The sequence below is a fragment of the Pocillopora verrucosa genome, chromosome 9 (genome assembly GCF_036669915.1).
Source record: "Pocillopora verrucosa isolate sample1 chromosome 9, ASM3666991v2, whole genome shotgun sequence".
In the NCBI taxonomy this organism is placed as follows: domain Eukaryota; kingdom Metazoa; phylum Cnidaria; class Anthozoa; order Scleractinia; family Pocilloporidae; genus Pocillopora; species Pocillopora verrucosa.
The window spans coordinates 479842-551574 of NC_089320.1; the positions used below are offsets into that span (position 1 = coordinate 479842).

Below are 71733 nucleotides of genomic sequence, written 5' to 3' on the forward strand. Positions count from 1 at the left end.
TTTTCAAGTTTTGGTTTAAAATTTTGAAATGAAATAGCCTACGCTGTCTTCAGGCAAGCGAAATTTATGCAGCATTTGGTAGCATATCACTTTAACGACCTCAAAGTTTAGAAGCGCTGCTGGAAACGAACATACAGCTATCTGTCAAGTGCTAAGACATATCAGAACTTTGCAAACGGTCTCGTTGCCGGCAAACTGATTTTGAGAAAACCTAAGCTCGTCAGCTGGAAAATGTATCATCTATGAAATGTCAAATATCTGAGCTAAACTGACATTTTAAGGAATCTAAGTAATTGCAACTCATTCAACTGAGTTTATTTCGGAGTCCAAAAAGAAGTGATTGTTTTCCATCTAGCTGAAAAAGATATCTCAAAACGACCAAATAAATTTAGTTTCCACGTCCATTCGGTTGACCATAGTTAAGTTATTTAGTACTGACAACCCAAATGATAACATATTTTTGTGTTACATTTTATCATTGTTGACTGTAAAAGCTGTTTTCAAAGTTTTTCACGCGTTTTTACTCACTCACCGGAAAGTCTTTAATGAGCATTAACACTTTTGAATGGGCAGGTCACGCTCATCATAGCTGAAAGGACTTGAATAGAATTTCCGGAAATAGCTTCTCGTAGTGCCGATGGCTTCAGGCTACATTCTGTTTATTTAACATCACAATACTTTGCACTCATGTTTGAAATCTGTAATTGGCGTAAATACACAGCAAAATCAAAAACACACTTCAAGCTATTTACGCCTTCTCACGCCATCGATGGTTTGCAATTCACTTTTACGTTAATCTTGTTAAACTAACCAAGCAGGTTTCAAGAGCTCAGATCGTTGGGTGTTAGTTCAAGGTTTTGTCGGCCGCAAAAACATTGCTCTTACTTTTTTCAATTGTAACACAAAAAGGCAAGTGTTTGGCCATTGAACTGACCGGTGCATTCGTCTCACATGAGGCACTCTTAAAAGTATGCTTCACACGGCAAACTAGACAGCGTTGTCTTCAGAGGCCTAAGGGCTAATTCTCAGCTGCAATGCATGAACCAGCTGCAGTTTTAGGAAGGAACGCATCCTTCAAATCCAAGTAGAAATGTTGTCATTTCAGATTGGGCCAATCTGGTTGGAAAATATTGTAAAGAGGCGGAGAAATTTAAGTATCCACTTAGAGTTGGCGACGAGAAGGTTAAGGAGTTTTTCAGAATAACCGAAGTTAATTTAGAAATCCGGAAAACAATTTCAAACACTTGATTAGCACGATGTAGAAGGCGTATCACGTACGAATTAAGTCACCAACGAGGTTCTTTTAACCTCTGTGAGCGGAACATCGCAAAATCGCCACTTTCGACATGGGCTACAACAAAGACAACACAGAGAAGGTTTCTCATTCGCCTTTTTAATACAAAAAAGAAAAACTATTTGCAAAATTGGTGCTTCAAAATACTTTGAAACGGTCAATTACAAAAAAATTCGGAATGTAACAGACTTGCATTTCATAATATTGTTATTGTAAAACAGTGAAACAACTATGCACAGAGGTCTCGCTAGCCAGTAGCTAAATTTTATCTCAAATTTTCTCCATCTTCGAAGGAAAACATTAGATTGAAACTTTTTCTTTTTAAAAAAAGAATTTGGTGGATCGTTTTGTTTCGATTTGTTTTAGGATAATGCCTTTAATTGCTGGAAAATAGAATAAAGAGTTTTCTGGATCATGTTCTTTGTTCTGAATAAAAGCTTACAAAAATACACTGAACTGAGCAGCAGGTGAATAGAACAGCTCTCCCCTGTTGTGAAAAAGTTCTCACAAATTTTCCGCTGAGCATGACGAACATAGAAGAAGTAAATTAAGACTCTGACGGCTGATATTGCAACAAAGGTCGTTAATACGGCGCACGCGAGAAAACTTGTATTGCTAAATACTTTCAAAATTCTACCAACATGGCACATTTCAAGTAATTTTCTATTTTAGCGACAAGTGTATATTTCAGTATTTGAACAAAATAACGTCAGAAGGATACCGGCAAAAATAACATGTGTAAAACTAACTGGCTTTTATAATTTTTTTTCTGGTTTTATGAAAAGTCAAACATGATCTATTTGCTTTCAAACACTACTAAACCGCAAAAACCCATCAAAGACGTTAATTTCGCGAGTGAACTGAGGCGTTACAAAACACATTTACAGTATTGTAAATGGCTTTTTAGGTCCATTGTCAAAGCACGTTTTAAAAACACTGCATTTAAATGAGAAAAGTGCCTTAAACTTTCTTTCGACTACAGCGCAAGTGCAAAGACCCTTGAGCGACTAAGATAAAGTCTTTGTTCTGTGACATTTTGAGAAAAGTCGCCGCCTGATCGCCTGGAGCAACGTTTGCATATCGTTAAGCTACGCGCTCTTTGTCTGACGGTGGCAACGAAGTCAAACCAGTAGCTGAAATTTTTATCTCGCTGTTCGAGCAAGAACTGTTGGGGAGTTGAAGATTTCTATTGGAGGGCTTTGCGAGGAAACAACATAAGAAAGTTTACAGCTCAGGAAGGATAATTTTTCTCTTGAATACAAGAGATCTCTAAAGACAACCCTGATCTATATTGACCGCTCGTGGCAGCTTAAAAGGTATGGTACAATTTTTCTTGTTCAGATCTTTCGACACATTTTTGGCATATATGTCTTGTTTACTCTGCGAATTTGCAGCAAAGTTCGAACTGTAATTCCTGGAGTTTTGCGACAGCGAAATTTATCTAGCTGTGTAAATGACTTGTAACGCTCTTTTCGTCTTTGAATAGTGTTTTTAAACTCACGCTGACTTACATAAATCGAACGGAAAATTAGCGACATACAATTACAACTTTAAGTCAAGTAAGTTTGGCACAATTTTCGAAGCCAAAAAAAGACGGGATCAGAAATTCTATGATGTATAGAGTGAAAAGCTTTTCGTGGGGGTAAAGAACCTACGTTTTTCAAAGACCTTCCGTGTATTTTAATGATTGAGCTCTATAGTGAGACATTCGCTCCGATCTTTTTTTACATTTGGATACGAAATCGTTATTGTTGTTTTACCAACTTCCCCTCGATGAAGCTAATATCGTAATAAAGTCAGGTTTTACGGGGTTCTGTGGAAATACTGAAGACACTTTAACGTTCAAAAATTGTTGTTCTCCATTTTCCCACACTGACAGACCAATATTTGCAACTGAAATCATAAATATTCCAAGGTTCACTGACTTTTCGCAAGCACCCAGGCATGAACTTCAAAGAACACAATAGAATCTTTTATAAAAATTTACAATGTCGGCCAAATGGTTTCGACATGCAGACAGTTTGACCCATTCAACGCCACTTCGAACGCGTTTCGGCTCCAGAGTTCAACATTTTATGTAGAATCAAGGGCTTGACATGATCACAACAGATCGAGTGCAAAAGAAACAAATCTCAAAGCCATATTTGTCAGTTTTAATTGGCAAGGTGTTAAACAAGTCTTTTGCTGTGTGTTTGATGCTCAAAACCTTTTGGACTGTCGGTTTAATCGAAATACCATAATACCTGCACAATTTGTGATTTCTGAGAAGGAAAACTTTTATAACCTTTCATTTAGATAAGGGTTAAACAGTTTGGGAAAGAAATGAAAGGAAAAAATTCTAAACATGAATGCAGATTAGAAAAAGAATCATTAACAGCATCAATGATCTTTTAAGTTTAAGACAAGAGTGAAATTTCCCCCAAATAACCAAGAACTTTAAGTGGAAAAAAGAAATACACCTCAAATTTTGACATTTGAAATATTGCTTTTTAACTTAAGAGCGAAGTATTGTCTCACTTTTTCGCAGTCATAATTCAAGCTGAAAGCTTCCCTGAGATAAAACATTAACAAGAACATATCATGCTAGGTGCTTGAATTGTCCATGCTGGGAAACGTTTGATAAGTCAACGTGAGCGTATGGCTTCTCTCAGTGAGTCAGTTACAGCGGAGTGAAGCTAATTCTTAATAATCCTCCGCCGAAAAATATATTGAAATTCTTAGCCCAAGAGATTAACATCATGTCTCTTATCGAGTTGCGTAATTTGCATAGGTTGTTGATTCTGTTCTTATTTCCCATCCCTCTATGCTTTTACGCCCCATATTTCCTGTTCCTGAGAGGTAAAAGGAAAAAAAAGGGCTTTAGGCGCCGGAAACCAGTTTGTACGTCCTGACGCCTAGACTTCGCGGCTGAGTATTGTCCATTTTTGGCGTGGATGAAAAAAATCACTCAATCTCCATTGCTCACTTATATAGTGATAGCTTTCAGCTGCTTTCAGTAACATTGGGTTATCATGAATAGGCACTTGTCGACGGTAAACCTTTGAAGTGAACTACATTTGGTTACTGGTGATTGAAAACTCCCTTTTTCAAGCAGGTACAGATTGTATTTAGAGTTTTCCGGTTATTTCTTGCTGGGGAGTTTAAACAGAGGCTTGATTGAGATCACAGCCTACTGCTGCGGTCAACTGTTTCACATCCAAGGGTTTTACAAAGGCACAAAGAAGTTTACAGCTGTGAATATTCGTGGGCGAATATTCATAATCACGCAACTATGAGGTTGAGCTAATATGATGGCGTTTTATCAAACATCTAATAACTGTACCACAACTGTCATGGCATAAATCGCTGAGTTAGATTTCTTCAGCTGTGTTGAAGTTTGCACTGAATGCGCAGAAATAAATCGAGATCACGACAAGCTATCGTACCAAAGTAAAAGATACTTAGGAGTTCAGTGGCTTCAGCGCAAACATAAGCACTATCATACGCTTTATATTGTGTTTATATCGCTGTAATTCACGAAATGTTTCTTTTAAGAAATTGATACATCCTTTGGCGGCATTTTCTGCCTTTTGTGGTTGATCAATACCAGAAAATTTTTATTTTTAGTGGCAACCGACACCGTTTTAAATAAATTTTGTTCATTAATTCATACCCCCCTGAACCAAGACACACTCTCACGCGAAAGTACTTTATAATATTGGTGTGAAAAACGCGCCATATTGGATCCGTCGGTGTAAACTTCAGCGTGCTGTAGCATTAAGGAAATTGTCGTCTTTCAGGTGACAAGGATCTTCATGAGAAAGGCAAGTTGATAGTTTGATTTTTTCAAAATGATCATACAGAATTTGAAGGGAAAATGTTTCAGCTGAGTGTGGAAATAAATCTGGGTTGACTGATTTCGCTTAGGTTCGCTTCGTAGTTGGTTTAGGAAACTCGTTCCTTCTTCTCAACCAATCAGATGAAAAGTAAATAACTTCAGCTCGCGTTTCCCGCGCTTAATGCCGATTACATGAGAGTACTGGTTTTTCAATGGCTTCCTATTTTTGTTTTGTTCTGATTGGTCATTGATAACTTTGCATCCATCGAGTTTGGTTTCTGGATATTTAATCGAAAAGCGCTCAAAACATTGATTTTCTCAAGCAAATGACGATAGGAAGTGCGAAAGATTTATTTGACCATGCACTGAAAAATTCAAATCCAAGTGTGGTGATTGTTAGTAAATCTGATACTTACTTAAATAGATCGCATAAATAAGAGAGAAGATAAGCCGCTGTTCATCACGTTCAGTAGCAATATAGAGATTCCCAAGATTACAACTTAAAAGAAATCAGGTTGAAGAAAAAAGGTTTAAAACACACGTCGACTGTTTTGGAGAGCGTGAAAATTGACAATCGAATGGTCTAATAAAACAGATTGTTTACCGAGTAAAAAAACTTTCAAATTTTAGACCGGTCTGCCTTAATAAAGCTTGAAGGCAGTTTAGTTCACGAGTTAAAAATATTTTAACTTAAAGTGTATATTTTTCAGTGGCCTCTGAATTCCAGTCTTGACTGAGCTATTAAATCAATAATTTAATTTCATATAACCTTGTTCCTAGCTAAGAGTTCATTGCGTTTTTAGTTCCGGTACTGACGTTTCCTCAAGTCATTCTCAAGGCCACTTCTTGTTTTGACTTTAAAAATTCTATTCTCGGACAACTATTTCAGTTGATCTTCCTAACCCTGTTCCTTCCCATGAGCCACTGGCGACTCTATCTACATCTCCTCAAAGAGACCAAAGAGTATTCTATTCTCTGTGCAACTGTTGTTTTTAATCCATCTCCTGTCATTCTCAGTCAGGTTGAACTTCAACAATTTTTCTAATGCGGTTTCACTGATGCGTTAATTGTTTTGAATGTTTCCTTTATATCTGACAATTTTGCTTGAATTCATAGTCTCCCAGGTCGTAACACCCTTTTCCTGTTTTCCTGTTTTCACAAAACTATGTTTGTCTTCACCATCCATGTCATGTTTTTTTAATCAGTTTTGTTACACATTCGATTCAATCACCAAAAACAAAAGTCACATTTTTTTTTATCTCGGTAAGATCAAACAAATAAGTCATTCAAAGTTTAGCGTTTATTTAGTTTTGAGAAAGCTTGTCTCTTTTGATACAGAATCTAGAATTTAGCCAACCGGGTGCCAAAGAACCTTTAGAGTTATCCGTATCTAAACTAATCGGAGCCGCACCCTGAAATAGGGCTAAATTTTAAATTGTGAAGTGTCTCGGTTTTTTCTTTTTACAATCAAGATAACGTACTGTGAACTTGGACAGAGTGCTCTCTATTTTCCTAACAGAAGGTTTTCCACAACGAGCAACAACTACGAGAAATGAATCGAGCTTAATTGGCCAACTAGTAGTTTCCTCGTTAAATTTGTGTGATAGAAACTGGTCAAATTTATTTCTAAAGAATGATTACGATCGTAAGTTGATTCTTCTTAATAATAAAATCCAATCGGCCTTTTTTAGGCTCTTGTGGCGCCTCAGGGCTGATTTATCAACGCGCTAAATTTAACAGATCGACTAGCTCCTAAAACCGCAAAGATCGCCCAGGATGTAGGATTCACTGCCTTCTTTGACTTCTTTCCCACACTTGATTATTTTGTTTCCGGGCGAGGCGAAACCACAGCGCTGCCTGCTTCTGAAATAACAAGTCAAAACAACGGTGCCTATCACCTCTCGCTGTGAATATTGATGTGGTTTTCAAGTCGGTCGCGTGTGTGTTAGCAAGGTTTGCAAGATTTTATCTCTTTGACCTACACGCGGTAAGTGTCTGGTAAGTTGCGCAAAGAAAGCTTTTGAAGTAAAGATTTCTTCGACAGTTTGCAAACCACAGAATAGTAATTAACCACTATGTTAGAACAATATTACAAGGAACAGCTGTAAAATGAGAAATATGTTGTAACGAAGTTACAGTTAGTTTTTTTTCCATTAACCCGCACACCACTTCTGAGAAAAAATTTCATTTTGGAAATCCAAATTATTTTAGTTTTGGTCAGCTTTTGTTTGCCAGCTTTGATTGTTTTTAACGTCTGATGATGAAGTGCTGCACAAATTCCCCTGTGTTTGGACACACCTATGTTTTCTTTGCTTACAAAAATACTGTAAACCTAAAAATCGAGTCTGGGAAAGCGGCAGCAAAGACCTCATTGCAACTTAAATCGACTTTAAAAATCTCGAGCCAACTTTGATTAACTTCGTCAATTTACCTGCTGGTGTATTTATACTTTCATGAAGTGCTGTAAATAGAAACTTCCCTCGAAGTAATTTTAACCAAATTTAGTTCAGTGTCCTGCGCAAGCAAAATGGTGGTTTATTAAGTAGAATATCTTTCCAGATGTGAGCTTGTAAACTATTAAGCGAGATAAAGTCGCTCAATGAATACATCTTCTCAAAAGTCAATTCGCTGGTGCAAGTGCATGTCTGAACAACTCAAACAAAGCACCGGAAATAGCTTTGAAGCAACAGTTTCAAGAGCTATTAGCACACGTGCGCAGCGAACTTAGACAGTCGTTCGCGTTTACTTTACGTTACAATGACTTTTCCGGTAGAGTAAAATAGTTTCGGTGTCGAGGTAACTTAGAAAATAACTGGACCAAATGGAAGACACAAACGATGACAAATAGGAGGGATAGAGAAGAATAAGATTCGCATCATCTTCAGGGAGACGCGCGCAAACAAATTTCTGAAAGTTTCATTTGGTTGATTAAAAAACTCAATATGGGTTCCAAAAAAATTTTGCATATGTTTGCTACAGCTTAAAGTTGTACATTGATCTTGTAGATTACCGGGAGGAATTTAATTTTTTGCCTTACGGTCGATGGTTTTATCGAGGTCGTCCTATCAGAGTAAAAAAATAATAAACCTAGAGTACTATGCAATGTACAGATAAAGAATAACTAATGAAAACTTTTGAAACAAAACTGCTTTTTTAGTTCGTGTCTCTCTTGTATGCAAATTATAGCGTTTTCTGATTCAGCAAACTTCGGAAGGCAACACAAGCCAGCTTAATTTGCAAAATTTGTGTATCAAATTTTGTTCGTTTATTGTTAGTTGGTTACAAGTTGTGCTCTTAATCTGAGCCCCCAGAGTTTGTTTATGGAAATTGCTTCGGGAGATAATTAAATCGCCGTGCAAGTAAATTGAGACGACACAAGACAATTCGATTTACCCAAGAGAGTTGAGCCACGATTGCAGCCGATCCAGTTGAAAATTGCTAAATACGATTTCTTTCCGTGTACAATTAAAACTGCTGAGCGTAATTAATTTTGCACTTTCAAATGTAAACTTTGCCCGACCTCTCGGCCATCTTCTGCTACCATGTTTGCTTTTTCCCGCGGTATACAATGGAGCTCTCGCACATCAACAACAATGTATTGTTGACGATCTACAAACATTCGCAACCTGTAAAGTGGTACCAAAGCCCCTTTCAATCAAATCCAAGCTGTTTTTGCATAGCTAATGTGACGCGTTTATTAAGTGACACAGACGCGACGAAATCTCGAGCGAAAGGGTTTTTGGTCGATCACCGGAAGAAACGCGAACGTGAAATCAACAAAAAAAGGTATTGCGCGTAGCAACGTATGAATTAGATTTTAGATTACCTAAATAGTCAAGCTTGTTTCCGTTGTTGTAGATTATTAAATTCCTTGCGAAGATGTAATGCAGCTAAGGAAACAAGCCTTGTAATCGGTTCATTTGACCCGCGTGTGCATCAAGGGCAAAACCTACTGAACATCTGCCAGTGACCAAGAGTCAAGTTTCATGAGTTTTGATTACATTGCGGTCAGACGTAGGAACTTTTTATCAGCTTCAAAACACGTATTCCATGGTAGTTTCTTTTTTCGTTCCTCTGACAGGAAACCTTGAATGAATTTGATAGTGAACCATATCGTGCAGGGCCTGTTGTTACAGGAAGACAAGACACGGACGCTTGGATTGTGACTCAAGTCAAAAGCTGTCATTTGGGAGATCGGTAAGTGCCGTGCGCTTTGACAAGAGGCAAAAACTAAACCTTTATTGCGTTTTTCACTAAACAATATTAAAAACAAAAAGTATAACATTCTTGCGGTCGCAGACTTCAAAACAATTCATTCCTCTTGCAGCTTTTTTTATTCCAAGCACAGCGAGTTTAACTTAGATAAATGATTACGCTGTGCATCAAAGTCAAACTATATCCACAAAAATAAATTATTTCAACCTTGAAGCTTATTCCAAGCATGGATAATTTCTCGGAATCAGACATGCCCGGTTTGAGGGAATATCTTTTGAGTTATAATTACCTTTTTTCCATTACTGTTATCGAGAATATTTGGTAAACTTTACACTAAAAAATACTTATCTGTATGGCTAATTCTTAGAATTAATTATGGGCAAAGTCGAAGTGGAGTATAGTGGGAAACAAGGAGTGAAAAAAATTATGTCATCTTGGAATTTTGGCAAAATTTAATGTTCTCTTCAATGTAACGAAAAAGTCATTTATTTGGCTTTCGAATATCTTAAAAGGGAAAAAGATTTTAAGCTTTCTAGATTATTCTGTGTTACAGGAAACTAAATTTTTATCGTAATGTAGAAAACAGATGACAGCCACTGTGAACCAAAAGCGTACAGCTTTCACAAAGTATCCGACTATCCAGAAACTTTATTTTATCAGCAGGAGAAATTTGTGAGCTGTTTAAGTACAAATCATTATGCGGACTGAATATTGCTTTTTAAACGAGTAAAATTTGCTTCGTTAAATGTCCAGCGACAAGGCTACTTAGAAAAATGTGTTGAAAGCTTCGCTACACTTAGCTATTCAATCATTTCAGATTTTCAAAAACAGCTATTCATCTCAACGGCGCGTGGAAAAATAAAGATAATGTATTTAGGTCAACATTCATTGCAAGAATCACACTCACATAGAGTAACGGCTCATTTTTCTCGTATTTTTCTTCAGTTCACAGACTATTTGAATTGTAATCACATACTTGTATCCGCTGCAAATGCCAGCTCAATTTCTAGAATATTTGTTTTTTCAAAGTTGGGAGTCCAGAGAAACCTAAAACTTGGGGTCAAACACAGGAAATCGAATCAAGGTTAGAGAAAGCTGGCAGGCTTTAAACCTGTCATCAGTGAATACTGATTACGTTGAGTTACAACTGTTGCATAGGGGCAAAATGTTTATTTTGTCAAGTGGATTGCTGTTTTTGACCGCCTTTCTCATAAATTACTCTACTAGTGTTTCGCTTAATGCTACACGACATCAGGGAAAGTTTAATTTTGGTATTTTCTGTAAAATTCATTCCAGTATCACCCACGAATTAGGGCAGATTAGTGTAACGGTCGAAAATATTCACGCATTCGCATAAAAACACTTGAAAAGCAAAGCTTCTAAAGCTTGATCTCAAAGCCTGCTAGGAACATATTAGTTTGTTTGGCTCCTGTTATTGTAAACCACTGCAAGGGAAATTAATTTCTAAATCTGTCTGTCAAATATCCGTTTGAAGTATATTTGAACAAAGCAGCGTGCGCTGATAACGCATCAGTGGTTATAGATGAACTACACATACCTTATCTTGCCGACAGTCCAGCTATCAATAATTCGGTCATGCCGCTTTCTTTAGAGGTTCGACATACCTTTTTATAGAGAAAAGACTTATCGCTATCATCTCCAAGATTTTGATAACAGCTACCGGGCTAAAAATAAAATCAACAGTTGGTAAGGTTACGCCGTTGACTCTAGCTGTAACGCTAAGCGGTGAACCTTTTGTTTATCAATGCCTTTTCATCCGCGCAATTTTCAAAATTCTTCAGAAATAAAGTAATAACGAACTCAGTTTTCCAGAGGGAGTAACCGGGGAGGCTTTCATTTGTAAGAAAACTGACAGAAATCAAAGTCTAGCTTTAATACATGCTAGGGCAAGTGATTTCTCTTCAACGTCTGGAAATGTATCACGCGAATATTTGTTCAATCAAATTCGTAATTGCTTGACTTTCGGTTGAAAGTTAGTTTTTCTTCTCATTGTTAAAAAATTTCATTTTGTTGGTATTCTGGTTTTCTATATTTTGCACCATCTAAGAAATTGTGCAGAAAGGCATCCTCTAACTTTTTACAATCCTGAGTTAATCTCAACAATGCTTCTTCGAAGGTCAAGACCGAAAAGAAATTAATTCCGGCCGGTTTTGTGAACTATCGGAATCAGATCAGTTGACCTCAGGAAGGAATTATTAACTGAAATTATGTCTTGAATATTAATGTATTGGAGTACGGAAGCACTTACAAAAGGCGGAATTAGACAACATTTAATCTCAAGAAGGATTATGAGCGATATGCGAAATATTGGACGAAAGTTAAGCATTGTATCGATATCGAAAAACTTCAACAACGGAGCTTTTCTTCTACATTGTAACTAAATTCACGATTCAAACTACATCATTGAAAATTTAGGTATCAAATGCTACGAAACCAATTTTAATGGTTTGAAATAAGAGAAAGTTCTGCGGCAAGTCCAAATTCTACATTAAATTTTAACAGAAATTGCAAGCAGTCAGTTGACTAGAAAAAAACAATTTTTCTACATCTAAACCGAAACAGTAAGAAATAAGATTCCTCCAAATTAGAAGCCGACTTGTGCTTGAAATTTACGGTAGCCAGAATTCTTTTCTGTTCCCTGTCAATGCATGCGCGCTCGTAAACTTATTACCTGAAAACCACGAACAAAGTGGCTTAGTAAAGCAATTTAGGAAAAGTCAATTAAGACGAACTTCTCAAATCGTTGTGAAATACTTTGCCAACCATAGAATTTTTCATCTCCTAGTAGGAATTTCGTTTATTTCGCAGGTTATTGCAAAAATTCTTTTGTTTGTTGCACAGAACACACAAGTTGCGTCGTAATGCTCACTTCCGACAAAAGCAACGTAGATTGTTGTAGTCAGTTGTGAAAAAATCTTCCTTTTCAATTAGTGGTTAATTAAATTTTTAAACGGAAATCCCAGAGCAGTAAAATCCGATCTTTTGCTCAGATTAGGCTGCTTTATTGAAGAGTAAGTACATTTAAAGATGTTGAAAAAACCACAAAATGCAATAAACTCCACCAAACTCCTTCGGCGTTAAACTTTGGTGTCGTGGGAACAGACCTCGTAGCAGTTTTCATTTCAAAATGACTTGAGATTGGACATTCCATTGGTGGAAAAGAACTTACTTCGGTAAAGAAAAAAAGCCAAATTCTTTCAGTTCAAATAAATTTTCAGACAAAAGAAAGCCATTTTTAGAAATGTCGGTGCTTCAAACGGGAGGGTAGCTAAGTCAGCATTACTTCTATCGACCGAGGGAAATTGGTAATTACACGGCAGAATTAATGTAAAAAGGTTTCAAAAAACCACACCGGAATAAAACAAATGAGCTGTCCGAATAAGTCTGGTTCGCATAAGCAAATGAGGGATTCTTTGCCATTCGGGAATGAATAGAATTGGGTGTGTCCCCTTCATTTCAACGCTTACTTAGCTCACGAAAGCCACACAATGGGATTCTTTGCTTTTTGAACGGCTGAAACTCTACCACCTAAAGTGGCTCTAAGATTGTGTTGAATATGTTTATGACTGAGGGGTCCTGATACAGAACTCGCCGATAGACTCTTGTGTTTTGTGACTGGCAGCTAGGGTGCCACTTTTAACCCGTCTGCCAAAGTGAATTTGTGTTAAACACAAACAGCTTTTGCCAGCCTTCAGAAAATATGTTAGTTTTTCTAACATTTAGAATTTGATCATTCTGAAAATGTGAAAGTAATGTCTTAACATGAGCGTATACCTTTACACGTGTTATGAATTATGTTCGTCCTCTTTTCAAGCTTTCTGCAGCAAAGTCTTTACATAAGCTGATTGTGATAATATTCTTCGATTCACCCTTGCATTTCACCTTGCCGGTGATTGCAAGGATTACATTTCACACGCTCAGTGCTTCATCTAAATGATACAATTCGTGCGTTAAATTGCACTACTTTAAATCAGGATTAACGATGAAAACCAAACATTAGAATCTTGATATAATAATATGACGAACTGTAAAACTTTGATAAGCTTGCTTCATTTACCTCAGTGATGTCTGTAAATAACAAGTCAACTGAAATCGATCCCAGAGCCAATAAATTTTAAAATCTTATTTTAAAAGCCGGATTGTCTCCTTGAAAAAAAAAAACTATTGAGAACTCATTTATCAATTCTTATCTATTGGATGTCACCCACATCCTTGCCTCAGGCGGAATATTCGGTGTGGTTTACACGAACTCCATTTTACAGTCCTTTTGGTTGAAGGTGATTGCAACTCAATTTCCAACTACACCGCGACTGGAACAAATCGTGGAGAAAACCCCCGGAAAATAGGGATAAGTGCACAACGAGCAAAGATATTTCTAGACGAATTGCGAGTAACTGGAGAAACAGTAATGATCACTATCAAATTCTTCATTCCTTTCAGAAGGGTGCGTAACGAAACTAAGGAGCTTGTCTGATATAAAGTGCTGCATATACAATTAACTAAGCCAGGAATAAATCTTCGACAGGCAATTTATAATATAACCACAAAGCGTGATTAGAGCACGAAACCGCGGGAAACTTGCGGGAAACTTGTGAGAAACCTGCGATCATGGATGTGAGCCAGATACACTCTTGATCCAAGTTACGATTGTTTGGTTTAATTTGATTATATGGCTGAGGAAGTTACCTAAGTTTAAGGAGAAAGATAGATTTGGCATCGTTCCTAGACCTTGAACATGATAGTGTACTTTTGCGGATTTTAAAAAAGTCCACTCAATGGAGAAGATTAGAGAAGCAAAATACATCGGAAATATGTTATCATTGACAGGTTTCTAGAAAGCACAAATTTCGTTGACATGTTTTTCCTGTTTGGTTCACGCGAAACACTGAGAACTTCGTTAAATTTGGAAAAATGCTTGTGATTTCGAGTAAAAACGAAGAGACTGGAGTGAAACTCGAGGAGAAATGATGACTCAAAAAAAAACAAATGCCAAAACCCAAACACACCAGCACATAAGCTAAGTGAAATCTTAATCCGCTTCATATCCATTATTACGATTTGAACTAGAATTTTCTCGTTCATGGAATGAGTGATGTTTATAATAACAGACTGTTTATTTGCCACATCATAATTTCTTATCTCCTTTTTCTTGAGTGTCACAAAGAGCCTTAGAGAGGATGAACTAAAAATATTTTTAAAGGAATGATTCCATTTCATGATGCGGCTTATAGGAGTTGAGACTGTAAACAATGAGAAAAACTGTCGATAAACGATAGCACGACAACTTCCGGATTTTGAACCTCTCTTTTCAGTTTTTTTGTTGACTTCTTGCGAGTTTGGTTTTGTTGCCCTTTGGCGAAAATTATAAAAATCATGAATTACTTGTACGACACCTTGTAATACACAAACACAGCTTAAACTGATAAAGTCACAAGCTAATACGTCAATAGCGATTAAAATTAGGCGTCTTTAGGAGATAAGGGTTTTTTCGCCTTTCGTGACTGCCAGTTAGTGATGATATCAGGGATTGAGGAGAAAAAGCATTTTATTTGGTGGGTGCAGCCATGGGAAAGATTTTACTTTATCAAGAATGTTTCTAAGTTGATTGAATGACCACGGAAAGGTAATTTCCTTTATGAAAATCTATAGCAATTCACGCCTATTGTATTTTAACCACACTTCCGGATATTTGTAAAGTCCAGTTTGCTTCTTCCGGCTAATCTCTGGGCTGTACGAGTTAACGAAGATTGGACTCCAAAACCTATGCTGTAAGTTCGTGTCCGTGACCCAGAATTCAATATCTTGAGTTAACATGCAATCCTATCGCCAGAGAAAAAAGAGGATAAATTGTAAGCTTGTTCATCAAATAAGGAAATCATGCATATTCAAATTAAATTAACCCTCCTTCCGGACTGGAACATCAGCATATCCATGAACGCCTTAATATGTTATAAATCCCATTCGCAAGGGAAAATAATTTGGAAAATAACTCAGATATATACATACTCCTACATAATAAGCAGAGCTCTGCCTTCCAAATTTTGTTTAATTTGGATCCATTTTACTGAAATCGTCGAGAAACACAGCATTTGATTTCGTTTCCATGTCGAGAAATAAGCGAGTCAGCGACGCATCATTGCATAATTGTTTTTTCACTGCGAGGTAATGTGCAATTCTTTAAAGATGACATTGAGTTATACATGAGATACCTTCAGGTATTCGAGTAACATGTAGACGATAGGGGACTGTAGGGCATACCCTTCCAGCAGTTCTTTAAGATCTACCTTGGGTGTTCAATGTTAAGATAATTTACCAGTTCCTCTCACAAAATAGAACTGTGTCGTTGAAATTTTTTTGGAATGTAACATTTCGAAAGCTCATTGAACACCTTAGAAAAAGTTGTTCTCATAAGGAGAAAAACTCAGCCCACGTTCTTGTTCAGGATTAAAAATATTCAGACGCCTTTATCACTCATGTCGACTAGCTTGTCTGGGTTTAAAGGGTATTGGCCGGTTTAATCCACTGGGATGGCTGCGCTCTCCTACTTAGGCAAGCTTTTGGATACATCTTAACATAAATGCACTCCACCGAGTTTTTTATAAACATTACACTGATCAAGGCTTATGACGTCATTATGCATAATGTTTGTTTATGAATGGATTGTATGTCATTCAACACTGGGCTGCAAGCCATCGTAAACTTCATTCATAACTACTAATGTGCCAAACGGACATAAAGTACACTTTGAAAAAGATGAGCTCGCTGAGACCAGCTGTCTTAAAGGACTAAAAAAGGGTCAGTTGTATCAATTGTCTTAAGCATTCTCTTTCATAACTGAGGAGACTTCAATCGATGCGTCAACCTCTTAGCTGTTGTCTATCATCCCGCTCTCTCTTTTAATGACCTAAACTGCAGCAATAGCCCACACGGAAATAACGTGCTTGTAAAGCCATTTAAGACGTGGGTGTTGCTTTTTATTTAAAGAACAACTTTATTTTTACTTTCAGTCAAACGTCGCAACTGTAACTGGGGCAAAATTGAGCATAACGAGAGAAACTCTCGGGAGAATAGAGAAATAGACAAATTCCTTCATTTTGTTAAGCAAGCGCTCGATTATGGAAAGCGCATGATACGCTATTTTTTTCCTATGGATATTTTCTTATGTAAAAAATCAACTTGAGCTGCGACTTGGGTAGGAGTTTTGTGCAAGCTTCAAAACAAGAGTTACAAGAGTTAATGAGTTGCAACGTTACATCTGTTTTTAATTCTGGGGTTACTTTTCTAAAGGCTGGTGATAACTTGAATCTCTTTCTCGGGCGCGGGTGGTTACAGAATCCTTTCGTCTGTTAGTTCATGAACCATTCTATTGTTTCATTGTTCTAAAAAAAAAGGGAAAACACTCCTCTCAAGATTAAACCAAAAGGAAGACGAGTAACGGAGAAAGTCGCGTTTATAATCATGAAATGACGTGAAATAGGTCATTGAGGTCGATAAATAACCTACAAGGTAATGTAAGCCAATTTGGGTCGGTTTGCTCCATCTGCGTATCAGATCGTTACACGTCAACATTAACAGTTTAAATAACAATAATAATAACTAGGTTTCTGTGGTTGTTTATGCTCCATAATGTCGGAACAAAAGAATAGAGAAGGTCCTTTTTGATAATGTGTTTGTGCTTGATTGTAGCATATAGTTGCCAACACATGTCACGGAAAGTCATTCGTTTTTTCTATAGAAGTTCACACTTCATTGCTTGAGATTATTTGACTCCTAAGCATGCAGGGTTTAAGACATCCCTAAGAAGAAAAATTATCTACTTATGGACACCTAAATCACGTTAAATGAGCGTAGCTGGTGAATTTGCAGCTAATTACATACCCAAACAACCATCTTGTGAAACAAGTTTGTTTGTGTCTTCTCCAGCTTTAGCCCACTTAGCGTGTCAAAAATTTAAGGCAACTCGACAAGTGATAAACGATCTCACAGCAGAAATAGATTCTTCTCTTAAAAACGTGATTGAGATATGATAATCAGCAGTTAACTGCGTTAGTTAAATCTTCTCTCGATGTTCAGTCTGTTGGAGCTGGTGTGTGGAGTCATCAGGCACGTCGTACGCACTTCAGATTACTTTACATCAAACTCGGTACACCACACATTTTATAGGAACTACTAATATAGGTGAGGCAAAGATTTTTTTCGCTCATAAACAAGAAACCTCATTGCGTGCAGTTTAGCATAGGTAGTTTGGCGGATTTTGTTGTTTTAACTGATAAGGATCATAGATTAAAAGCAAGTGATGTTGAGAAGATGATAAAATCGCCCCGAAACAAATGGTATATTGACACTAAAACCAGAGTGCCAATGTCATTTAATCGACGTTACATAAGCACATTCTTACAGACGAAATGTCTGGAGGACATTCGCTGTCTAGAAATTTTTCATTTCTCTAGCCAAATCTCTTCCACACACTTTCACGTAAACTAACAAACGAGTTTTGTTTGTTATTGTTTTTACACGACTTGTTTCTTTTGACTTGAAGTAAGTCTGGTATCCAAATATGCGCCGGTGCTCACAAGGCTGGACAATCTCAGGCCAAAGAGGCATTCGTTGTTACGCTCCTGATACAGAGTGCAATTATTGTTTAAGCACCCCTTGGGCAAAAACTTGGCCTTTTTACAGCTGACAGGAGAGTGTTATTCGACTGAAATTACGCTTTTTAAAGCAAAGTTTCGTGCTTTCGTCGCCATTTCTAGCTAGCACAGACTTTCGAAAGCACCTCTTGAAAACAACTCAAGGCTAGAGTTAAGACAAAGATTTCGTCTAGGTTTTGACAATATTAGAGGCTTCTCAAGCTTGTATACGTGACTATTAAACAACGGGTTTTTAAAATGACGCATCCTAACGAGAGATAAGGTACAAAAAATAGGTCTGTTTTGGGATAAGGGAGAGAAACAGAGGCGCGGCGAGGCAAGGCGAACAGTTATCAGTAGATAACAGTTGACAAGTTAAGCAGACACTATGATATTTTGGGCACCCGGGGAAAATGGCCACCGAGTCGTAATGAGAATATACCAACTGGATAACCCTAAGATGGCTTTAGTGATGACTACTTTAGGTGTTCACTGCTATATGTGGTTTTGACATCCTCATAGAACATACAGGTGCCGAACGGAAAATGAATGTTGGCACCTTTCGTGCTGGTTGACATTTCTGACACACATAAATTTTGGAAAATTGTTGTCAATTTTCGCCAATTAAATTATCGTTTATCTTCTGAGGACAGGCGTATCGTGTCAATTATTTTCATTAAAAAATCATCGTCCTTCGATTACCGTCAAGTGTGTGGGGTTTTAAGTGTAAATTGTAACCCTAACAATGGCTAGTTCTTCACGACACCGTGAATTTTAATGCGTAATTAAGGTGGCTCTGTGTTGTACTAGGCCATTTTGTATTATTATGAAACTTTGTGGACAACATCCGGCCATAACTTGTTTCACTCACGGTCGAAAATATTTTTAGGAAATGTAAATGAAATAAGGGGATAAATCTTCGTCCAGTTGCCCTATTTGTTAAAGAAACTTTATACTTGAAATATTTGCTTTGCCAGGCAAAGCCTAAAGCTAGGATATCAAATGAAAGGTTCATTCTGTACGATGAAGTGATCTGAGGATTTTTGGCTGGTTACCGCATGATTATGCTTTTACCCAGTACAAATTAAAAATCGCTCAGTTATTTAAAGACACTGTTTTCAACTGAAGCTCGCACCGCGTATAAGGCGCTAAGTACAGGGTCACTGGACACTTGACTTTTTTATGTTTTCGTTAGCACTGTCGGGATAATTTAAAAGCAAGAGAGAGTTTTTTCAAGAACTCTGGAATTGTTTATCTAACCATAAACCATTCGCAGAAATGATTCCTAAGTCTTACGAATAAGCTGCATCGTTGATAACCAAACAAGCTAGTACTTATTAATGAAATTTGGAATTTTTCTCGTTAGGAGGAACCTTATTAGTAAGAGCTTTTCCCTTTTTGTTAGTTAATCGTTACTGCAAAGGGTAGCGAAGTAATCCAATTACGTTATTATTTACGAGATCCGAACTTTTGGCATCGCAAAATTTAGGAGTGAATAATAACAACTTTCAAGGCATTGAATATTTACGAATTGTTTATTTGACTCGAAAAGGCGGCTGTAGCTTTTCCCTATGTCGACTGAAACTTTTCCTAATTCCTCACATGATTTACTTTAAGAAATTTCGTGACAAGCGTTTTCTTTGAGTCCTATTCGGTACACCTGCCAAACTCATATTGGCTTTAGGCGGTCCCATATCCATTTCTCCCCCTAAAATAAACACTGTATTATACACTTGGGTGATAAGTGTCGTATTTCACGCACTTGAATACTACGCTGTCCAGACGCTTCCAAAAGCGCACATCAAACATACTTATACTCTACCTGGGAGAGCGTCTGCTAGTATTGTGTTAAACGAAATAAAACAAACGCGCGCGCTAGAAAACCCCTGCTTCGATTTGAAAAGTGACCGAAGAGTCGTCGCATGTGCTTATCAACTCCTTATCGGTTCGGTATGGGTTATTAATGTCACTCTTATTCGTTCGTTATCTGTCACAATCTCGCGTGATTGTCATGGCGCCGCGAATCTAATGATTTTTTCTTGGTTTTGTTTGCAAACAGCCAGTGACTTCGCTTGAGGATTCACGCAAGATGAACGCTTCTCTGGTCGCTTTTGCTGTGCTTCTATGCCTCAGTCGTTGTTTGGCGTTTGACTGTCCGAAACAGTGCAGTTGTGGGGAGACGATCCGGTGCAAAGTGAAAGACTTGAGAATCTTAAAGAAGATTTTACCTACCAATATAACGCGACTGTAAGTATATTTAAACGCAAAGCGTTGGACTGAGCTTATCACAGAGATATACGCACCGGCATAGTCCGCACTAACGTGCATGGTTTGTCTTAAAAAATAAATTTAAAATTAAAGTTGAGACAATGAATATGACGAAGTCGTAAAAGGAACTTTTTGAAGTAATAGTTAATTCGAGCTCTTCTGAAGAAGAAATATGATTTATCATAAACTAATTAATTCTCAGTGATGTCTTGCGAGGAAGAAGTGAAGATTTGGAATGGGTTTTGCTAACTTTAAACTAGACACTGAAGTCTAATGCAAAGAAAAACAAGCTTAAATCTGTTTTTCAGCTTAAAAGTATGAAAGACTTTTTGTTTCTTACATCCTCGGCCAGGTCATCTTGTAAAACCGCAAAACGTGACCTTAAAAATAAAAGTGAAAGAAACGTTGAAATATATGGAACGTTTTCTTTCACAGATCGGGCTTGGGTGGCCAAAGTTAAGTGTAGCACATTCATATGCAAAGGAGATTAGTGGCATCAAAATATTTGTTTTTCGGGGAAGTAACTCGAACTGTTTCCAGTAACTAAATTCAGTTTTTGTGATCCGGAAATGAAAGGAGGAAAACAGAAGAAAAGTTAATTACTGAGCACGTACGCTTGCTATTTAATGGAAGATATGGTTTTCGTTTAAAGTGTTCGAATCAATTTAATAACGTAATTACAGATATCAAACACGCAACTACAAGCAACATAGCAAAGAAAACTAAAAATGCTCTAAAATTATTTGTGAAAATTGGAAGCCAATATTTGAGTTTAATCTTTCAAGTTAGAGCGCTTAGATTGCCCCAAACTTGAGGGACTTTTATGATGGCGGAGTGCAATTTTAATTTTAAATGAACACGCAGGTTTTGGAGCTGTTCTTACTGAAAATTATTAATGAAAAAAAAGTGTAATTGTTAAAACAAAAGGCGATTAAACGACTGATACCCTTACTGTTGGGTTTCCCCGAAAAGAGATCGCTTCGATTAAAAAATTTATAGAATTTGCGAACACTGTTTATTCAAAGCATCAGGGACCCTTTAACTCTCATGGGTGACCAAGACAGAATTTCTCCTTACAATGTTAATACAATTTCAAGTAGACAAGTGATGAGAACAAATGAAGGTATCAACTAGGGAATTATTAGTTGATCCAATACCAAGTTCTCCGAAGTAATATCAAAAGAATTGTATGGCAGACACTAAGAAGAATTATTAATGAGATCTTGGGATTGAGAGGATTGAATTCGGCACCACTTCATTTTGGACATCATTGTAGTCAAAAAGGAACTCGTACAGCGAAGCTTTCTCTGTATTTAAAAGGTACTAGACCTGTCTAAACTTCTATTTCTTACAGCTTTTAAGTAAAGATGATTTAATACTAAACATAGGTATATATATGAAGATATATAATTAAAATGAGGTTCAAAGGTTGGTCATTTATTGCAAAACGAACCGAGATAGTTTATTTACAACAGCCGCTATCCTCGAGGAAAATTTTCCACGCGAAACATGATAACTTTCGTTTTTCAATATTGTTGACAGTTTCTACTACATGATTTCATCGTTTAAACGTAAGAATAATGTGGAGGCTTAGTTGATATGACTGTTAAAGTGATGTGAAAAGCGAAAATTCCGAAACTGACGAAAGAAACAAAACAAGAATGCACTTAACCTTAGCCAGTGTTGAATTCACCAAAAATCTCACAGTCATTGACTTGTCACCCAGTTGTGCCAGGTCAAGGTTAGGTTGATAATTAACCCTTTGTGGGGTGATTTTCTCTCTGGATATTTCCCAGAATTCTAAATATGTCCGTATTATGAGAAGTCCAATTTTGTGGTTTATCTTGATTTTTCTTCCAGTGATCTCTCGTCAGATGACATCACAAAGATTCCTCCAGGAACATTTGAAAACTTTACTTCGCTGCGATACCTGTGAGTACTCGTGATATATTCATGTTGCATGTTGAGGCTAAAAGAGAACACGAACGATTAAAGGAACTTAAATATAGAATCTCTCATTGAATTAATACACATATCGTTTGTTCTTTGCAGATCTCTCGCAAACAATTCTATCAGATATCTATCGAGACATTCCTTCAGAGGACTTCGCAATCTTCGAGAATTGTATGTATTGGTTTTCTTCTATTTCTATTTCCATCGTAATGTGTGATGACAGCTTAGATTATTTGATATAAAATATTTTTGAGCCTCATTTACACTGGCATTAACCTTGGCTGGATCACTTTTCAACGAGAAGTTATTGTAGACAGATTTCCCTTCAACCCTTTACAAATTATCGACTATGAAAGTTTCAAAGTAGCATGCCAGTTTTCTCATTAAACGAATGGGCTTAGCAAGGTTAAAACGTTTTCCTAAATTTCCATCAGCACATACTGCGTAGGACATACAACCAGGGAACACTTGTCAAAGGAAAACATTTCAACATGTACAGGGCCTAAGGTCACCATGCGTTGTGTTTTAAAAAGTGATGTTCATGCTCTTTGGCGATATGTCGTGTCTAACTACTTGTTTCTTTTTTTGGCAAAAAGTTCTTTTCTTTCACGAATTTCCGAAATTGTATAGTCCAGCCATAATATTGACAATCATAGTAAAGGAGCGTTCGAGACGTCAATTGAGTGTCCAAACCAAAGTACATCCCAGGGAACAATCCCTAGCAAAGTTTTATATCCATTAGCCAATAATAGGTCAATTGAAAACCAGCCAACTGCTTGAAGCGCGGGAACATCGCTAATGACCCAGTCGCGATTGTTTCCTAAGTTTTGCGTTGAGAAAGATGGTACGAGTTTTCTGGACCAATTAAATATAAGAAACAGCAAAGCCACAGCAGTCCCGGCTGACTTTCGACACACATTGAAAATTTCTCTATAAGTTAATTCAGGACAACGTTCTCGTTTTAATCGATATTACAACCGGTAGTTTCTTTCAGAAAGCTGAAGGACAACGGGCAGCTTATTATAGACCAAGACGTGTTCGAAAGTCTTCCATCTCTGCAAATCATCGGCGTGGATAGCAAAATCTTCAAAATCTGTCCGAGAATTTCGTAACAGGACTCAACCTCTCCATTCACGTAACCAGCAGATATAAAACAGGAAACAGTCCATTGCGAGATCAAAAAAGCCTACAGACGATTGTATGGCAAATGATTACCACCCCGTCTGCAATGACGCTATGGACATCATAGAAGATGTCATGAAGCTCTCATCCATTTCCTACCCATTCGTGCGTACTTGCCAAGATGCACAGCGCAACAAACAGAAGAAGATCAGAGGTCATTTTGTGTAGCTTCCTAAAAACAAATAAACACATGTTAGGCCAGGGATGATTTGGTGAAAACACTTGGAGTAAAATTGGCGTTAATGCGACTTTCGAGTCTTTCTCCCGCCAGTCGCCTCCAATCTCCTCTGTTTTCTGCGGGGACCTTGCTTGTTACTGCAACAGCGCAAGTTCGCCTTGTGCACGCTCTTTGTATTCTTCGGTACATGAATCTACTGCCTCGGGAGACACATCCTTATTGGTGACGCACCCTTGTCCTAGCTAACGGTATCTCGATACGCGTTACATACGAAAGAACTCGTCCGAGCATGCCATAAAGAACGATGACCCGGAAGCCAAGCTTTGTGCTGCCGCTGTTCATCGTCAAGCTACATCGGCCTCTATAGCTTATTGTGCCTTTCTCTTTTGCTGGGCCGTCACAGTGGAGCGATTTCTCGTTGTCATAATCAAATCTGCTCATTATATTGAAATACTTAGCCGAGCCTGTGGGCTATGTGTTCGAGAGTTGGATATTTGCCAACCATAGCCACAGTTGTTCTGCTGGACTAAAGCGGGAAACTGGGGGCTATCTTTGCTCTACAGTTGGGCAGTGGAAAATCCTTCACAGACATAACAGAGGAATAAATTTGACGCTTGTTAGTATTGGCGTGGTACTTATATTCCTTCATATTTTTATGATTTGCCGAGCACCACGTAGAGATCCTGTACTATCAGCGACAACGGATTATAAAACACTGTTCGCATGTTCCTTCTTGTATTATCGACTTTTTCGCCTGGGCAGTTCCGTACACGCTTATTCTCTCCACAGTTCCTGCAATATTAACTGAAACAGTAGCTATGCAAAGTATGGCTATTTCGCTTTCTTTAAACGCTTGCCTTCATACATTCCTGTATTCATTTGATAACGATCATTTGGAAATCTGTACCGCGCTTTGTCCTGCCGAAAAGAACAGAAAGAGGACGAGTTGGAAGCAGATGATAGTAAAGACAGAAAACGTGATACAGAAATGGGCCCTTTACCTTCAAAGAAATCGCTAGAATCTTTATTCCGTGGTAGAAGTTAAAGCCCCATCAACAAAGAAGCTTGTGTAAAAGTATTACTTGTTACTGAAATTAGACAAGAACCGGAGCAGCAAAGAAGAGGCTTTGAATTCTCCAAGGCCGAAGGCGCAGTGATAATTACCAATAAATCTCCTACCAACTCTCGTCACGAAGAAGCTGTTGTTCTGTTACACTCAGCTCCGTCGTCTCCAAGCACTTTGACGAGGGTCGGCCGAGTGCAAGACGAAGGAGTGAGTGATTGCGGTACGATATCCTCCGACACCATGTAACTTGGCTGAGCAGCGAATGCCCCAGCATGTCTCCAAGTTCACCAAATGCACTTCTGCAAATCAACGACGGAAACTCGACACTGTCGAGCGATATTTCATCAATTACTCCGTGCCTTCAACATCAAAAGAAAAAAGGCAATTCTATGAAAAGACGCGAAAAGACATCGTCTTTCTAAAGGATGCGCGGGTCCTTCATTGGACCAATGCGATGGCGACGACGTTAAAGGTGAATCAACAAGAGAATGAAAATCAAAACACGAAGAGAGATCGACGAATGAGCCCAGTGCGTGATATTATTGTTCGTGTTCTATCGCCTAAGCTGAAAAAGCGGCCGAAGACTCTCGAATGCGTTCCGACGCACGACGATTCCAAAACCGAGTTGCCGCCTCCTCACAAACGGACTAAATCGCTCTTAGAAGGGAAAGATATCGAAGAATTTGAACGCCCGTGATGGCAACAGGAGTCCATTGAGACCTCTTTCACCTGTGCGTTTCTGGGACAAAAAGCCTAAAGAGCGTTCGAAAGAAAAACGCAACGGTGTTTTGGTGTTTCGAGGCCGGATCGGATGGTTTAGAATTCATGAAGATGTTACATCACCAACGTCTTCAAGGTCCACAATGTGTGAAGAGAAAGCTAAACAAGATGGACCCAACTCTCCTAAATCTGCAAATAAGCGACGGACTGGGAGCGGCTAGCGACGTTTTTAGTCATTAAACCCGTTGCCCCGAAATCAAAAATAAAGATAAGCGACAAAAGAAAAAGAAAGCTGGTAATAGTCACACAGATACTTCATCAAAACATGCAGAAGGATAAGGAGTACGAGAATCCTGCGATCAGCTTGGAGAGTGAATCTGGCTCACCAGCTTATGAGCCCCGATGTACTTCTCCTCAGTCTCCCACTAGAAGGTGGCCCAACTTGAGGAGGGCGATAAACTCACGGACCTTCCGACAGGACTAAAGCAGAAAAATCGAATCAGCACCGCTTCACGGTATCGCGGGTATCTAAGTCAAGTTTAGAATGGGATCCATCTTGCGCTTACGAGTATGGTGATGAAGAAGTCATGGCTCCGCCGCCACCCCCACCCCCTCAGCCTATACCCGACCTACCCCCACACCCCACCGAGTCCTGGGCCTGAGAGAAAAGCGGACTCCGCTGACCATGTGGAGTGCGTCCAAGTGAGACTTGACCCAGCTCATCGATACAGCCTTGAGTGGGATCCGACTGGCGTTCAAATGAGGCTGAGTGTTATTTCTCAAGATTCAAATGCAGAGGGGAAGAAAAGTGCCCCTTCACGACAGAACAGAACCAGAATAAGGTTTAAGAAGTGCTCATCGTGTGCAGAAGCCGGGCAAGTAACAATCTATCGAACTGTACACGTGATAGATTTAAAATTGTGATTCATCAATCATTTTCGCTCGCGAACGGTTGACCGTGTTTATCCTAGCTCAAACTAGGGAGTATCCGTGATATACCCAGAGTGATATTCCCTAATTTGCAAACCTTACGTCCACCACGATAAAAGTCTTCATTCAAGATGAAAGCGTGTAGCTGTTGTCACATAAGAAAGGACATGCGTTTTCGTTCACAAAGTCGAACGAGAGAACTCTCAGAAGTAGACATCCACACGCAGCAAACAGTAAGCTATCCGTTAACATTTTTTTCCAGTGTGTTACGAAAATGTTTGATGGATAATAGTCACATTAGGCTTCATTTGGCGCGAAAAGATCTCGTGCATTTTTCTTTGGACATTAACAAACTGTTCGCATCTCGGAAGAGATGATGTCCTCGGACAAAAACCCGAACATATTTTCGCCGTAAATGGAAGCTATTGTTTACATAAACGCGCATTCGGTTAGAATTCATCCAAATTATAAGTTATATTATATCAAAAGTGTTTCTAGACACGAAGTAAACAACATAAATTCTTAGCCAAGCAACGTTCAAAGTATCGTTTATCTCGTAGTATAGTCGCGTTTATCTCGAATACTTGTTTTTGTAGTTATTTGCGAAAAAAAGGTGAAGTTTTACGTTTTCGATTGGTGCTTCAATCCTCTACAAATACTAAACAAAAAACCCCTCCTTTAATAAAATGGATGCGACAACTTCAAAATTTTCCCCCTGCTAACATTGCTGAGGGGGAGAGAAGGGAATAGGGAATCAAAGAAGGCGAGTGAGGTTGTTTACAATTTACACTTATTCAAAATATGTGCATTTAGACCAGCGTTCAAGCAATTTTGTCGAAGTTTGGATAATTTATTCGAGTTGAAAAAAACATAAAACGACAAACAACCGCATTTCTCTAAGAGAAGTATTTGTTCGATTCATTTGAATCGCCTTTTAATTTGAACGTTTTCAAAATAAATGGTATCTGTTAAGATACATTTTTAAGTATTTGGAAATTTCCAGACATTTTAGGTTCACTCATTAATAAATTTATCATTTCGGTCGTATTAACGAGTTGTGCGCACCATTATATAATTCATAACTTTAAAACAATAGCTTGGTTTTAACGAGCTACTTAAGTAGTGGAGAAATTTCCAAAACTAACAGATTACACGACAGTGTAAAATAGACAAGTTTTCTTTAAGGAAACGCTTCAACACTTCGTCTACACTGAAAGTTCTGACTCGATGAGTAGTAGAGTTAAAAGACTTGTTTTGTATTCGAAGATGATTGAAAGAACTTATAAACAATTTAACCAAGCAACCCAAAGTCTACTCGGTCAACAGCTGAGAAAAGACAAAAAACTCCAAGTTGGCTTTCGAATCCTTGTATAGGAAAAGGAAAACGAAGACTTCGTTCACTTGAAACTAGACTTCTCTCGTATTTCTGGCTCAACACGAAGTATACCAGCAATCACATAGACATCTGTATCGTAAATTTTCTTATTTCCATCCGTAGCGAACATACGTGTTATGAGTAGGTAGTGACAAACGCACTGACCGCATTTCGTTTGAAATATTTTGTAAGTTATACCTAAGTGATTACGAAAGAGCGTGTTGTTATAAGATATAAAAGTAACAACTTTAAGACTAAGTATTGAGTAATATATGAACTGGAATTGTCTAGGATAAATATTTATGCAACGAAGTTTAAAAGTAAAATCCATTGTAAAACATTCACACTTCCATTTAGCATTTATTTTTCAATGTTTTCAAACTAAGACTGCCCCCAAGCAGTGCCAGACAACTGACTTCCGAGTTAGCCGCGCTAATACATCGACACCGTGGTTACGTATTTCCCGCGGTTTGCACTGTTCACTCGCTTGACTACGGTCATGAATTTTCCATTTAGCACATTGACACAATAGTCATGTACTCCCCGCGCTTAGCAAAGTTTCCCTGCTTGACTCTGGTTCGGTGTTTTCATACGCGTGTCACAAGTTCCATGTTACCGAGATTCTTACTCCATCACCTGTTTGTCACTGGTTCCATGTTACCGAGTTTACGACGCGTCCCGTCTTCGTCACTTGTTCCATGATACGAAGTATACAACATTTCAAGTGTTTGTCACAGGTTCCATGCTACCCGTGACACATTTGGTTCCATGTGACTTTGACACTTGGTCAGGCATTTCCCCGCACTCGGCACTATTCCCTTGCATGATATGACACAGCCTTAGGAGCGAGTAGGTCACGTGTTCCCTGTATTTTCCGTATATTTGATACCTTTTTCCGCACCTGGCATCTGTTAAATGACCAATCACGACATTAAAGATCGTAACTTTGACGATGCGAAATTTCCAAACAATCTTTTTCCTTATCTCCCTTCGGGAAGACTCAGCTCGAGAAATATAATAGATATAACAAACCACTGGAATGTCAAATGTAAATCTTGAACTCAGCAGAGGACCGCGACCCAGCGGAATGACGAGTAACCTTCCGTCCAGCTGAGGTGGAAACTGTCACCTGATCACGTTGCAACAGTAACTCAACCAAAGAATTCAGAAAAGGAGCCACTTCCTAAGAACAGAGGAGGATTATTTAAGTGTCATTCGCCTCCCATAGATCTGCATGTTTTTTTTTTGTCTTTTTGCTTTTTTCATAGACCGAGACAAGTCTGGGGCCCTTAAAAAACTGCGGGAAATATTTCGTAATCTATTTCTCATTCTCTTGATTTAACGCCGAACTAAAAATAAACAAAATTCTACCCTTAATGGAGGAGAAAGAAAGACGGTATCAATAATGAGCTCCAGCGCGAGTTTTCACGTTTCTAAATTTAGTTTTTTTAGGCATGTTTGATGCCAGGCGAATTATAACAATTATAACAAGACAGACCCAGTTATTACAGCAAAAGAAGTGAAAGACATTGGCAATTTTTCAAGGACCTTTCTGTTACCAGGCATATTTTCGTCTTTCAGGTTTACCACTAAACCCCTGAAAAAAAACTCGCAGATAATTCTGGATCAGCCTAAATGCTATAATCGGCTTTGGAAAAACCACAGCCACAAGTGTACGACTTCATAACGTTAATCGATTAAGCTCAGAAGCCATTAAAGTTAATCCCAATTGATTTTACGTCAGGCTTGATAAGCTTCTTCTTCTTCCCCATGACCTCCTTGCATTTACAGAGCATTCCGTGTTTTCACCCATCATTTCATCACAAACACACACATTGTTTGCGCTTATTCAACTTAACCTTCCCTCTCCCAAGATCTCACCAGTAATTCTCCTTACTCCATGCCATACAACTACTATAATGAAAGTTCGGAGAATTTGGCATTGGTTCAACCAATAAGATAATCCCCTAATTCAATTGTTTCTTTAATCCCATCACTTGTTTGGTTGATATTGTACTGATATTGTAATGGGAGTTCAAGGGTTAATCGTCACCTTTCGAGGTGTGATTACAGAAATTCTCCTTTACAGCTACCACATTTTCCTTGAAAAAAAGTTGAGAGAATTTGGCTCACTATGAAGGAAACACCCTCCAGTTGACAAGTTTTTCAATTCTCATTTCCTCTCTGCTGCATATTGTCTTGAGATAATTGGGAGAAGTTACATGTTGATCTTCTGTAACTACGGGCCCCCTTACCATGACTCCTGCCCGTCCGTCCAAGGTGCGACTATCTGCCAGTCGTTTACCAGTAACATTTGCAATTCGTAGCACAGGAACTTGCCATTGTTCTTCAAACTCTCGAATTTCCTGTTCTGTGAAATCACTGTTCAAGATCTGGTCCAGTTTGTTTCAAGTTAAGGTCGCTGTCAAACCACAAAATCCCCAAGAAGATCGCTGCATCGTCTTTAAGCTTAAAAAGTGGATTATTGTTAATCAGGATTAAGTGCGAATGCATGGGCTTCAGTTCGTAATCGTATTTTTTGAAGTGTTTCTCACTAATCACATTCAGACAAAACAATTGACTTGATTGGTCAAAGAGCACGCGTAAATCCAGGACCTACAGATGGAAAATTCCGTCGATAACATTTTAGAAACCACTTAAAACAAGACTTAAAAGATAGCCTGGAATGCTTAATATATCAATTGTTGAAGAGGGATTACTTTATAGATGACATGTGTTTCAAATCCAAAACATGTACGGTTAAAACAAAACTTGACCCGGAAAACCTATTTTAAAGCATTTTCCACCAAAACACGACATGAAAATACGGGCACGCATAGATATAACGTCTAGGATTCTTTCATTATCAGACGATCCCAGGTGGCCCGCTTCTAGTTCACTATCAGCATATCTTAATCCCTGACGAAGTATAGGTTCGGCAAAAATACTTTATAGGTGTGGTCAAATTATTTCTATCAAAGAACGGTAATCGCTTTCTGTTTTAGTCAGAGGTCGTTGAGTTTTCCTGATTTTCACGAAATTGAGAAACAAGGTAAATTGTTAAAGAATCTGAGGGAGTTGACCAGCTTGATGAAGTATTTGAAAGAAAGGATATCTAGTTGCCACAGCTATCCGCAAGATCTTCTCTTCTTGATCCAGAACGCGATTTATCTGCAGAGGAAGTATTCCACAATGAGATACCAATAATGTTTCTTTTTTATTATTATAGTTACTATTACAAAGTATTCCTAAACAAAGGAATTTCTGCAAAGAGGTATTGGATTTGAGTAACACACGAGTTTTCAGGATAAATAATCACTACCACTTGACATTGTGGTGTATCTTTAACAGAACACATAATTACATTTGCCAGGAATTTATAAATTCCCTTCAAGAAAATAATGTACATACTTTTTTTAGACTAGCTATAACAACTATCTATCTATTTTTGTCTGAAATAGCTGGAATGTTGCATTCCACTGTTCCACCAAAACTCAGATCATTAACAGACTCTCTCCCAGAACAAGAAGAGGAAGGACCTGAGTTTATCTCACTTTTAAAAGACTTACCTGATTTGGCAAATCATCAAAACTTCCTCTGCAGAAAATAGATCAGATGATTCAGATGATCAGATAATTCAACCAAACATTGATAGGCTTTTCTAATTCTTTTTTTTTTTCCAAATCTGTTGGTCACCAATTGACAACTTTCCCTGAAATTTTTAAGTCACCAGATATATTTTCTATTTGCCATGGCAACAAAACTGATTGCAGCTTGGAATCCTGATTTGTAAACCACTCAAAGTTCACACAACATTGAAAAAAATTCAGAACTTCACATATCACAGCTGGATGTGATTTTCATACACATTTTACAGATATTTTGAGTTAAGGTACACTGCTAACAGCTGTCAAGTACAGTTAACCCTTCAACCCCTAAGAGAGACTGGCATCTAATTTCTCCCTATCATGTCACCCCTGAATCAAACATTAAGATCAGGAGAATAAAGGAACTGATCACCAACTAAAGAAGCTCTTGATTGTTAAACAAATTCTCTTTGTCAGCACCTTAGGAAATGTATAGAAAACAGTATGGGGAATATGCATACTGATGTTAGGGTGTAAAGGGTTAATGTACCAGCATTACACACTGTGTACCTGTCTGTGAATGAGAACAAGAAAAGTGCTGCATCAGCTTTCTCTTTGAGAGCCTATGGAGAGAACAATGGTCTCCATTTACTAAAAAGCATTGACCTGAAACTAAAACTGCATAAAGGCCTTGTGTGAATCCACAAAGCAAAATTTGCCCCTGCACTTCAGTGGCAACAAGGTGATAAAGACATCTTATGATTACTCTCTAATTTAGTAAAATTCACTGTTTTTGCTTCCCATCCAGAGGGGGGTAGGAAAGTTGGCTAGACTACAAGGATTCCCTTCTTTTGGCAAAAAAATTAACTAATTAAATAAAAATTCCTGAAAATAATTACAGCTATAATTCAAACTGTGTCTTACTGGTAACAGATGGTCATATTTTCTGATAGCATGTTCACCACAGTCCCAGAATTGAAGCTTAAACATCACAACTTTCTGATTCTCTTTCAGCTAGGTAATGAGATGAATTAAAGAAAAGTTTATTACTATAACAAGTTTGGAATAAAGTTTGTACACTGTCAGTAAAAAAAACATCACCTAGGATATTCTTGCTAGATGGAGCAAGATATGAAGTTGATGAGGATCATGAAGTCATAGAACAGAGCATTGTGCTCATCTTAGCAAATATCTTTCATGCCAATCAAAAACGTTAGTTATTAGAGACTGCATCTTAATTTATTTAAGAAAAAAAAAAACACATCATGGTCTTGTGAGCAAACAATTCTGTTTTCTTTTTTTTCATTTTATCCATTTGCCATAGTAAGACAGTTCAGGCCTAGTCCAGATTTAAAAGTGGTTTTAATGGGGACTGTATAAACAACAATAAGGCCAAACCACAACAATGGGAGCAATGTTCTTTGCTAGAAGCGTCTGGGTTCTTCAGGAGATGAGGCCTATGGTTTATTGCTCTTATCCGAAAAGCCCAGAATGTCTAACTATTTGCAAATGTCACAGCAAAGATAGCACAATCTCCACAGTTATTTTAAGACCCTGAGTGTTGGTCCAGTCTGGGTTTAACCTTTGACCTCCCACAAGGCAGTTCAGCAATCTATGACATAAGCTTACCATGGAGAAACTTAAAACTGCATAACAGCACTGATGCTGAGGTTGTTTAGTGTGATACAAAAAAAAACCCCTTATAGATAAAATAACCCAAGGGATTGAATATTTGCATACATTGCAAAGATCTTAATAAATTATTTATCTGCATTTTGTGATATTTTAACCATATTTTGAAGAATAGGGTGGTTCACTGAATGCCAGAGCAATCACTGACTTTATTGCAGGAGGAGGAAATGTTCTTGTGGCAATCACTTGATCAATCAACAAGTAACCCCAATTTTAAGAAGAAAATCGAACCAGGTACAACTTAGCCAAAGTATACAGAAATTTAAAAAAACTTGTTCCAGTGTGCAGCATTAGGCTAAACTAGACCAGATCTTTGTGTGCATAGCATATTAGTAGCTGACTTTACGTGTGAATTATTTCAGTGTGCCTCTTACTTGAAAAAAAGTCTTGTGCACAGAACAACCACAGTCCGGTGCCTACAGTTTACCTGAAGCCTACAAAAATGTTTGAAGGGACCATAATTGAATCAAAGTTCAGAGCGCTCAACTGATTATTCAACTCACTTTTGCTGGCCAGTATATCACCGATGTCTGAATACCTGGAGTTTCGACGTGATAACTGGAAATTTCTAAAGAGGACCAAAGAAAATTCTTCTATAAGACAACACAAAACTCCCTGTTGACACACCTTCAAACATCCACGAAACAAGAAATATTAACTGCTATTAACTTTCCACAAAGCTCTGCAGTACCTTGCCCTAATAGCTTTGCTACAGTACTCGTTTTTCCAACAGCTGGCTTCCCCGTTAAGAAGATCTTGTAGGACACATTTTCGACGGGAAGTTGCGGCGGTAAGCTTGGGGCCTCAAGTAATCCTAAAGATAAGAAAAAAACCATCAATACATTCAAAATCATGATTGGATAATTAAAATTTTTGAGCATGGCCTACCGAAAGATTTTCTTTTGTTTCGGTGCAAAATTCCTCCTAAAAACTCTCGTCCTTCTGGCGTTTCCTGCCATTTGAACTGTACGATAGACCCTCTTGGTCTAAAACCCGCCATATGAAAATAATTCTATATCCTCTTATACGCATAAAAGACAAAATTCACTTTATGTTTTGACCGCCATATTGGAATAATTGACGCATGGCAAGACTCAGTAGACTGATGGCAAAAACAGTAAATATTGCAGGCTCTTCAGACCATGATCAGTAGTCGCGCCAGTCTCCCTCCGTATTAAAATTAGCTTCATGAAGCTGTCATGGATTTTCGACTGAATATTGACAAGAGAAAACACATTAGCGCAAGGGTGGTTAGTATGTTGGGAAAAATATCACTGCAAATTGTGGTTGAAGCTGTGGACTACTAAAGAATCTTTCTGACTGGTAAATATGATTTATGAAAGCCTAACTAGTGAAAATCTGGTGAGCCGATTTCTCTTCGCGCCAAAATTTTGAAGTGAGTGACGATCTAGTTTTTCAGGTGAGATTATTCTTGTGCTTGATTGCGATTTTTAGATTAGTAAATAAGCCTTCAAAATACAGATTGCGAACGTTTCTGGAATGAAGAGAATATATAATCCAAGTTTTTCTATTTCGTTTCCGTTGAGTAAGCTGTTTTCTTGGATCTGGAACGAAAGTCATTTTCATGACCGAAAGTGACGTTTTTGGTATTTACGAGTCAATGATCTTGTTTTGCAGTATCGGCACAAGGATTAAGCTTATGAAAGATCTGATAAATAGTCATTCGCACGTAGGAGGTAAAAAAAACGCCTATATCTAGCATCAGATCATCGTTAAATTAGCCACATTTTCGTTCATCTAGAATCATAGTTTTTCTTATGTGCATTCACATTAATGGACCGAAGGCGTCGTAAACATATTCGTTCGTTTTTAAAATCGATTATTGGTTTCCACGCAGATCAGCCGATATTTTCGTCTCTTAGTCAAATCAATTGATAGCCATTCCGCTTTATTTCCTTAGGTAACGGATTGTCATCCACTTGTTTTTTGTTCTAGGACATTATTAAATTCTGTTCGAAAGCGATCGATTTGTATAAATGATCGTTTCACGATCTCTATTAATACATAATTCGCAGGCAATCTGAATTGTAATTTTTTCCATATTATTTATCTGTCAAATAAAAAGATTATTATACAAACATGTTCAGCTGCATTACAGATGAAATCGAGTTTGAAATTTTTGACACTGAGTGATTTTGAGTATGTTGCCATGACCACTTCATTACTTCAGAAGTATTTTGAGTTTGCATAAATTTTGTGTTTGCACATGGATGAGCAATTGCAGCAAAAAACATCAGAATTATAGAGTCACTCAGAGAATAGGTCATGCAGATAAGCCTCATACAAACTTGTAAACCAAAAATGAAATAGATTATGATTTGTCATTGATTTACGTTTAATTAATAATTGTAATAAGACAGAGTGGAGTCCCGTTCAGTCTGTAATCACACAAGTGATTAACAAAATTAGACAAACACAAAGCCGGAGTATGATTTGTTCATCAGGAGTATGATCACAGACAGAATTGGACTCTTCTCAGTCCTATTACCAATTAATCAAAACTATAGTACAGAGAGAGAAACTAGATGTCACTTATACATTTTTATTACAAAAACAACAATTAACTGAGCAAAATGCAAGACAACAGAATGCCTAGATGTGGAGTACTGTCCACTTACTCAGGCATCACTTGTCAACTGTGTTATTACACTGTCCAATTACAAGCGTGATGTGTTCACTGTCCTATCAGTGCTCAAATGGGGCTGGTGATAACCAATCCCTTGTAAGAATTTTGTTATACAATGTCATGTAGTTTTGATTAATCAAGTAAGTTAAGTGTGAGTTCCATTTATATAAAGGCTGCTATGGCTACATATACTGGATTACTTGAGGTTGGCCTATGGCAACAAAATAATTCATGAGGACTGGTGCAAAATGGGCATTGGTCCAGTCTAAACATAGAGTGATTGATGGATGATATGTCCAAATGATGTTGATGGCACAGAAAATAAAACACTTAGCTAAACATTAAAGCAAAGTCATAGACTTTGAGGGTAGAGCCATCTTGATTATAGTGATTATTCTTGTAGGGAAAGGTGAGAGAAAAGAAACTTAATGCCAACTAAGATACCATTTCAAGTGGTTTACAGTTCCAGTGCTGATGACAACCATCGTGAGAAAGAGCTAGAGGTGCAGTAATAATTTAACCAACAAGAATATAGCATAACAGTGAAGAACAACTCATTAAAAAAACCTGTCTGCCAACAGACGGTTGACAGTTGTAAATCTTTCAGTGATAGGCATTCATCATTTAATTGACTGTAATCATTATGTGTATTCATTGTTGTTTCTTATAAATTATACATTATAGGACATTAAATCATGTTCCTCAGTATATAGGTGTGATGTATGACCAAGTGCTGGCCATTCATTTCTGTTGTTTATGAGTGAATGCTAGATATGATATGTTCAGTATTTTGGTATGCATCCTGAAATCATGGTTCAAGCAAAGGGGTAAAATCACTGTTCTTTGCTAAACACGACATATTTTTAGTGATTGTCACTAACCTCAGTCCTTTTCAGGAGTGCCCCTGGCCTTTGCCATTGAAACTTCTCAATAAATATAAGTCAGTACATACAGCATGCACAAACAGTTACGTATTGTGACCTCTCCCACAAGTTAAGTCATGTTGTTCCTGAAGTTGTGTTTATTTTAGCTAAACATGTTAACTCACAGGGCATTGTTTAAAGTAATAAACTGGCCTCACCTGATTTTTAAAAATTCTTTCTTAGTTTCATAGTCCCACAACAAAAGGATGGCAGTCATCCAGGTACAATACTGTAATAATTAGAACTGTGTATACCTATGAAATCTGATCTTTCAGTCAATTTAAACTGGATGTTTTTTTTTTTTTTTTTTACTTGATAGATAATTATATTTTAGGCAATGATGATAGTTTTTTCTGAGGTTAATCTCAGAACATCATATCATCAGAAAAAATATTGTATCATTTCTGTAATTTTTGTTATTGTTGATTTTAGACTCATCATCATTATCATTATCACTATTGCTATAATCATGCCTTCAGTTGACATTGTTGTGATAAGAATGCCAACTTAATTCATTAACTACTCTTAACCCAGGGTGAGAGACTCAATGACTGATGATTAGAGGTCTGGGTTCTAGTCCTAGCTGGGTCATTGCATTGTTGCATTGTTTCCTTCAGCAAAACACTTTCCTCTCAAAGCACCTCTCTCCACCTGAGAGTATGAATTATCAGAGAAGCCTGATGAAATGCTGAGGGACATTTTTGCAATAGACTGGCATTCCATGTAGGGGGGAATATATGTGGTAAAACTCCTTGCTGCTTCATGCTATAGAAACTTATGACAACAAGTAACCGTATTGTCCATCAGGTTCTGTCTTTATCCTCAAGAACTGGTGTTGCTGATGAAAGAGTCAGTGCGCATAAGGAAACTTCAGATACTCTCCCATCAGTTCATGATTTGTAAGTTATGTTTTGTGGTACAACATGTTAGTCATTCATCTTGTCACAAGAGTAGAAAAAATAATCTTAGTCTTGATGAGGAATTGAACCCCACACATAGAGAGCAAGCAGTTTTCAAGAACTTAAATGCATGAACCCAAAGCAAATACATGTGCCATGTACAGTGAAATGCATGTACCATGTACCTTTGAATCAAAGCAAATTTTGCTGGGTAGTATATTTTTCGGTTATCTTCATCCAGCTTCTTGGCAAATGAGAATAAAAAGGGCTGTCATGCTGTAGAAAGTCACCTGCAATTAATCAGCAGGCAATATACTTGTCACTTTGATAAAAGAAATGATATATAAATGATTGCAGCTAGTAAAGTGGAGGTATTAATCAGCAAAGTACCTAGCGGACAGTCCCCATCATTACTGACATCCAAGTTTCAACGGCTTGGGTGAGTTAGTAAATCTTGTATCTGAAAATATGTTGTCAAATTGTTTAAATGATTGATAATAAATTATGATATTATCTAGAACAAAGCTTTATTAAAGGATCTTAGGAAAAGGAAATCTCTGTGAAAAGGTTCAGTTGCAGTGTTTGCTTAGATTTAAAACTTCACATACCTTTCAATTTTTTGCTTTTCTTTCACCATATTTCCCTATAGTTTTGACACTTGATCAATCCTTTGATAATGGAGATTTTCTTGTATTTGATAGTGTTTTGTACACATAGTCTTCCTGTACAATAGAGTGCCTATGTACAGCTGTATGTAAGAGTCAATTTTGTTGTTATATTCCTTGCATCTTAAAGATACTGTAGAGGTAGATTGAAGATATAATGATAAATACATTTATGTGTTCAGTTACCAGAAAAGGATTCTATCATAAAATATGCCAAGAAACAGAAACAATCATAGATTGATTGGTTGTTGGACTACTGTTTCTTAGAAGTTACTTTGAAAAAGAGTAACTCTTAAGAGTATTTTGAAGTCTGTTAATATGACCATTCTCTTAAAGGTATGTTGGACTCTCAAACAATGAAAATACTGACTTTAAGGTAAAATGATTTCTAATTTGTTTGTTTGTTTTTCTGTTGTTTTAAGTTGCCTTATGCTGTGGTCAATTGGCAAAATATGTAAACATGGCTAATTATTTTTAGAAGAACTGTAACATTTTATTTGATTTTCCAGGCCAGAGAACTGAAATCCATTCACCTGGATGCAGAGGGTCATTTTGTGAAACTAGTCTTACACAAGAATCATGTAAACAAGTACAACATTTACAATCAGGTATGTTGCATGTGGGAGACTTACTGGCCTGATGTTAAGTTTAATAGACTCTGGGATGTGAGTCCTTGTTTGAGAGCTGGCTTGATCGATGTGTTGTGTTCTTGGGCAAAACACTTTCCTCTCACAATGCCATTCTCTACTCAGGAGTAGAAATGAGTACCACAAGTCGCTAGATATTTTGTATGGATATGCAGAATGCGCAACATCTCTCCGGAAATAAAAAACTTCCCCCTCTTCTTCTCACATTATAATGCATAACTCATTATTATAAAGAAAAAACATGCTTAAAACAAGCACAACATGCATTTACTTAGTGTTTTCTTTAATTCTGTTTACATATATTACATATATTACATTTGTATCCTTTTTTCCTGCACTCTTTTGTTTTCTTTTAAACTACCTTTTTTCTATAAATTGTAATTAGTGCACTCTATACACTGTAAATGTTTTTGTTTTTTCTTTTCTTTTCTTTTAAAATATATAGTTATCTGTTTAGTCACTCTTCAACCAGTATTGTTTTAAATATTGTATTGCACTGTAACGTACATATTTGTAAAAAACAGAAACTGTAGGTAATGTAGCTATAGATGTAACTGTACTGTAAGTTATTTTCTGTAGCCATGATGTAAGTAATATAGCTGTAATTAAAGTAAAAAAAAAAAAAAAAGGAAATGAGTACCAGCAAATTGCTAGGAAAGGCTGATGAAATGCTGGGGAGTAACCTTAGTGATGGAGTGTAATCCCATCCAGGGGGGGTAATGAAAAGTTGCTTTATACTAGGGAAACAGAGATAAGTTCTGGTTTGGTGGACTACTTGAGTCATGTACAGACATTGCCTTACCTTTATATTACATGTGATATTGTCTTTTTTGGATGTCATTTCAAAGTTGATAGTGTTTTATTTCATTATAAATGTTTTGTAGGTTGGATTGGTTGCTGTGAATGTGATTGGTGATAGGTTGGACACACCCTTTGACCCTGTGGACTCTGATTCAGTAAATAAAGACAACATTGATAAATTTAAATATATTCTGTAATACCATTTTGAGACAAAAAAAGATCTGAGTTCTTTGTGATAAACTAGATGCTGATCTGAATTGACTGTAGGATGCTATACATACATGTATAAACCTAAAATACTATAAATTAAGTCCCAGCAAATTTCACATTTTTCTGAATGAATTCAGCCACCTGCCCAGTTCAGGTCATCATCCACCTATTACATGTACATTTTCTGATGACAGCTCTGCTTACCCACAGTTTATAACTTTGAGAAATATCCTGCAATCTGAAGTCGCTATTTAGTTTTTTAGCCTATAGGCTGTGCTTACCAAGAGCTAAAGGAGATATTGTACTTCTGTGTTCAATGAATTTCTACAGTTGTTGAATTTTCATGAATGTATTTTTGATGCAAAATTTTCAAGGAATTTGGAGTTTTGAGTTGGTTTTTCTCAACTGGTTAAAAATGGTAATTGATATTTGGCAATGAGTGGGAAACCATTAAAACAGAGAGAGTGAAAGTAAAGTGGTTAACATGCTCTTATTATTTTTTTTAATGATTTTTTGTTTGCTTTCCTAGTTGAAACATGTTGACAGCGTTGTGCAGGGATACATGAGCCCTAATGCAGTCAATGGTCCTGTCTGGGGAAGAATTAACAAGTATGAATCAAAACATAGATTAAAAAATTAAAATTCAAATAATGTTGTAGTAATTGACATTGACAACTTCCAAGGCAGTGTAAGACATTGAAGACTTTGGGTTGAGAGGGATGGGTTCAAGGCCTGGCCAGGTGTTTTTGTTGTGTTCTTTGGTAAAACACTTTTCTCTCACAGTACCTGACTTTCCACCAAGGAGTAGAAATGGTTACAGGTGAACTTTCAGGGAAGCCTGATGAAATGCTTGGAGGTACACTGTAACCTTGCCATGCACTGATATCCCATCCAGGGGGGAATAATGATATTCCTAGTTACTTCATAATGTGGAAACCAGGACAAGCTCCAACCCCAATGAGCCACTTGCCTTGAAGTTCAGACTGCTTTCACCTTTACTTGACAGTATCTTTTACATTTGACTTTTTTTTTTTACTTTAGGCCTGATTACATCTCGCGCATGGATGATTTGGCCTTTGACATGTATCAGGTGTGATACAAATTATTTTTGGTAAAGTAGAATACATCAATACTTGACTGTCTAACTCACAAGATTTGATTGTTATTTCTCCTCTTCAGCTACCAGCCATTTCTTTGCAAATAGTTAGGAGAAATTGGTGTTGGATAACAACTAATAATTGATAAGTTTGAGTATTTTCATCACCTCTTTGGTGGATAATGTTGGGATTTTGTGGGGAGAAGTTATATGTTAATCACATCCAGGATGGGTTAACTTCAACGCCAAACCTTATTTCCATGCAGGAAAATTTTTTCCATCCCTGCATTTTCCCACAGTTGTCCTTTTTTCCTTCTTCCCTTTCACCCTTTTGCTTTATCCTTCATTTTGCAAGCTTCTCTCTGTGTTACCTTTCCTTCTATTACAATGTAACTGCCTAATTTCTTTGTGGTGATAACACTTTGAACAGGATGCGGAAACTGCAGCTCTTATCAGGAAACTGGATGAAAGGAAGCGAGGAGCTGTAAAGGGTATGTAATAGTGATTCATAATGGCTAATGATCATTTAATATACATGTTTGGTGTATTTCTTCATTCCTTAGCGATTTTCGTTCAGCAACTTCTTGTTCCTCTTGATCATTTATTAAATTCATTTACAAGTCTAGATTCTAGTGACCTCCATTCATTTTTAATGTCTAAGTGTCTTTGAGATCTCCTTGCTACTACATCTTCACATCTACATTATATTTTAAAAGTGAAACACGTACCTCATCATTGTATTGTGGTTTTTGTTTATTTTATCATAAAAATGTACATGTACTTATTCTTGTATGATCTTGTAGTACTGTTACAGTAGTAATATTTATACTTCTTGGACTTTAAGTCATTAATGAATCCTTTTTTGATTTGTATTTGTTACTATCCAGGTGACTGTATGTGGCAAAATAGTAATGAGAATTTTTTTTTGTCCATTTACTCTCTTTAAAACAGAGGAAAGATATGACTATGCTAAGAAGCTGACAGCTGTCATCTCAGACTTATACAAGGTCAGAATGACTTTCACAAGTTAATTTTATGGCGATTTCGTAGTGACCAGAAATAATGCAAAAATGGTGTTTTGAAAAAGAAAATCATTTTAGAATTTTTCTGACCTTTTTTTGGTTTAATTGACTTAGTTATTAATTGAATTATTTTTCATCCTTTACACCATAACATCAAATGAATATAAATTTCCTCCATATTTATGCAATCCTTTTGGCATGCACAAGAAGAATTTGTCCAACAATCTAGAGCTTCTTGAGTTTGCAATCATTCCCTTTTTTTTCTCACAACCTTCATGTTCAATTTAGGGGTAATACTTTTAGGAGAAATTAGATGTTGATGTCTTAGAAATAAAATGGTTAAGGAAAATTGTGATTCATCTAAATTGCTGCACTAAGGTTTGGGGCTTCATTCATGTCTGGATACAAACAGGATGGAAAGCACGATAATTTTTTTTCTTCCTTAAATCAGTAATTGGAGAGTGCCATATGTCTATTGACTAAATAAGCCATAGAAAGATTAGATAAAACATTTATTATTTTTTGACAGGTTGGTGAGAAGCTGGGAAAGTATGAAGCAGAAAAGAAAAAAGCTGTTGAGTTGGAAGATTTTGATCTTGCAATGGAGAAGAAAGTATGTATAACTATTTTTTTTAGATGAATTTTTTTGTTTTTATCATATCTTGTAGCTTGCTAAATTTTTTTCCATTATGTCTTATTTCCTTAGAGACAAAGTGATGAATTTCGTTTGTATGTTTACAAACAGCTGGACATTCAGGAGCTTTTGGAATTGGATGGGGTGAGCCGAGTCTAATTAAATATCTTCAAACATTTTTGAGGAATTTGGATAAAATTTATATTCATTTAATGTGGCTGATAATTTTTTTTATTACATATCTTGTTTTAGAGAAAAATACATGAACATAGGCCAATCAATATAAGTAAGTATATTTTGATTCAGTTATAAGGTAACATTTATTTGATCAAAGCCCTTTACGCCCAAACATCAGTATGCATATTCTCCATATTTGTCTCTAGTATGGTACTGATAAGGAGAATTTGTTTAACAATCAAGAGCAAGGATTAATTGATAGTCATTGTTACCACTGAACAGCTTTCAAAGCTAAGATGATTCTGTAACATTCACTGCCTTACACTTGTCGTTATGCTCGTTTAACCACCAGCTCCACTACCACTGCCTCCAATAGCAACAGATCAGAATCGACAGCACCCTCCCCCTCATCACCATGAGGAAGGGAGGAACACCCCACCACTGCTGGCACCAATAAAACGACAACCTTCTCCAAGAGAAGACACACCACCTTTGATCAGCCCGAGGAAGGTAAAGGAACATAACAGTAATTTACGGTTAAAGGTTAAAGCTGCCGCATAGACACTCCTCAGCTTTTTCTACATTTCCCTGAAAGTATGACAATAGTCAGGTCAGGTCAAAAGCAGGTCAAAGAAAATAGGCAAATTAAAGCTCGTTATATTCTGGAGGAATAAAGGCTCTGTGAAATTTATGAAATATCTTTCTTCGGAACACAAGACCAAAAATCCAAAGGTCGTTTACAGGGTAAAAACAATCGTGTACGGTCCCGCCAAGAAAGGAGAGTGAACCCCTAGTTTTTTTGAAAGGCTACGGATCCTTGCTTTGTAATCTTTGTGTGGTGTAAACGGCCCTACAATCGTTCAATCACTTCAAACCACTTTGCCCAAGATAAGGTAAGTTGCTTCTTCCCTTGGGTAGAATTCTTGTGAGAAGAGGCCTACTGTCTGGAATTGCTACCAAAAGTTCTTGAAATGAAGCCCTGAAGCCATTAAGTCCCCATTCTGTGGAAACAATTAGAAGAGTGTACACACCTTCCCCTCCTCCCCTCTTCCCCCCCCCCCCTAAAAAAGGGGAAAAACTTAACTTCAGTAAAATAAAAAAAACTTTTATTTTTTTCATTGTTAAGGATGACGATGCTGATGATCGACCTCTTCCTGCTTTAAACAAAAGGTAAATCCTGTGATTTTTATGTGAATGTTTTGTGTTAATGCTTACAGTTGGTACGTATGGGTAATGCCTAGAATGAGAGAGCTACCGCAACTCATTCTCCACGTCGAAAAAAGCAGTTACTTTTATTCTGCTGTTATATTCAAGACATTTCCTTCAAACACTACTTGAAGTTGGTGTCGAGTTTTTTTCTTTCTTGAATTTAGACCCCTTGAGGCTGACCAAGAAGTGGATGGTGTCAAGGAGCCTCCTGAAAACACTGGTAACTAGCCTCGTTCTTATGCAGATGACAGACGTATAGATGACGTCATCATTAAATCTTTTTTTAATTCTTTATTATATAAAAGAAATAGATTCCAAGTTGCCGTGCGTCTGTTCAGTAACAGATCACAGAGGACGTCAAAATGTGCAACTTGGAATCTATTTGTTGAATATATCTCATGATGAGCCCTAGAAGTTGATAAGTCTTTCTCATAGCTCTCAAAGAATTTACACGTTGTGTCATTCGCTGATTCGATCTTGTTCGATCTTTTCAACATGGCCTACCTAACATATTTGATGTATCTTTTTTTTTTCTTCACTTATAACTGGTGACACCAAAGATCGTATCTACTGGAAAATGATTTTTAAGATTAAATCTGTGTTTTTGATGCGTGTTTCTCTCACAGATGGACCAGAACCTTTGAAGGAGAATGATCTCAGAACTGCAGGATTTGTCGTTGAAATTTTTGGTGAGGACTTGGTAAGTGCTTGATGAATAAACACTTTGTTTCGCGTGTATTTAAGTAAGAGAAATTGGCTAAACTGCAGAATACCCGGCCACTTTGGTCCGCCTCACTTACATGTGTCGGGAGGCTTTGAAGACCGAGGCATAACACAATATACGCTATTCTTATTCAATGACATGTAAATGAGTGGCCGGGTATTCTGCAGTTGCTCCGAGAAATTTTCCATTGAGTGTCGAAAGTATACCAAGATTGCGTTAGTTTTACTCTACTTTGCTCTGTGATTGGTCCAGAAAACTTACGCCACTCTTAAGTTAAAACCAATCACGTCTTGGTCGCCCGCGTTTTCCCGCGCTTTATTCAGTTTGTTTGTTTTTACTTTGAGTTCTCATTGGCTCTTTATAGTATTTTCCTTTCTTTTGATTGGCCGTTGTGATTAGTTTGGAAAAACGTTTAAAACCCTAAGAGGTACAGTTATTCACGGAGCGTTTTTCGCTGTTTTCGATTTAGGTTCAACATGCTTATTCAAAACAATGGAAATATCGTCAGGAAGCAATGGAGAACGTCGAAAAGGAAATGTCCTCTGACACACCTCAGCTCATATCAGACAAGGATCCCAAAGCAGTTGTCAAGGCAACAGTGTTCCTGGTACAAAAAGGAATCAAGGATCAAGTGTTTTCCGTAAGACCGTGAATTTTTGACTTTTTTTTCTCAAGAATGGTACAAAAATCTTGCGAAAACAATTACATTTCATGTTTTTCCAGGTCTTCAGTGTCTCCCTAGAGGTGTTGCGCTCTTTGGTAAAGACTTACATTCCTCAATACAAGTAAGAATTTTACTTGATTGTCCTTTGAGTAATTTTCAATTGAGTTTGGAAAGTAAATTGGGATTGCTTTGGTTTTGCTTAAATTCTCTCTCTGATTGGTTTAAAAAACTCTTTCCATGTTCTTAACCAATAAGATGCCAAACGAAAACCAATCTAGACTTGGTCGCCCGCGTTTTCCCGCGGTTTTGGAAGATGGTCTGTTTTTACTTTGAGTCTTTATCGTCTAATGATTACACAGAACTTTCTTATAATTGGCTCTTTGGATTGCTTTGTTTTTCTTTTTTTTTATTTACAACAGCCAATTGAAAACTGATCTAATTTACTTTACCAATTCGTCCTTCTTTTCAATACGTGTTGGATCTCATCAAGATTTGAAACTTTGAAGCACACCGTTAACTAATAGAAAATAAATCACTGAGTTTTTCCTTATTTACCCCAGGCTGGCAAAGTCAGAAATATCGCATGTTGCAGAAAAGGTGCGTGAAATATAGAGACATTTTCTGATGACCACCTGTTTTCCGTGAAGATTGAGCGTAATTCCTTCATCCCAGCAAATTGGAAAAATGTGTTTCAGATATGCGGAGCCTGATAAATATTACGGAGCCTCACTTATGCTTTGCAGAAAAAAACCTCTCCTTGGCTGATGAATGTTTGCATGAATGCATGGAAATCTAATTTTGGTTTGAACATAGTTCGCGCTGATCTTGGAACTATAAACTTTTTTTGTATTCCTTTTACAGACAACTCCTCCACTGCTGACAAAATCTGGTGAAATGGTTAGTTGCACGTCACATATGTTTTAGATATGAAATAATATCTATTTGTGAATTGACCGAAACAACTTTACCTGACAACTCTCCTTCCCACCTTGAGACAATTGTGCGAAGCGTTTATATGGAGTTGTGATTTGTAACAGCTGTCTCCTCACCAGTCTCTCTAGTGACAGTTAGGCGGGTTACATATTGGACAAAATTTGAGCCGTCTCGTCTAGGGCAGAGAGAGGGAGGGGGGGGGGGCTCTCGGGTCGCAAAGATTGCCCCACAAGTGATGTACAGGTCTTCTTCATTTCGAAGATTCAGGGCGAATTACGAAATGTGTCGCGGATTTCGCCCACACTCCATTTTATGGTTTCTTGAATGCAGTTTAAAAGTGATTCTATTTGCACTGTCACATCCTTCTGATGTACTTCTGGTTTTTTCTTATCTGCTCTTTTTTTGGCCTGAATAAAAATTCCTGTTTTTAGTATTGATTTTTTTCTCTAGGCTGCGAGAAGTCGCGATGTTGCCACTGCTATGATAATGGAGTTAGCTGTACACAAAGATATTAAGGTTTAAGATCTGCTGTTTACGTATAAAATGCCTGAGTATGTTTGATGAGAAATAGTGGAGCAATAGATAGCACTTTCTTTGGGTTTAGGCGTGGTGTTAAACTACGCAGGATGTTGGCAGACACGAGAAAAGTTTTTTTTATATATATAGATAAGTACGAGCCGGAGGCGAATTATTTACAAACCTTTCGAGGGTAAACTGATAGAAACAGGGTCTATTGCTCCTTAGAATACTCTTGGATTTCCTATGGTGCAATAAACGACAGGCTTTTGACCAATCAGGGCGCCCGCAGTATCTCGCTTATTATAAATACTGTTTAGTGCTTTAAATTGTTGTTTCATCTTCTTTAGTGATAATTGCTTTATAGAAAGTGAAATCTTGGATGCAATCGTGCATTCTTACAGAAATCTTCCTCTTCTCTGAAAAATCAGAAAATTTGCTCAAGTAGAAACACTCAGTTACAAAATTTTACTTTTTTTTTTCTTCTAGCTTCTGGGTGTTATACCGGACCATGCAACACGGCCATTTAAAGCCAAACAGCAAGTTTCAGTAAGTGAAGTTTACACTTTTATAAGTGAACTAAGCAAACTATACAGGCTATCAAGTAACATGTTGATTTTAATTCTGTTATTTTTTGTTTTTATTTGTATTTGTTGTTATTTTTATTTATTTTTTTTATTTTTGTTGGTTTGCTAGTCCGTTGGTTTTTTGGGACCACATTATGTGCTGTTAGTTGAGGAAAACACGTTTATCTCACGGTGTTTGGGGTGCAATAAGAATCCCAGCCACAGAATTACTGTACAGCTACTTTGATATAAGAATAGAGAAATTCATCTATTTGCCTATTCTTACATAAATTTTTTTGCGGCATTTAACAAACTTTCCTAAAACGAAATGAAAGAATACCATCACACTGATGGAAAACTAACAAATAAAAATAAACTCACGCTTGCAAGGATGACGTTTGAATTCTAACTTTTGTTGGAAAGTTTGATGTTTTTCTGTAAATCGTTCCATTCTAGCCCAGGATGTACAAAAGCAGGATTGAGATTATCGAAAAGCTTCTTGGAGTACTGGAATTAGACTCTGATAAACCTGGGTAAGTTTTGGATTGCTACCAACTGTCATCCTTGAGTTAGTTTCACTTCAGTTTATCCAAGAAATCTTCCTCCAAACATTTTTCTTTTTGAAACATGACACGCACAGTTTCAAAAGGACCCTCTATGCTACATGAACAATTAATTTCCTAGAAACTCGTCCATTCCATAATTGAGCCGAATTTCGAATTCTCTGTGAGCTAAGCTTTTAAGGAAACATTTATGACCATGGTTAAGGAGGAGACTTGTTAAAGCCATATTCCACTGAACTTCAAGACAAGAATTCTTACATACTGTTCCTTCAGTCAATTGATTCTGAGGAAATTGTGTCTGTTCCCTCTAGGAGCCTTTCCACCGGAAATATAATGAGGGTAAGATTTAACTTTATATGATAAGCTGGTTGGTTCTCACTAATTGAACCTATGGCAGGACAGGCGCATAAATAACGTCACCATTAACTATTTTTTGCTTCTTTATTGTAAAACTAGATGTTATGATTAACAAGTAGATTAAAAAGTAAATGTCTGTTTTTTAGAGAGGATAATTTACTGATTTGTCACCAGGTTGTGTTACCGGCACTAGAACATACCAGTGGTGACGTAAGAGATCCAGCCTCACGCTTGGTCCTGGAACTGTACAAGAAGGTATAGGAATTTCACCTTTCTTGTTCCTGGTTGTTTGGAAACGTTAACAGTCATAATTATGGCCCATTCTTTAGGAACCTGACCACGCAGGCTGCAGTTTTCTGATACGGTCGATTATTTATAGTGCAATTGTAGATTCTTCGTATTAAGGGCAATTACCTGCATAAATTTTTATTATTGGTATTTGTGCATAATGGCCCATCCTTTAATTGATTTTCACGTTTATTTGTTTTATTTTTTTGAAGGTGAAAGACGCTGTTCGAGATTATCTACCACCTGATGAGCCGGCCACCAGGAAAAACCCGCTTTACAGAAACCTGTTTGACGGGTTTGATAGGATCGATGGAAAGCCAACAGAAGCTGAGAGAAAGGTATGGATATTTGTGGAAGAGTTGTGAATGCTTTGTTATAGTGTCACTAATCAAAATATTTTTGCAGTTGCAATTTTTTATGTTTCTGAGAGATGGAAGGTTATGGCGAGGGTTGGCCTCGTGCTCGAGCCACACTTGCTTCTGCTCGCATCAGAAACGCACTAAAGGAAAAATATTTATGCCAGTTTGAAATCATTTCACCTTTTCATTTCTTCATAGGCAAAAGCAAAGACAGCGGCTGCAAACTCGGAAAAAGCCAAGCAGGCCGAGGTACAGAAAGTGGCCTACGAAATGATTAAATTCTACCTTGTAGTTCAGTCTCATCTCTCGCTGATGTTTGTGTTTCACAAATGCGTTCTTAATCTTTAAAGAAAAAAAAAACCTTAGGTCATTTGTCGCACGATGTAACTGTTTGAGAACAGCTCAAAGAGGTAGACCTCTAAGGAAAAAGAAATGCTGCTTGCTTAGCATACTTGTTTAGCAAAGCACAAGAAAGACTCTACCGGTTTTAAGTGGATAATCTCAGGAAGCAGAAACTGACTCTCCGCAACTGGAGCTTCATGTCTCCTTTTACAAATAAATGTAAATACAGTTTGAAAAGGAATTCATGAAAAAATAATTATTAAATCAGGGTGGTAGTGAATTGCACTTTCTTGCTTTAAGAGCATCTGTTAAGAGAAATGTTTTTCTCCCTCTTCAGATTGCGGCATTACAGGCTCAACTTCAAGCGCTTAGAGATATGGCTGGGGTTCGTATATAACCTGTACTTACAACTACTAAATGACGGTATCTTGATGTTGTGCTTATTCTCCCTACTGTTCCCTACACATTATTTATGGTGCTGACAAGGAGAATTTGCTTAACAATCAAGACCTTCTTTTTTTGGTGATCGTTTTCTTTATTCTCCTGACTTTAATGTTTGAAACAGAGAGACGCTTGTGGTCCAAAATTTAAATATTTTACTTTAAACACCATTCTTTGACATTTAAATAGAATCTGAAAATTATTATTGGCAGAAAATGTAGTTCTTCCTAAGTAGTGTAGAACTTCAGAGACGAAATATGAAGGTGTCTGATAAATAAAATCTTGTGTTTAGGAGTCGAACAAAGCTGGGAATTCTAAGCCAGCAAAAGGTTAGTACGTGCAGTGCGGTGATTTGTTTACTATAGAAAAGTGTGCCATTACTAATAGACAGGCATTTTATTCTATTGATATGTCTGATTCTTAAGCTGTAGTCTTTTGTCATATTGAACTGTTATTTTTGTCACAAGTTGATAAGAACAAAGAGATTGATTCACTGACTTACCGGCTGACTGACTGAGTGGCTTGTTGGCGGGTTTGAAGACTGACTGACTGACTGGCCTGTTGGTTGGTTAGCTGACAGACTGACACATTAACTGGCTAGATGGCAGACTGACTGACCAGCTTGTTTGGGGGTTGGCTGACTGATTAACTGGCTGGCTGACTGACTGACCAACTGGCTTCTTGGCTAGCCAGCTGACTTGCCAACAGACTAGCTGATTGGTTCACCGGCTGGTTGAATGACTGACTGACAGACTGATTTGCTGGCTGCCCGGCTCGCCAGCTGACTGGCAAACGGACCTACTGACTGACTTGCTTTTTACTGACAGACTGACTGACTGAATGACAAACGCGATTATTTTGATCACAGCATGCCACAAAAATCTGGTCATCCAGATTCCACCTCTTGAAACGACTTATTAGTGCTTCTGTGTCCAAGGGGGTCATGTGACATGCTAAAGAAATCCCATAAAGCATCTTGGGCCTACAGTCTTACAGTGGAGACTGTATGGTAGTGTGCCTTTATACAAACTGTTAATAATTTGAACAGGATAACCTCGTTGCTCTCTGCTTGATGAGAAATTGTCGGGTTTACCAGTACCAATAATTTCGATATTTTGTTTTGTTGTTTGCAGAAGAACAGATTGACGTAGACAGGTATTATGCTTGCTAAGTATTACATTTAGTACTTAAATTAAGTGATATACCTCTGGTAACCACAGTTATGCGGCTGTGATAAGTCGATTGTTTTACCATGTCTTGTTATGATACATGTTTTCTCAGTGAATGTCATCGTATGATTTTAAAGACTTTATTTTATTCGTTAGCGAATATGAAAACCATCACCAAAACCTTTAGAGTGCAGTTTCCTTGTGTTAAATCATGGGTGTTAAATGCTAGCAATTCCTGCTTGCCGTTTACCCGCCCTGAAGGTTTTTTGTATCGCAAGAAGTTCTTTAAAATGAATTTTTCACATATCGCCCTTGATTTTCTAAAACGCCAATCAGATCTGTCCCCTTGTTAAGCTCAGGTTGTAGAGCGCCGGAATGCTGTGTGGAAGGTCGAGGACTCAAGCCCCAGACTTGACCAACACTCAGGGTCTTAAAATAACTGAGGAGAATGTGCTGCCTTTGCTATCACATCTGCAAGTGGTTAGACAATCTAGTCTTCTCGGATTAGGATGGATAAGGATGAAGTCCCCCGCAAAGTCTTGCAAAGCGCCATGGATATGGTGCTATAGAAATATTTCATTGTTATCATTATCATTGTTTTTAGTTATTACTATTATTATTGTTATTGTTATTATTATTGTTGTTATAATTTTGTAGGCTGCAGAATACCCGTTGTCCAAAACTGCGGCCAAAACAAATCCTTGAAAGTAAATAGTTGGTGATCTCTGGACAAGGAGAACCACTCGATAAAATCAACTGATTATAGATCAAGACATCACTCATTGCTTATTTCTCTCTGTCTATTCTGGATACCATACAGAATGTGTATCTTCTGCGGTGAGAAGAACGAATCTTTCACAGAAGAGATGTTGGATATGCATTACTGGAAGAGCTGTCCCATGTTAAAAAGATGTGACCATTGTGCTCAGGTAACTTACCCTCCCCTCTCTGACTTGTCAACACAAATGTTGTCCTATAAGTAAAATAACTGTTGCTTACCATCTTCTCTCCCTTGCCTCCCCCTCCCGTCAGGTGATTGAAATCTCTGGTGTGAGTGAACATCTTCTGACTGAGTGTGAGTCCAGTGGCAAATTTGCTCAGTGTCCTCGATGTAAGGACGCCGTTCTTAAAGTGGATCTTGAAGAGCACTTTGCCAAAAAAAAATGCAGCCGTAAGTTCTTTGTTTGTTGCTCCGCAACGAAATGAGCTCCTTACAAGCTAAAGTGCATCATAGTCGTCGTTTTAACGTTGTTTTTGTAACAAAGAATTTAACCAGAAAGTGTTCTTCACTCCTTAGCGTTTACTCTCTAACCCTCTAGACCCTAATATCAGCGTTTATATTGTCCATACTGTTTTTTATACATTTGTGTGGCACAGACAGGGATAATGTAGTCAAAAATCAAAGAGATTTTAAAGTATCATTTCTGGAACTCACATGAGCGTAATGTTTCATTCAGCAGTGATACTTTAGTGAGATATTAGCTGCTAGTCACCCTCAGGGGTTAAGGGGTATTAGGATACAACTTTTTGGAACATTTTTTAAACTTTGCTTGGAATCCTTACCAAAAATGTCTTCGACAAAAATATTTAAGGGGCGAAATCTTCCTCTTCAACCAGGCACACCGTTGGCTGACACTTGAGGTTCTCCAACGCGTCACACCTTCTTCATTCAAATGTCATTTTTAATAGGTTTTCTTTTATCTGTACGAATTTTGACGTTTGTTTTCATTGCACTTTCAAGAAATATTCCTTTCGTTTCTTACCGTTTCTGCTGCTCATGGCTGACGTGATCACATTCTTTTTCTAATGACACAAATGGTTTCTTTAGCATCCCAAGGTCCCCGCTGTGTTCTGTGTAACAAAACTCTCGGCAAAGGAGACGAGGTGAGGTCCATCGAAACAGTCTCTATCTCGTTTATTTGCCGTTTAACGGTGATGTTATGAGTGTTTGCCAATGAAGGTAACCTTTGCCTATTTCTTACTTGTTTTTTAGGCCTGGAGCAAACATCTGAAAGAAGAATGTGCTCCAAACAAAGCGAGACTACAGCAGCAATCAGGTAAACTTACAGGCGAACAAGAAACAGAGCTATAGTGTAAGACTGGGTGTTCAGATCCAGTCGTGAATGAATTAACTTTATCGACCCACGGTATCCACCATCAATAAAAGGTGCTCTTCCAAGGAGCTGTACACTACGATTCATTGTGACTAGCTTGCCATGTTTTTGAAATGTTATTTTTTCATCATTTATTTTGCACTCCAACAAAATTCTTGCAGTTTGCTTTATTGCTTACATCTCATAGTTCAGTCGATGCTACTTAAGTTATTCAACTCCACTGGAATTTTTCTTATTATGAAATCAGTCTTTAAAAGGTGTGGCTTTTTAAGGTTACGCTCAAGTTTCCATATTTTGCTTGATAAAACTCACGTTTTCCTGTATTATCGTATTCAGTCAGCAAAGCTCCAAGCCAAGCAAGTTTGAGGAGTACCCGAGGTAGAGGAGGGAAGACCACACCCCTTGGAAGAGGCGTAGGAAAGGGGAGAGGTAAAGGAGGTGTCGTCAAGCTCAGATAATACACGGCTGGCAGTGGACGTCATCGTTAGGAAATAAGTAAACCATAATAATCTTGAATTTTGGCGCCTTATTTTACCATGTGAACCTTCTCTCTGAAATATTGGAAGTAACATCACGTCTCACTTTTAAATCCATAGTGATTCTCTTCTAGGCATGTTAATATTCGCGCCATATTTTAATGTATAAAACTGTCCGATCTTCGAATGTTGTGAAGTCCTGCTATCGCGATGTTTTCGTCTTTCGAAGTCGAGCGAGGACATCTGTTGGTATATCACTGTAATTTTGCCAAAGGGCATCTTCAGGGATACTCCGCTACCCTTCCCTGCTTAGCATTTCAAAGCCTTTTTCACTGACTCCAGGGATGTAAGGTGTAGAGTCAGGACTATAACAGACAATCTTTTTGGTCAATCGCCCCGTGTAAACTTCCCAAAGTATCGCTTCTCCATTTGACTGATGTGTATAGTGACTATTTAATGACGTATGGTGCCAATCATGTGGGATAAAAAATGTCGTGCAGGTGTGTCTTACTTTTATTTATACTTGATTCATATCATCCCGACAGTTTGCTTGCAAAGATTAAATTGTACAGTAATTTTCTACTGCCGCTAACTCTAGATATATTAAGTTTTAACACGTTTAATGTGGTATTGCTGCTTTGTGTTTGGTTTACAATGTGTCAATTTATTAAATACAACTTTGTAACTTGACAGTTTCCATTGTGTGCAATGAACATGGGACATGGGTGAAGCCCACTACAAACTTCAACTTCGTTTACTATTGTCGCAAACTTACTGTGTCCTCCAAATCTCCTCGAAATGCACAATCCATCAAGTATACTACAATAGCTCTCTGTCGGTAGAGCTTTCCAGTCTCTTCCGAGAACAGCAACTATTACTCCTAGGTGACTGATTCCCTACAAACATTTACAATGTCTTCCATAACATTTGGGAAGCCTACAGCACAACTATTTTGGTAACCATAATTAAATAACCTAACAGAATGTTCTAGACGTTACTATGGGATGACATTAGAAAGTTCGAGTATCCTTACTACCCCGTCTTTTAAATCACTAACCACAACAACTTATTTCTTTTTACTTAATAACTGAGCATAAATTACTGTGTGAATGAAAAGAAACTAGGCTCTGTTTGTTCAGGTATAGGAGAACAGACTTAAAGTTTTCTTCGTTAATGAGTTCGTCCGCCTACTGTTTCGAAAGGTCGACCGACCCATCGATTTGTTTCGTCATAATTTTCTTAATCGCGTTGTTCTGTGTAGTCCGCCCGTTCCTTGGTCTGTTGATCTGTCATGTTGTCTACGTTTTGGACGGATTACTAGAAATACCAAGCGTATGCATCAGCACATGTGTGACCGCTGTTGTTTTCTTCATCGCAATCCACAAGATCGTGTCCAAGCCAAATCCTGAACTCCTCACCAATTTTCACCCAAAGCGGTGACTCAAGGCCCTCAAAGATCAATTCCTTGGAGTTCACTTCAACTCCGCTGATCTTGTATGCGTAGTATCGACACAAAGCTCCAGTGTTGCTAATTGTCTCGGAGTAATTCGCAATCGGAAGAGCAGTGTTATTCGAGAAAGTTATGACAGTAGTTAAGATATCAGGCTCATTATTTCTGTTTAAACAACCCCAATAGGCAGCCGGGAAATTTCGGTTGCATTTTATGCCGCGGCCGCGTCTATGGACGAGTTTGAAGGTGTCGATAAACCCGTCCTCTTTAATGGTGAATGCTCCATATCTGTCATCAAGCGCGCTAAAGCACACTGGGTCATCATTGATTTTCCTCCATCCACCTGTCCTGACTAAGGAAAAGAAGACAAATTGAGTCCTAGAAGCATCTATGAGGTAATGAGTAATCTCGTACCCAGATTCTACCGTGTAACTGCTACTGAAATTACGACCGCTTGGCCGTGAGAGGTCTAAGTACAAGATTAAGTAACAAGCTCGCTATGCGAGAACCCCTTACCTTCCCCCCCTCCCTCCCCCCCCCCTCCCCAAATTTTTATGAACAACTCAGCTATATTTAACATTCTTACCTGGCTCACAATGTTCTCCAGAGAAACCTTGGAAACATTGGCAGCGGTGCTCATTATCAGATGCATCGATGATACATTTTTTATTTTCAGGGCACGGGTTACGGGAGCAATCGTTCTGTTACATACGAAAAATGAAGCATAAATAAGCAAAACTCTCCTTTAACTTGATTCAGCATCAGCGTGTACGATGTATTAGTTTGATCTGATGATCAAATCGCGCCTTGTTACGTAACAAATAAAAATAATCTTACTCCGAGAGGTGTAGTCTTTGTTTTATCTTTCCCGTTATGCTTGGTTTTTTCTTTATAATTGAGAATAAATGAATCGATTTTGCCGGTGTAATCACCGCTTGCTTTCGTTGACAGAACCGTTGGATTGTGAGGGTTACATCAAAAACTGTTTTCTTGCTGGTGTTTACAAGAATTTCCTGTACCATTTGTGGTTGATAATGTAGATTTAGAAAAAAGAAAAACGGCAATGAGTCTAACACAACGAGATTTAATGTAATATAGACACCATTAAGATCGAGTATATAGTTGTAACTCATATCTCGTTGCATCATGGGAGCAATACCATCATGTACAAAGGGCACTGTAGATTACGTCATTTCATTTCATCAGCATTTGCTAGCAGTTAAATACCTCAGTTCCTCCGTAGCTAAACCCCAGTCGTTGCTGTAGGTCACGAGGGTGTTGTTTATGGTCTGAATCGCTCAGCTCACATTTGTGGCGCACATTCCCCTGGTCACCATAGTTGTAAGACAAGCACCGGTTGTCAAGGTAACATTCGATTTCACAGACATCTGGGCTTCCCACTGAAATGTTCTTGATCACGTGATTTACGAGAGCTTTTCCTACCTTGGGTGAAGCGAACTGAAGCACTCTACAACCTTGAACTGAAACATCAGGCACAGTTATCTAAGATGTAGCTGAAAATAATGAATGATTATTTGGTTGATCATCTTTTATTGTGAAACGGAGCAGTTGAAATTTTCGGTGTAACATTAATTAATAATCATACGAATTTGTCAGCATCATCTAATTTTTTTTCCTTTTCGAGGAAACGTCTCCTGATCAATTAACTTTTCAAATTCAGAGAGCAATTTCGACCTTTCTTACAAATCTCGAGCGGGAGCCTTAATCGTGGAGGTGAGTTTGCACTGATTTCAACCTCGAAGTTGTTCACACAAATACCCTCGGTAGATTGAAGACATTTCTTCTTCTCTCCGAAGCTATTCGCGTTAAAAAATCCTAAAAATCGTGGAAGAAAATGCTCGCTCGCAACTACTATGATTAAAGCAGGAGCTGATCAAATTTACAAAATTTGTTTTTAATGAATGTGATTTTATGAAAATCTTATGCGTGAGCTGCAGGTTATTAAATGAGTATGAATGATCTCCACAGAAATGAACACTACTCAGGTCATAGTGAAACAAAGTTGGTAGAGCATTGTACCGGTATCGGCAAAGGTCGTGGGTTCATCTCCCTCATAGGCCTGAATTTTTTGAAGATCGCTTAAATTTAAGATTGATTTTCTAGGATTCATTAACTTTTCTTGACAACAAAGAGAAATTGTTGGCGCAATATTTTAGCCATAGAGTAAATTCTAATTAAGCAAGCTTTTTCGAAAAACTGAGTTTACTCTATGTTGGCCTCGTTTCTTTCTTGCAACTCTTATAAAGTTCGGCCTCGCTAAGAGACAGAAAAGAAGTTGGCTGAGATCCATTAATCTCGGCTCCTTTACAAGTTTACATAGGAGCGCGTTTCTGCTTGCTGACTGCAGTTATCCTCTTGAGATAATTTCCTGACCCCTTGAAACATCTTAGTAATGTTTGAATTTGTTAAATTCAACCAGATTTTTTTTGCAAGTTAAGTAACATTTTCATTTTTAAACGTTTAGTTCCCAGCAGGATGCTTAATTACTATCAAATTAGCACACTGTATTCCAAAGTTTAAAGGTTTTTCAGACTCCTGATGAACTAACTATGCATTTGATCACTGCTTTTGCACATCAGACGATAGTGTAAATTATACTGCCTATATCAAAGAACTCTTCCTTCTATTCCAAGGTCTGAAGCAATTAATAATTTGTCCTGCAGTTGTTATTCACAGGACTTTGTCTAGACAAGAATATAATTTCATGCTTGAATGCATTTGCTTCCGAATTTGTTTGAACTTCCATCGATACTTCTGTCTTTTTATTTTACATTCAAAAGAAAATGTACTTGCCTTTGAAAAAGAAAAGAAAATTACAAAAATTGTTAAGGAGCAAGAAATTCAAACTTAGGTCAAAAGAGCTATGCACAGTTGATTGTGTAAAGACTGAATTTTTCGATTTTTTCTGAGAGGATTCCTCATTTTGTTAACTTCTTACCATTCAAAGCTTCTCCAAACATCCAGATACTGCAGACTGCCAACGATACGATTCCTGTAAAATATCTTTGTCCCATCTTCATGGATGTTATATCTTCTTCTCTGCTTATTGTTGGCAAATAATTCTTCTCTCCTGGCTTCAGAAAAATGAAAAAAAGAGAAGATTAAGGTATAACCCTCTTGAATAATTTATGTCTAACTAAAAAACAACCTTTGCCAAGCAGGAATTTATTGAAATATTTATGACATGACTCTGTTAATGAAAATTTCCAATGAAAAATGAAAAACAGTCGTTGCATTACTATGAAGGATTTCAAATGGTTTAAGTTGTTTCAGCGTGTTGGAAAGATGCGATTTCAGACGCATGAATAACGTTTTGAAAGTTCATCTATAGCCAATAGCATGATTTGAAAAAAGCTGTGAAGTATTCAAATGACTTTCAACTTATCACTGGTGGATTCACAGCTTAGCACATTATTTGGCACAAGACAATTGCATGAAGCATTTCAAACGATTTTTTCTCCGGGCGGGTGTCTGAGGGCAGGCAAGGTTAGAAAATACTACTCCGTGGGAAAGCTAAGCAACTGTACCAATCACGGTATTGACTAGAGCTAGCTTCAAACATAGCATGAGTCGGAGCGGCGGAGGTATAGGAGATACACTAATAAAAAATGGAAATTATAGGGATTTGGCAGGGAGTTCAACAGGGCCAGGAATGATAAAAGAAACATCTGGGTAGAGGGAGAACAACCAAAATACAGAGGGCATGGTAATCAGTGCAATGATCATTTCATATTGCTCGATCATCCTACGTAAGTATATTTCTCTGGCAAGTAAAGTTATCTTGCAATTTTTCAAAGCTTACGACTTCCCTGCACCCCGAGCGACGAGATGCACTGGACTGTCATTGCTTTAGGTTTGTAATTTGTTAGTGTATCACTGTAATTGTGTAATCCCCCCCCTCTCTACTCGCATCTCTAATCGGTATTCTTGGACCCTGAGTGTTTTACGATGGTGTACCGACGCTGTTCTAACTAAATTCAATAACCAAGTGGCCCCAAAAATCCCGAGGAAAATCTTCTCTGTCCTCTTGATCGGTAGGGTGATTGCGTGACGGTGTCTTGTACAATGCTATGTTAAACAACAAATGCACCTGGGCTTTTCTTTCGCTATTTATTTTTGATTTACACCAACTCTTGCAAAGGTAATAAAAAATGTTTTGCTTCATCGCTTTCTTTCGTCCGCTCATTCGTCGTTCGTTCATATTCGTACGTCCGTCCTTCCGTGCGTACAACTGCCATTGAGAGTGGTTTAGTGCGTGTACCAAGCATAGACGTCAGCACAAGTTTGACCACTGTTATTGATCTCGCTACAACCTGTCAGATCTTGTCCATGCCATATTCTAAACTCTTGGCCGATTGTCACCCAAAGCGGCGAATGAAGGCCTTCAAAGATCAATTCCTTTGAATCAGACGTAGTTCCATTGATCTTATACGTGTAGTACGAACAAAGCCCTCCGGCAATGCCAACTTCCTTGGAGTAACTCGCAATCGGAAGAGCTGTGTTATTCGAGAAAGTTATGACAGTCAGTAAGATGTCACGACCATCTTGTCTATTCTCACATCCCCAATAGGATGCCAGTGTATAATAGTTGCATCTTACGCCGGAGCCGCTTGCGTGAACGAGTTTGAAGGTGTCAATGAGCCCGTTCTCTTTAATGGTGAATACTCCATATTTGTTATCACGCGCTCCGAAGCAAACTGGTGCATCGCTGATTTTCTTCCATTCAACTAAAACAACTGAGGAGAAAAATACAGTTCCTCTAGCTAATATTTGACTCGGACAATCACACTTTATAAAGAACTCTTACCAATTGCATAATTAAGAACAGAAATCTGGGCAAAAGCACCTCACTTATATTTATTCTTTTATCATAGGAATAAAATGTCTTTCTTTCAGTTTCAGATTTGTTTGAGCCACCCATCGACTAAAAAGTTTTAAAGCGGTCACGATGTATAGCTCGGCTGTCCTTGTTTAATGTTTACATTAAAGGAGTCTGTTCGAGTCCGATTTTGAATACGTTATTTTGAATCAAATTTCAAAATGATGGAAAAGCAGAAAGTTACATGAAGAAATCGAAACAAAGCAAAACAAAATTTAAAAACTTTAAACAGGTTATTGTGTAAAATATGCCTCAAATGCTGTTTCAATACACGACATTGCAGAACAATCCTTACCTTGCTCGCAGTGGTCTCCATAGTAACCTGGATGACAGTGACAGCGGTATTTATTGTCAGCTGCATCGATGACACATTTACCATTTAAAGAGCACGGGTTACTGGAACATTCATTCTGTGGGAGAAGAAATAAATGGCATTCTTTTCAACCGGACTTAGTACATGCATGTACTATAGGCTGACTGTATTTAGGTAATCAAAGTCTCTTTTTCTTTTGACTATCCAAAAGATCAGCACGTGTGTTTTAAAAATTTGTACATTTCTTCGCCGTCCTCTACAAAACAGCAACGTGAAATCACCAAAATTTGCGTGATCTGAGAGGAGAAACCCCAACAGACAATAATTCAAGTTTCTATTTTGAACTCAACGCTGCTCATAGACCTTGTGCTGAAGCAGAAGTGTAGCGCTGTAAGAGATGGTAGACACCTTCGGCCATTTGCCAAATTCTAAATAAATTCATTTTTTCAAGCGACGTGTTCCGCAGCGTAGCTGTTCTTACTACGTAAGGTCCCCAATAATATGCAAAAAATAGTTGGTTAACTCCCAGGGTTGTAAATTCTTCCCTCTAGCTGCTATTTATAGATATTTCCCCTTTAAACTAGTTCCGAGAAATTGCTGTTAGGTCAAGATAACAACTTCTACTTGATACGTTTGAGTAATCTCATTACCAGTTTGCTGGATAGTGTATTGATATTGTAGGGAGATACTACATGTTAACTATCTCTTGGAGTTAAAGACTTAAGCATGGAAGGGTTCCACGGAAAGTGAGACACACTTTATAGTCGGTCTCTCTCAGATTAACTTTTATAATATGTACCTCGGTTCCCCGGTAGATATATCCCAGCCGTTCTTGGAGATCATTAGGATGTTGTTTATGGTCTGAATCGCTCAGCTCACATTTGTGGCGCACATTCCCCTGGTCACCATAGTTGTAAGACAAACAGCGGTTGTCAAGGTAACATTCGATTTCACAGACGTCTGAGCTTCCGACCGAAACGTTCTTGATCGCGTGATTTACGAGAGCTTTCCCTTCCCTGGGTGAAACGAACTGGAGCGCTCTGCAACCTTGAGCTGAAAGATCAGGCAAAGTTATCCAAGATGTAGATAGAAAAAGAAACGAAACGAAAGGTTGACATCTCGTTGTAACATTCCTAAATAATCATATGAATTTGTCATCATTATCTTTTCTTGTTTGAATAAACGTTTGCTGATCAAAAAACTTTTCAAATTCAGTCGCAAATAAAGCCTTGATCACGTGATTCATGACAGCTTTTTCATTAGTGAGTAGGTTAAATACTAGCTCTCTGCAAGGATCTTGATTAAAGATAAGGAAATATTTCAGTTTAAGATAAAGCCAGTGATACGTACAATAACAGTAAAATTTTTGCGGTAGTCTTTCTTCTTGGCCATGCTCAGTCTGTAATGTAGTACACAACTATTTGATGATTTTGTCAAATTAAGAAATAGCAGTTCTTTTTCCGTGACATTTGGCGGTCGAAAATATATTTACCGACCAATTCTTTGTTAAGAAAGACAAAATCGGACAAGAGAAAAATTTGGCATTAATTTGGCCGCCGGATAGAATAGAACTATCCATTCGAAAATGGGCAGATTATCCCTTGATGGAACCTTACCTGAAATTTGTTTGTAAGCGCTTTGTAATTTGCACCTAATTGTTGTTCGTTGTTACTTCTCCAGGAGAAAAACATGTAATGTTTCCAAACGTGTTTCTTTTGACACTTAAAAGGGAATTTATTTTTGCACAATATGTGCGTTTTGGGAAGAGTTTAACAACAAAGTACGCAGTGGTGAAGAGGATAAAATTCCATGTTGGACAGAGACTTGTTAAAAAATACACTGAAACGAATTTGTTGGATAATATTTGATGAAACAGTCCATGCAAAAATACATCTTAAGAATAAGTTGACCCGTAGCTAATCGAGGTCGGTCAATTTTGGAGCATTTTGGAGGAGATCCATCGTTGTGTTAGGTTCTTACCGTTTACAGCCGTGGCTTCACCTTGGCAAATCCAGCTACTGTAAACTACGAACATGAAGATTCTTGTATAATATTTTCGTTGAGTCTTCATCGATTGGCAACTTCTTCTATGCTGTATACTGTGAAAAAAAAAATAAAAAAAACAATTTTCTCGTGGCTTTTTCAATATTACCCTGTTCACTCCTCACAAAAATGTGTACATTGATAAAAAATTTAAGGTGAAATCCTTTTAATCATGCCTAACGAGCTGGTGGTAAATAAAGCCTTGATGAATTATTTATAAATTGTCTCCCCTATTGAAATCGTAATCACTGCTGTTAAGTGCAATCTTCTGTGCCTAATGATGCTGCCATTTTAAGAACTAAAACTGGATCGATAAAAATAGTTTGAATAGCTACATCATTTATCTAAAAAAGTCCGAAAAACTTAGCCGGAACAATCTCTCAAGCATAAATAACTTTTACTTTGTTACAGATATTCACACCCAAGCACATCTGTGTGAAGTGCATCATGAATTTACAGCTAGACGCCGGTTCAAATCTTAAGCGAACACCTCAGGTTTTATTACTGATGATCACTACAAATGCGTTAATTATTTCGTCTTAATTGGATGGCCCTTTTAATATCTTGTGTAAGCCAGCCAGACCACAGACCATGTATTCTTTCATGTATACTTATGTCATCTGCACTGTACTGTTATGTAAATGCTGAAAAAACTATTAAATAAAACGAGGTTTAAGTTTAACTGTCGTGAAAGAATTCATCAAAGTATAAAAAAGATAAAATATAGTGCCACTCGATCATTGTTTTCTTGTAATAAACTGATGTGTTCTTGCAAAAGTGAGGCTCATGAATCAAATTATTCCAACCATAAATTTAGTGGAGACATACACAGAAAAATCCTGGTCCTCCAATATATAGCAGTTAATATGTTGACCCTAACAAAACAATAGCAGCTCCATATAGTCAAGGTAACGAGTTAGTTTTTGGACAGAATGCAGGACAAAAATGTGTTGCAATGAGTTTGTGCTCTTTGATTTACAATAACACCCAGGGGATCAGCTCTGCAAATGATCTTATACAAATAATAAATATTGGAAAGCGGTGTAATTCAAGTTTGTCACGATTAGCCGGATAGGCGTTTTAATGTAGTCAGAATTACCTACAGCATTAAATGTGTTTGATAATAATTATCAACTGGAATACAGTGAAAGCTACTCTAGTACTGTTCACCAAGAAACTGCTATAGAAGGATATTAGTACTGTACCTCTTTAAAAGAGCCTCTAAGTCGCTCATGTCTGAGAACTAGCTTTGGTAGTTACTTTTTGTTTCCTTTTGGTGAAAATAAAAATAAACAATTGGTTTTTTTGCGTGGGTCAAGTGCCATCTCTCTAACACTTAGGGCTGTTTGTAATTAAAAGCTATCTCAGCCTAGAATCTTTTGTCAACCATAAAAAGGAAAACATAAGAAGACAGCTTATTTGCCAAATGACTCAGCCCGCTACAACCCCTTTATTCGTACAACAATATTTCATTAAGTTAAAACTCAAAAAAAAAGAAAGAATGGAAATCGTGTCTGGTCATAAGTTTTGAAATAATACCCACTGATATATGGCTCTACCTGCCTCCACCCCACTCCAGAGAACGGTTTTCACACTATATAACAAATGCTGTTTTCAGTTGTCTTCATACATATGTGAGAAACTTGCATCTCTGGCATACCAAGACCGAAAACAGTTACAGGATAAACCAATAATTGCATTAAAAACTTCGGCAAATGCAGGCACAAAGAAAAAAATAAAGTTTCTCTCCAACAGAAAGCCCAAGTGAACGCAAATATGCGTTAAGTTTGATTTAAGGACGGTGCCTGTGATTAATTGGGATTTAGTTTTGCCCGGCAGATGACTATACAAGTAAAATAGATTGTATCAGGGGCTATCAAAATCCAAAAAGAAAATTGGAGGTAGCCACGCAATGTTCTGAGATAATTAGTTTTGAAATCTGAAAAAAAAATGCTGTTGCATTTTAAAGAAAGTAAAGGAAAATAAAATTACCTTGTCAGTTCCATTTAAATTAGATTTTTTAGTACTGAATGAAAAATTAATTGTACGTTTTACAGCCCGGTAATTATTATATTTAAAACAGGAAATCAAGCTCTTGTCTCGAAACATTTCTTGGTCATTTTAGTTTTGCTTCTTAGACACAACTTCTAGGTGACAAGAAATTCGCGTGATCATTGCGGGAGACGAGTCTTTCCACACACACGCGCGAGCTCGCCGATCATGACGTGATGCACTCGCGTGCACAGTGGCAATAGCGGGCACCGTCCACAGACTTTCGACATAAAACTCCGTATGACTGGTATGAGGGCCTCATGAAAAGCCTTGCAACCAGGCGAGATGCGAGCTGAAAGAAAAAAGGAAGAAAATGGAAAAGCGACGGTCATATGATAAAATACTTATTGACTGAGTTAGGTCGGGAACTCGCTGCGTTTGTCTTGTACGTTATTATCTCAAGCCAAATAGTTTCCCGTGTGGCCCTCCCACCGTGACAACTTACAAACCACTGCTGCATAGATACCTGTCAAGATGAATATGCCAAATATTTAAGTACACGTCATCTTTAGGTCTTGCATCTCATTACTCTTAATTTTCCTTTTGAATCATCTAGGTATAATTTCATCTGATCAGCAACACAAATTCCTTTTTTAGATCAACAAAGAGGTACTCATAAGAGCTAGACTGGTAAGTTTTCACACCTTGCTCCCATTTACAGTATTTACTGAACATGTGTCTGTAAAATACCAGGTTCGAGTGATAACGGGTTATTGTACACATTATGCAGATATCAATCTTGTCTAGTTAGAAATTCGGATGTGAAAGTGAAAAGCGTTCTTAGACAGCCATTATGCCTTGGAGACCTTTTCGATTTGAGATTCTAAGAGACTTAGGAATCAAATATTAATAAATTGAGGATAAGGTCCTTTTCAAGTACAGACTCGAGTGACGTTGTTGTGCTGATCTTTAAGACCCGTTTGAAATCGTTGCAACATCGTCTCTCTTTGAATTAACGCCATGTTTGACAAACGAGAGGAGAGGAAACTCTGCAATCGCCACATTGTAAATAAAATATGTAAGAACGCAGAATTAACGCATGAAAACTTGACGGCGGAAAAACCTACACGGCAATTTTCTTTAAATCTGTTCACGATTTAGAAAAGCAACTCAGTGCATCATGAAGTTAGACGACAATATTTTAATATGGTCAATTATCGCTTCAGTGCTTGTCTAAAATTCTGAAGGATCCTTGCCTGGACAGTCGCAAAGTTGGCAATTCTTTGGAAAAACCCGTATAACAATTATGAAGTTTTTGCCGGTGGGATAAATTTTATTTCGCATAGAAACGAACTAAAAGGGTCATCTAATCGTTGCACCAGAGGCGGTCTATGGAACAAGGATCCCTAAAAAAACGCAATGGACGGACTAATATCACCTCAATACCACAAAGTGGGATTCTTTTTATCAAAAGCATGATCAACCGAGCAACGCCGCCACACTAAACTACAAGTGTTCCTTCTTTACTGCGGTTAGCCGAAGTGGTAGCAGAATTAGTAGACTTCGTTTTATTACGCAGTACTAATTGGTAATTAGAAGTAGCATAAATGATATTCAGACGCCTGACTCAAAAGGACATTAACTACCGCAAAAGCCGCTATATTCACCTCGAACCAGTCCGAACGCGAAAGAAGCTGAAAAACGAGCTGTTTGTTTTGGCTCGAAACAGACTGTTTGCAAACCTCTCATACGAAGACAGGGGTTATCATATTTGCTGATGTGCCACTTTGTTTATCGATTGGACCAGGAGCCTATGACCTCGAAGCGTCTGAATTCTCCTACATCTGGCCAATCTGAAGCAAGGGTGCAATTTTTGCCCTAACATGTGTCATGAAATGGGTTGATACGCGGCCCAAAACCAGTTACCAATTAACTTCAATCTTTCACAAAAAGTAAGTCCGTGAGTCTTGCTTCCTAGTCACAGTTTCCAGGTGACAATTGATTCGCGTGATCATTGCGGGAGACGAGTTTTGCCGCACACGCGCGAGCTCGCAGACCATGACGTGATACACTCGCGTGCACAGTGGCAGTAACGGGCACCGTCCACAGACATTCGACATAAAACTTCGTTAGACTGGTAAGAGGGCCGTATGAAAAGCCTTACGGCCAGGCGAGATGCGAACTGAAAGTAAAAAGGAAGAAAATTAGTCAGGTTGGGAACTAGCTGCGTTTGTCCTGTACGTTATCATCTCAAGCCAGATATTTTCCCGTGTGGCTCTCCGGTCTCTCACCATGACAACCGACAACCCACTGCAGCATGCACATGATACAAAATAAATATGTCAGATACTTAATATACGTCATCTTCAGGTCTTGCATCTCGTTACTCTTAATTTTCCTTTTGAATTACTTAAGTATAATTTCATCTGATCAGTTTGGATCTGCGACAGAAATTCCTTTTTTAGACCAACAAAGAGGTACTAGAGGTAAGAGCTAGACTGGTAAGTTTTCATATCTTGTTCCCATTAACGGAAAATGTGTCTGTAAAACACAAGGTTCAAATGATGAAGTGTTTTTGTACGTGTTATGCAGATATCAATCTTGTATAATTAGGAATTGGAAGGTGAAAGTGAAAAGCGTTCTTCGACAGCCAATATGCCTTAGAGATCTTTTCGATTTGAGATTCTAAGGGACTAAGGAATCAAATATTAATCAATTGAGGATAAAAGGAAATACTTGGGTGCTGAGTTCGCAACGGTATGTCCTTTCCAAGTACAGACTCAAGTGTCGTTGTTATGCAACTAATCTTTGAGATTTGTTTGGAATCATTGCAACATCGTCTCTCTTTAAATTAACGTCATGTTTGAGAAACGAGAATAAAGGAAACTCTGCAATCGTCACATTGTAACAAAAGTATGTAAGAATGCAGAATTAACCCATGAAAACTTGACGGCGGAAAAACCTACACGGCAATTTTCTTTAAATCTGTTCACGATTTAGAAAAGCAACTCAATACATCATAGGAATTACGGTCGTTTCGCCTACGGGTCGTTTCGCCTACGGTCTGTTCGCCTACGGTTAGAGTCGATTCGCCTACGTCTCATATGTCAGTTCGCCTACGTGTTAAAACATGTGTTACAACAGTTGATTCATCTACTTTATGTGCGATCTCGCTCGGATCCTAGTCGGTCGATTCAATTCCTAGAGCGTGACTCATAAAGTCAAGCCTATCGAAGTTAAATAATTGTAAATAAGGAGCGTTCGTTTACCTGAAAATTTCCGTTTTTTTTTCCCACCTTTTGTGTAGGTTGTTACTTTAATCTAAACCTTGGTTATTTGAACCAAGTCCAAACGTGAACACGAACGTTTATTTATCTTACTTAGTCCGAAGTATATGAATATGATTACCGATTTAACAAGCCGCAACATTGAAATAAAAAGTTACATCAAGCTGTGTAGTGTGAACAAGCTAATTTTGTGGTAAGTACTGTGTATGCTAATGAAAACTCTCACCTCCCTTAGTATGAGCGCCGCTCAAGTCACAGGTCTACACAAAGGACGCTTTAAGTTTTTATATTATTTGTCTGTTAGATGAAAGTACGCAAACGGAGTAACTCAGAATACCCGGACACATTACATACATAAACTAGTTTATAGAGATAAAAGATTCAACGAGTCGCCCGCCAAATCGACGCAGAAATTGAACCGACTGTCAAGTCAAGCCGAAGCTAATTTCGTATATGTTAATGAAAAGTCTCACCTTCTTTAGTTTAGGCGCCGCTCACGCTTCACAAGTCTACACAAAGACCGTAAACAGTGGTTTGTTTACTGCTCTGCTCGCGCTTTACACGACCACACAAAGACCGTAAACGGTGGTTAATTTCATTTTAATACACATCTTAATGCTCAGTTTTACAATCGCACGTTTCTTAAATCATTTTAAGCAAAATATCTTTCACACATTCGTAGACGACCGGGTTCCGCCATAATAAAGTTTTTAAAAACGAACTTAGATGTTTTAGCGCGTTGTTTTTCTAGCCATCGAGGATAGAATGAAAGGAATAATACAAGGAACAAAGACTTTTAATAATTCCGATTTAAAGCTTCAACATCTGACTCGTAGGCGAACTGACATATAAGACGTAGGCGAATCGACTCTAACCGTAGGCGAACAGACCGTAGGCGAAACGACCCGTAGGCGAAACGACCGGATACCCATCATAGAGCTAGACAACAATATTTACATATGGTGAATTATCGCTTCAGTGCTTGTCTAAACTTCTCAAGGATCCTTACTTAGACAGTCGCAAAGTTGGAAATCCTTTCGAAAAACCTGTATAGCAATTATGGAATTTTTGCTAGTTGGATAAATCTTACTTCCCACAGAAACGAACTAAAAGGGTCATCTACTCGTTTCGATAGAGGCGGTCTATGGAACAAGGATCCTTAACAATGCGCAATGGACGGACTTATATCACCTCAATACCACAAAGTGGGATTCTTTTATCAAAGGCATGATCAACTGAGCAACGCCGCCGCACTAAACTACAAATGTTCCTTCTTTACTGCGGTTAGCCGAAGTGGTAGCAGAATTAGTAGATTTCATTTTATTGCGCAGTATTAATTGGTAACTAGGATATTTCGACATTTCAGTCAATGTGCTTTCAAGATAGCAAGAAGGTGAAAAATATGAACGGCGAACCTACAATTCACTTTGAGTTTTCTGGATTTGTAAAAGTTGTTAACAGGAATTACGGTCGTTTCGCCTACGGGTCGTTTCGCCTACGGTCTGTTCGCCTACGGTTAGAGTCGATTCGCCTACGTCTCATATGTCAGTTCGCCTACGTGTTAAAACATGTGTTACAACAGTTGATTCATCTACTTTATGTGCGATCTCGCTCGGATCCTAGTCGGTCGATTCAATTCCTAGAGCGTGACTCATAAAGTCAAGCCTATCGAAGTTAAATAATTGTAAATAAGGAGCGTTCGTTTACCTGAAAATTTCCGTTTTTTTTTCCCACCTTTTGTGTAGGTTGTTACTTTAATCTAAACCTTGGTTATTTGAACCAAGTCCAAACGTGAACACGAACGTTTATTTATCTTACTTAGTCCGAAGTATATGAATATGATTACCGATTTAACAAGCCGCAACATTGAAATAAAAAGTTACATCAAGCTGTGTAGTGTGAACAAGCTAATTTTGTGGTAAGTACTGTGTATGCTAATGAAAACTCTCACCTCCCTTAGTATGAGCGCCGCTCAAGTCACAGGTCTACACAAAGGACGCTTTAAGTTTTTATATTATTTGTCTGTTAGATGAAAGTACGCAAACGGAGTAACTCAGAATACCCGGACACATTACATACATAAACTAGTTTATAGAGATAAAAGATTCAACGAGTCGCCCGCCAAATCGACGCAGAAATTGAACCGACTGTCAAGTCAAGCCGAAGCTAATTTCGTATATGTTAATGAAAAGTCTCACCTTCTTTAGTTTAGGCGCCGCTCACGCTTCACAAGTCTACACAAAGACCGTAAACAGTGGTTTGTTTACTGCTCTGCTCGCGCTTTACACGACCACACAAAGACCGTAAACGGTGGTTAATTTCATTTTAATACACATCTTAATGCTCAGTTTTACAATCGCACGTTTCTTAAATCATTTTAAGCAAAATATCTTTCACACATTCGTAGACGACCGGGTTCCGCCATAATAAAGTTTTTAAAAACGAACTTAGATGTTTTAGCGCGTTGTTTTTCTAGCCATCGAGGATAGAATGAAAGGAATAATACAAGGAACAAAGACTTTTAATAATTCCGATTTAAAGCTTCAACATCTGACTCGTAGGCGAACTGACATATAAGACGTAGGCGAATCGACTCTAACCGTAGGCGAACAGACCGTAGGCGAAACGACCCGTAGGCGAAACGACCGGATACCGTTAACAGAAGTTAGCTTGACTGAGGTAAATGATATTTTCAAGACCAGATTTACTTTTGAAGTTTTGTTTGACTGAAGATTTAAGGCTGACTTAAAGTAGTGTCTGAATTTCAGACGTAATACTACACATTGTTATTTTCTCTCAGAGGGCACGGTAACGAATCTTGCAGTCTGATTGGTTTTTTAGCGCGGTCTGTATTTTCCTATCTCTGCCCACGGGCACGGTAACACTTTCGTGAGTCACTGAGAACATCTCTCACTTCGTTACCATTCATCATATATAAATTTTGTTTATCCGGCTGGGCATTACTTTCAAGCAAAGTCATGATTTTGAGCAAATCAAGTTCATTCTTGATAACTTGTTAATCGTCTCTTTTCTCACTCCCAAATCACTTTAGAGTTGCCGACAGAAAATTGTTTTCGAAACGAATTTCTGGTAGCAAATGTGTCATTAAATGGGTTGATATGCGGCCTAAAACCAGTTATCAATTAACTTTATTCCTTCACAAAAAGTAACTCAGTTAGTCTTACTCCTTAAGCTTTCAGGTGACAAGTTATTCGCGTGATCATTGCTTCCCTCCTGCTCGGCGGTGATCTCTCGTAGACTTCTAACGTACTCGGTTGCCTAACCGTTTCCACATAACTCCTTAAACTTAGTAAAAGTTTTGCTCTCTTCCTTGGGTCTTTGTCGGGCACATCATGTGTTTGTAGTTCGGGAAGATGCTTCGGGTTGATGTGTAGCATGGAGTTTGGCGTCAACGCTGGAAGCTGGACATCCTCTTCAAGATACCTCAAGGGGCGGTTATTATGCTCTACGTCAAAATCAAGAACTACTTCTAATTCTGCCCAGCGGGGCGTTACATTACCAATCGTCGTATAGGCTTAAAGAGGCTGATAATTAATGGTTAGGCCAGCTAGGAGCTCATGAAACCTTTCGTCTTGTTGGTCCTTCTTCAACCAGTTCTCAGCAGCATTGAATGTAGACCCATTTTGCGAATAGATTATCTCCGGTCTCCCCCTTTGTGCTATGAACTGCTTGAGGCTTGCCATGAACTCGAAGGTTTCCAAGGACTTCAGTAGGTGAAGGTGAACAGCTCTGGTTAGACTGTAGGCGTACAAGACTAATTTCGCCTTGCTCTCGGCTTTGGCTCTAGATGTGTAGCGAATAGGTCCCGCGAAGTCTACTTCTATTACTTGAAAAGGTTTTGAATCTTCTGTTCTGGTTTTGGGTAGATTTCCTGTCAGCGAGGCCAAGGACGTCCAGGGAACACAACTGCTCATAGTCGGTGTAAGCTGACTGTCTGACTGTGTTAGCAGCATGTGGCTCGTAACATCCTCGCCTCTCGGAGACATAACGGTCCATCCAAAAAGTGTTTTCTCGGCAACAGGTTCTCCTGGTTTTCCGACTCTTTTGCGGTATTTGTTTCGATTGTGGCGTACGTGCTCGCGCCTAAGACAAGGACAGACAGGGAATTTAATTTCTTGTGTCGATGTGTATCATCTTCACTCCCTTGAGGTGGTCGTATTTTCTTAGCAAAGTCGCATAATTGGGTTTATGAACTTTCGTTAGTTCAATGTTTATGTTGAATTTTCCATTAACGGCTCCAAGGGTCGTAGAACAAATCTCTACATTAGTGGTGGATGATCCAAGCATCATGTCAATTCTTTTAGTCGCGGTTTCTTCTGGTCCTTTGTTGAGAAGAGAGAGATAAGTTTACTTGAGG

At 37.9% G+C, this 71733-nt stretch overlaps 3 protein-coding genes, 1 long non-coding RNA gene and 1 pseudogene across 10 annotated transcripts in view; 3 read left to right on the top strand and 2 right to left on the bottom strand.

Moving 5' to 3' along the window:
* Nucleotides 1–16584: 16584 nt before the first annotated feature.
* Nucleotides 16585–17318, bottom strand: LOC131788652 (uncharacterized). Its single transcript, XR_009340533.1, has 2 exons — nucleotides 17226–17318; nucleotides 16585–16726 (listed from the first exon to the last, which is right to left on the bottom strand). It is a non-coding gene; the product is annotated as an uncharacterized lncRNA (long non-coding RNA).
* A 2726-nt stretch (nucleotides 17319–20044) lies between these two features.
* Nucleotides 20045–27432, top strand: LOC131788650 (uncharacterized; annotated as a pseudogene).
* Nucleotides 27433–27454: 22 nt separating this feature from the next.
* On the bottom strand, nucleotides 27455–34007 carry LOC131788651 (ciliogenesis and planar polarity effector 2). The gene is made up of 9 exons (XM_059105729.2): nucleotides 33817–34007; nucleotides 33620–33742; nucleotides 33432–33496; nucleotides 32161–32250; nucleotides 31807–31859; nucleotides 31219–31246; nucleotides 30764–30820; nucleotides 29905–30051; nucleotides 27455–28832 (listed from the first exon to the last, which is right to left on the bottom strand). The coding sequence occupies exons 1-9, from the start codon at nucleotides 33926–33928 to the stop codon at nucleotides 28692–28694; spliced, it is 816 nt and encodes a 271-aa protein (XP_058961712.1). The 5' UTR covers nucleotides 33929–34007; the 3' UTR covers nucleotides 27455–28691.
* A 110-nt stretch (nucleotides 34008–34117) lies between these two features.
* LOC131788664 (centrosomal protein of 104 kDa) lies at nucleotides 34118–54037 on the top strand. Of its 2 annotated transcripts, none has more exons than XM_059105745.2 (38): nucleotides 34118–34251; nucleotides 35979–36078; nucleotides 36682–36719; nucleotides 37306–37397; nucleotides 37755–37836; nucleotides 38399–38438; nucleotides 38572–38670; nucleotides 39594–39665; nucleotides 40250–40329; nucleotides 40762–40810; nucleotides 41247–41307; nucleotides 41768–41823; nucleotides 42368–42451; nucleotides 42545–42616; nucleotides 42725–42758; nucleotides 43002–43159; nucleotides 43776–43819; nucleotides 44023–44078; nucleotides 44485–44558; nucleotides 45052–45222; nucleotides 45306–45367; nucleotides 45807–45843; nucleotides 46108–46143; nucleotides 46630–46695; nucleotides 47185–47244; nucleotides 47718–47794; nucleotides 48136–48163; nucleotides 48356–48436; nucleotides 48682–48807; nucleotides 49027–49077; nucleotides 49508–49555; nucleotides 49904–49940; nucleotides 50745–50766; nucleotides 51601–51709; nucleotides 51813–51951; nucleotides 52609–52664; nucleotides 52774–52837; nucleotides 53231–54037. In XM_059105745.2, exons 2-38 carry the CDS (start codon nucleotides 36004–36006, stop codon nucleotides 53350–53352), a joined length of 2658 nt encoding a protein of 885 aa, XP_058961728.2. In that variant the 5' UTR covers nucleotides 34118–34251; nucleotides 35979–36003; the 3' UTR covers nucleotides 53353–54037. The 2 variants fall into 2 exon arrangements, with proteins under 2 accessions (XP_058961728.2, XP_058961727.2); XM_059105744.2 differs by having other exon boundaries at nucleotides 34125–34348.
* A 10624-nt stretch (nucleotides 54038–64661) lies between these two features.
* Nucleotides 64662–71733, top strand: part of LOC131788665 (rhamnosyl O-methyltransferase-like) — a 16432-nt gene continuing 9360 nt past the window's right edge. The window contains exon 1 of one of the 6 annotated variants that reach the window (XM_059105753.2): nucleotides 64662–64758. The gene's annotated coding sequence lies outside the window, so the exon portion shown is untranslated. Of the gene's footprint in view, nucleotides 64759–66417; nucleotides 66570–71733 lie in introns of those variants that run through there. The other 5 variants (XM_059105749.2, XM_059105750.2, XM_059105748.2 and 2 more) reach the window with 5 other exon arrangements.

Bases quoted from the DNA above. Each gene is read 5' to 3' on its own strand.
- LOC131788651 (XM_059105729.2), bottom strand. From the start codon at position 33,928: ATGGCGGGTTTTAGACCAAGAGGGTCTATCGTACAGTTCAAATGGCAG. The intron at 33,743-33,816 runs GTAGGCCATGCT...TCTTATCTTTAG, and splicing joins AAACAAAAGAAAATCTTTCG to GATTACTTGAGGCCCCAAGC. The intron at 30,052-30,763 runs TATCCTTTCTTT...ACTTGAAACAAA, and splicing joins GGATAGCTGTGGCAACTAGA to CTGGACCAGATCTTGAACAG.
- LOC131788664 (XM_059105745.2), top strand. From the start codon at position 36,004: ATGCCAACTAAGATACCATTTCAAGTGGTTTACAGTTCCAGTGCTGAT. The intron at 38,671-39,593 runs GTATGTTGCATG...AATGTTTTGTAG, and splicing joins AGTACAACATTTACAATCAG to GTTGGATTGGTTGCTGTGAA. The intron at 42,759-43,001 runs GTAAGTATATTT...TTTAACCACCAG, and splicing joins ACATAGGCCAATCAATATAA to CTCCACTACCACTGCCTCCA.